The following is a 65,982-nucleotide window of genomic DNA, read 5'->3' as shown; positions in this document are numbered from 1 at the left end:
CGGCGTCGGATACGGGTAAGGGTTGTTATAGGTAAAAGCTGAAGGAGTCCTGGAGATGCTATTGTCTCACTCTTGCATCTCTAATAGACCAAACATTCCTTAATCCAGTGTTTAACATCAGTTTTTAGGCCTTTCTAGTATAGTAAACTAGCTAAACGTTTCCTAGTAGCATGGATGCCCAGTGACCCCCCACGGTATTGGCATGAAAATGGTGAAACAGTTCCCTTCGCAACTTCAGCTTCTTCCCCACCATAATTTTCCCTTTCCTTCACAAAAATTGCCCATCCCAAGAGTACTTTTGGTCTTGATATCTATGCTGTTAGATATCTTGTATGACCCTTTTCAACTTATCATCTATTTCATATGATTGTTTCACCTGTTCTAGAAGTCTAAAAATGACAGAACTAGTTGATAATTGAAAGTACTGACATTGCTTCAGCTGAGGCTGTCAAGAGAAAGTATCCTGTTGTTGATACCTTTTTTGTAGGAGACTTCAAAGCCATAACCTAACATTTTAGCTACCCTCTGTTGCTGAAGTAGAGTGATAACTACTTGATCAGACAAGAATCGCAGGCTTTGGTGATCGGTTTGAATTTTGAAATGTCTCCCTACAAGGTAGGCATGCCATTTCCTAACAGCCAATAAAACTGCTAATATATTTTCATAGATTGATAGAGCTTGATGTCTTACACCTAAGGCCTTACGAAAGAAAGCCACCAGTCTCCCTTGCTATTGCAGCACTGCTCTAATTCCAAACCCACTCGCATAAGTATCCACCATGAATTCAAGTTGAAAGTTCGGTAACACCAAGACAGGTGTTGCACATAAGGCTTCTTTTAATAATTGGAAAGCTAAAGTTGCCTGTTCAGACCAACCCCAACCATTTTTTTTAATAAGTCTGTAAGGGGCTTGGTTAGATCTCTATATTGTTTAATGAATCTCCTATAGTAGTCGAACAGTCTGAGAAAGCTTCTTAATTCTTTCACTGATTGAGGAATGGGCTATGAAGAAAGACATTCAATCTTGGATCTATCCATGGATATTGTTCCCTCATGTAGCACATGTTCATGGTATTCAATTTAAGAAGCACCAAAACAACATTTATTCTTTTTAGCAAACAATTGTTGTTCCTTAAGATGAGAAGAACTGTTCTTAAATGTTGCAAATGTTCGGACCAAGACTTTGAATATACCAGTATGCCATCGAAGAATACAAGCACAAACTTCCTCAACAATGGTTTGAATACTGAATTCATAAGAGCCTGAAAGCTTGAAGGAGTATTAGTGAGGCCAAAGGGTATTACTAGGAACTCATAATGCCCCTCATGTGTCCTAAATGATGTTTTATTTACATCAGGTTCCCACATTCGAATTAGATGATATCCAGATCTTAAATTTAGTTTAGAAAACATTCAAGCTTCCCCCAACTCATCCAATAACTCCTCAACTATAGGGATAGGAAACTTATCCTTGATTGTATGTTGATTTAATTGTTTGTAATCAATGCACAACCTCCAGCTTCCATCTTTCTTTTTTACCATCATTATAGGAGAAGAAAAAGAGCTATTGCTATCCCTGATTATCCCAGCTTGGAGCATCTTTTGAATCAATTTTTCCATCTCCCCCTTTTGAATAGCAGGATATCTATAGGGTCGAATTTTAACTATAGCCCCTTCATCTCTCAAGAGAATTGTATGGTCTTGAAACTGAGGTGGTGGTAACCCTTTTGGCACTTGAAAAACATCAACAAAGTCTTCCAAACCCTTAAAAATGTTCTTTACTATCATTGACTACCATAGCTGAAAGTGTCACTTGACCAGGTGAGCTCATTACTAAGGTATAAGGCCCCAAATCTTGCCCCATAGCCACAAAACATCTTGAATTCGAACCACTATTTTTTGCTGCTAATGAGCCCGAAACAATACCGTGAATAATACATGGTTCACCCTTAACCATAGATTGCGTGGTTAAGGAACCAAAGTTCCAAACAATATCTCCCAAGGATAGTAAACATTGGACCTCTAACACCATGTTAAAGCTCTTCAAAGGTAATACTATGAAATCTGTTTCAAACTGGTAGTTTTAAACTTCATATTGAACTCTTTTGCACATTCCCCTGGTGAACAAGCAACTCCCATTTGCTACAGAAACTTTCAACTGCTCTTGGTGCATTACTGGCAGTGATAACCTACTCACCAGCCTCGCATCGATGAAATTATGTATGCTGCCTAAGTCTACTAGAATGATTGCCCAACTAAACCCTACTCGAGCAGCCACTTGCATGGTATTTGTAACACCTTAACCCATATCCATTGCCGAAAAGGGGTTACGAGGTATTACCAAAAGAAACACAACTTTCAGACATCAATGGGTACACCTAGAAAAAACCAAACCAAATATTTTGAAGTTACTATCAAATGACCAGATATAAACATATGGATTAAAACATCTCATTATTTATTACATAAGATTGAACATACATGCAACTTTATTACAAATTTATCTAAACCAACTTACTTATAATAATAGAACCTAAGTTACTATTCATATGGTCATTTTCCTAAACTTTAGCCGAACATATATAACATGTTAACCACATATGTCTTATTTAATGTCAACTTCCAATATGCTCAAACACTTTACACGCATGAAACATATCCAAGAACCAATCCGAATAATCAAACAGATTATTTTACCAATCACAACAACACATCATTTATATATGTATAGGTACAATACATAATAACTATTCAACTAATATTTTTAGCATACCAACACCAAGTTTTAACATGCTATTATCATTTATCAAGTAAATTAACAAAAGTCATATTCAATACTAATTTAATAATTACATATTCAGCTAAATATGTATATAAATCCATATAATCAAAACAATCCAAACTTTAATATCAAATACATGTCATCCAAATTATCTAACACCACTAAAAGTTAATTCACTTATTTGTCAAATCAAACATAGTTGGTTTAAGAGATTTTCATTACACATAAGATCATATTTACAATCAATGATTAAAGACATACAAAATTTATCCATACCTATCTCATCATATAACCGAATATCAAAGCTTACAATCATAATCACTTACTTAATATATATTCCACTTATATATTAAGTATATTATACAACAAAATATCCAACCACAATTTCACATCTAACCAATGATACCAAATGCATATACTTGGCATAATTCCGTCAACATTAACAAATATGTATTAACCATGATTCACATGTAGACATATATAATGACCAAAACATCAAACCACAACCAAACATATCCAACTTAATATAAATAAACAAGCCATTTTCGCATGGCTTATATATATACATAAACCAAAATCCAACATTTTAAAATATAATCCAGCCTATACATGCCAAAAGTTTGAAAATTTAACTTATAAAATACCGAAGACAGTCGATAGTGTGATAGAATTTCTGACGATCCCTGAGCTCGTAACTAGATCTCGAAATCTATAAAACAGAGGCAAACATAACACACAGTAAGCTATTAAAGTTTATTATGTAACATTCCGAAATAAGGCCTAAACGGAACAGTGGTTGCGAAACCACAAATTCAGGGTAAAAAAAAAATATATATTTTATTATTATTTTGAGGTTCATGGTATGATTACATGATTGTGTGAAAATTTCGTGATAAAATTCTATGCATAAAGTGCTTAAATTGAGGTTAGGGACTAAATCGAATAATTTGCAAAACTTGCATTCTAGAAGTTTTTAGTATGAAATTATTTTGGAATATTAATTAGGAGATCTTAAATGGTAATTTGACCAATTTTAAGTTCATGGACAAAATTAGGACATGGAAGGAATTTTTGAAAGTTTAGTAAGGAGGGCATTTTGGTCATTTGGTTATTAACATTAATAAAAGGTGAAAAAGATGATAAAATTGTATCATCTTCTTCAAGTTACCAGCAGAACCTTACCTCTCTCCATAGCTGTGGTTTCTTCAACTTTCAAGCTTCATAGTAAGTGATTCCAAGCCCGCTTTTAATGATCTTTACGTTTTGAAGTCCCTTAGCTCGATAAAGCTTATGCTAGCAATAATTTAAGTTAGAATCAAATTTGGAAAAATACCCATATGTGAAATTTGTGTATTTTGATGTTTTATGATGGAATATGAGGTTTTAAATTATGTTAGACAACTTGTGCTACTTGGTTTTAAGTGAAAACGAGTAAAAGGCTTAATCGGTAAAAATACCTAATTGTCATAAGTACATGTTAGTGTGTGAATTTGATGTTGCCATAGAAGGAAAAATGATCAGCATGTCATAAAACATAAGAAAATAGGATGAAGTTTAATTTACGAGCCTTGGGGCAAAAGTACAAATATGTGAAAGTTTAGGGGCAAAAATGTAATTTTTCCAAAGTTTGAGTAAAGGGTTGTTTTGATAAATGTTGATATTAAATAAGCTAAATTTGCTATTATAGATCAAGAAGATCAAAATTGAGAGTAGATCGGGAAAAGAAAAAGTAAAGGACTAAATTGTAAAGTTTAGTCACATTTTGTATTGAGGTAAGTTTACAAAAAATAAATGCAATATTCTTTTATTTTACATTATTATTGTCAATTTTCAGCATTTATATATTTATGTTATGAAAATATTTAAAGTCGAATTTAAGGTGAAGTGACAGAGGAAAAGTGTTAGAAAGCCCTGTTGAACCCTAGGAATGTTAGGATATTAGGGTTGACAGATGTAATGTAAATGAGCCATGTAAGTCCATATTAGAAATATGGCTTTGGAGACAGGATTGAGCCATGTAAGTCCATATTATATATGGCATTGGAGACAGGAATAATTCATGTAAGTCCATGTCAAAGACATGGCATTGGCGAGATATTGATGAGCAGAACGACCCTAGTATCCTTAGTATTCCGAGTGGTTCAACGGGTCAGGATACGAGTTAAATTACAGTGAATTAACAGCAAAGGAAAAGTAGATTATACTTATGAAAAGGAAAGGTCGTAAGAAAGAAGGTAAGGAATAAAGAAGAAGATAGAAATTGAGAAGTAAAGAAATTTATGATGTTAGATGATATTATGCATAATTATCCATTATGTTGAATGTTGTGATTTATTTGCTTGTAAGCTTACTAAGCCTAGTGCTTAATCTCTTTATTTTCTTCTTCTTATAGTACTTATCTAGCCACTCGGGGATCGAAGGAAATGTCGGAGGCCGATCACACTATCAAAGAAATAACTCGGTATAATTAGCATTTTGTTTTGTGTATGGCATGTATAGAAACTTAGCCACTTTTGGTATAATATGAACAATGAATGATGTGTAAATACTTGCTAGTGATTAGCTAATAAAAATGGCCGATGATATGCATGTTTATTAATATGTATGATTGAATGGTGATTATCACATGAAAATTATGAAAATGTGAAAGTAACCTAAAAACAGATTCAAGTAACAGCAATGACATAAATTTGAAAAATCACTAAAAATTGTATAAACATAGTTTGAAGATGAATAATATATTAAATTAAAGCTTATTATGTCTATTTTCTTATGGAATAAGAAAAATAGGTAAAGGTATTATATTTCATGATATAACTGAGTTTTAGTGAAATAGGGTCAGAGCGATTTCTGGAACCCCTGTTTCAAATTTGGAAATTCACCATAAATTGTAAAAAACTAATTAGAAGGTATACTTTATATGGTTATAATCCTTGTTGAGTCTAGTTTTAATAGAAACAAATGGCTTAGTGATATGAATTTTGTACAGGAAGAAACATGTTTCGTAGTAACAAGAGGTTAGTGCAGTCGAGTTTTGAAACAGGGGAAACTTTAACTAATAAACTGTACTAATTGGCCAAGTAAAAAATATATTAAAAAAATTAGTAGATAGATATATGAGTCTAGTTTCAGGAAAAATTTACGGATCTTAATTTCGAGTTTCGGAACTCAAGATATGAATTTTTAGGCGACTACGACGCAGAATGGCAGCACATTCCGAAATGCTTAAATAAACAATTTAAACCTATTTAAGGGATAGAATAAGTTTAGTAATGCCTCGTGCTCGATTCTGGCAACAGTCTCGGGTAAGGAGTGTTACATTTATTGGTATCAGAGCAGGTTTAGTCGGTTCTCGGAGCAGTTAGTGTGAGAAAAGTCTAGCTATACATGCCATACTTGTATTTTGATAGTGTGACGACTCTGACGATTTTTTTTTAAATATTTTGTTTTATAGTAATGGATCCCAAGCAGCCGATGATGATGATGTAGAAAGTAATGCTTTGCTTCCACGTAAGGGCAGCGCCATCTGAGAATAGGCCAGTAATAGTTGATCAGGGAGGAGTGACTCGAGAAGCTCTCTTCCGAGCTTTGAATGATTTGTTTGCCGAGTTCGTTCGTACGAATCCAGCAGTTAGACCTCCACCCCCTCATGATTCTCAGGCTACCCATGTAGCTTAAGCTTCCCCAGTCACAGGTATAGTGGTAAGAAAAAAACCACCAGTTGATAGAATCAGGAAACAAGGGGCAGAAGAGTTCCGAGCAACAAAAGATGATGATGCAGAAAGAGCAGAATTTTGGTTAGAAAATACTATCAGAGTCTTTGACGAATTATCTTGTACACCCGAGGAATGTATGAAATGTGTAGTATCACTTCTTAGAGACTCAGCCTACTACTGGTGGAAGACACTTGTATCAGTTGTACCGAAAGAGAGGGTCACTTGGGATTTCTTTCAGAAGAATTTCATAAAAAGTACATCATCGAGGTTTATTGACCGAAGAAAGGAATTCTGGAATTGAAACAAGGCAATATGATGGTGACCGATTACGAGCGTGAATTTGTCAGGCTCAGTAAATATGCTCAAGAATGTGTGTCCACAGAGGCTATCCTGTGTAAAAGGTTTGAGGATGGGTTAAATGATGATATCCGACTATCAGTGGGTGTCCTAGAAATAAAAGAGTTCGTTATTTTAGTTGAGAGAGCCTGTAAGGCAGAGGAGCTATTAAAAAGAGAAGGCAAAGTTGAGACAGAGACACAAGATACAAAGAAGAGACAGATGAGCAGATCATTTCAGGCTACATCCAAGAGGCCCAGAGAGTTTTCTACCGGATCTAGCTTTTCGGCAGGCAATCTAGTCGAATAGAGGTAGCGATTTAAGGATCCGAAGGCTCGACCACCTCGACTACGAGTGTAGGTAATGTCGATGGGTAGATCGGGTGTCCACGGTGTGGTAGACTTCATTATGGTCCTTGTCGGGCAGGCGAAAATGTTTGCTATAAATATGGTGCTCCGATCATTTTGTACGAGAATGTCCGAAGTGGCTAGCCGAGAGGTAACACAGAGTGCTAGATCCTAAATGCTCCTACTAGAGGCGATCACCGAGGCAACCGGAGTAGGAGCAAGTGATGAGGTACCTCTAGAGATTCGGCTGTGAGACCAGATGTTAGAGCCCCTGCAAGGACTTATGCTATTCGTGCACGCGAAGAGGCATCCTCCCCCGATGTTATTACGGGTACATTTTCTCTACATGATATTAATGTCATTGCTCTGATTGATCCGGGTTCAACTCATTCTTATGTTTGTATGAAATTGATGCCTAGTATAAGTATGCCTATAGAATCTACAGAATTTGTGATTAAAGTATCGAATCCATTAGGCAAGCATGTATTAGTAGATAAGGTATGTAGAAATTGTCCTTTAATGATTAGAGGCTCTTGTTTTCCTACCGATCTCATGCTATTGCCATTTGATGAGTTTGATGTGATTCTTGGTATGGATTGGTTGACTACACATGATGTGATAGTGAATTGTGGAAAGAAATTCATTGAGTTGAAGTGTGAAAATGGTGAAATTCTTCGGGTTAATTCAGAAGAGTCAGATAGTTCATTTCCTATAATTTCTGTTATGTCTGCTCAGAAATACTTGAGAAAAGGGTATGAAGCTTATCTTGCTTTTGTGTTGAACACTAAAGATCCAGAATTGAAAATTGAATCAGTGCCTGTGGTATGTGAGTTTCCCGATGTGTTTCCTGAAGAACTACCAGGTTTGCCTCCTGTTAGAAGTTGAGTTTGGTATTGAGTTGATTCCGGTACCACGCCCATTTCTATTGCTTCTTATAGAATGGCTCTATTGGAATTGAAAGAATTGAAAGCTCGATTGCAGAATTAATGATAAAGGCTTTGTAAGACCCAGAGTTCACCATGGGTGCACCAGTGCTATTTGTGAAAAAAAAGACGGATCGATGAGATTGTGCATAGATTATCGACAACTTAACAAGGTAACGATAAAGAACAAGTATCCATTGCCTAGAATTGATGATTTGTTTGATCAATTGAAGGAGCTACTGTGTTTTCCAAGATAGATTTGAGATTCGGATACTATCGATTCTGAGTTAAAGAGTCGATGTCCTGAAGATCGCTTCCGGACTAGGTATGGTCATTATAAGTTCCTTGTGATGCCATTTGGCTTGACTAATGCTCCGCCATTTTATGGACTTAATGAACCGAATTTTTAGACCATACTTAGATAAGTTTGTAGTTGTATTCATTGATGATATTTTGATTTATTCTCATGATGAGACCGAGCATGCGAGCATTTGAGAACGTTTTACAAATTCGAGAGATAATCGGTTGTATGCCAAGTTCAAGAAAAGTGAGTTCAGTTACGAGAAATTGGTTTTCTTGGACATATTGTCTCGGTGAAGGTATTAAGGTTGATACGAGTAAGATTTCAACCATTGTTGATTGGAAGCCTCCTAGAAATGTATCGAAGTTAGAAGTTTTCTTGGTCTTGCGGATATTATAGACGATTTGTGGAGGATTTTCCATGATAGCTACCCGTTGACGAGATTGCTACGGAAGGATGTTAAGTTTGAATGGATGAGAAGTGCCAACAAAGTTTTGACAAGTTAAAGGCATTATTGACTAAGCTCCTATCTTAGTACAAATTTAACCGGGTAAAGAATTTGTTATTTACAGTGATACATCCTTGAATGGGCTCGGTTGTGTACTCATGCAAGAAGGAAAGGTAATTGCTTATGCCTCTAGACAATTGAAGCCAAATGAGAAAAATTACCCGACACATGATTTAGAACTAGCTGCTATTGTATTTGCATTGAAGATTTGGAGACATTATTTGTATGGTGAAAGGTGCCAGATATTTACCGATCATAAAAGCTTGAAATACTTGATGACTCAAAAAGATTTGAATTTGAGGCAAAGAAGATGGTTGGAATTGCTTAAAGATTATGAGTTAGTGATTGATTATCACCCAGGTAAGGCAAATGTAGTTCTTGACGCTTTAAGCAGGAAACTTTTATTTACATTGCGAGCTTTGAATACCAATTTAGCCATGTCAGATGATGGTTCTATTTTAGCTGAATTTAGAGCTAAACCGGTATTTCTTGAAGAGATTTGTGAAGCTCGAAAGATGATAATGAGTTACAAGCTAAAAGAGTTCAATATGAGTCGCATAGAATCGATTTGGATTGGTTCGATGGTTGTTTGATGTTTAGAGACGTAATTTGTGTACCAAAGAATGATGAGCTTATTCGGAAGATTTTACAGGAAGCACATAGCAGTTCTTTATCTATTCATCTAGGCAGTACAAAAATGTATAATGATTTTAAGAAATTGTATTGGTGGGTAGGAATGAAAAGAGATATTTCAAAGTTTGTTTCTAGATGCTTGATTTGTCAATAGGTAAAGGCCGAACATCAGGTACCCTCGGGATTATTGCAACTGTGCTAGTTCCGAATGGAAATGGGACAGAGTTACTATGGATTTTGTGATGATTGCCGTTAACACTTTGAAAAGAAAGATGCAATATGGGTTGTGATTGATAAGCTAACTAAGTCACTCATTTTATCCCAATCCGTATGGATTATTCACTTGACAAGTTGGCCGAGTTATACATTTCGAGATAGTTAGACTACATGGAGTGCCATTATCGATCATTTCGACATGAGATCCAAGATTTACTTCACGGTTCGGAAGAAGTTACAAGAGGCTTTAGGTACGGTTGAGTTTTAGTACGGCTTTTCACCCTCGGAATCGATGGTCGATCGAGAGAGTTATTCAGTACTTGAAGATATGCTTAGATGTTGTGTATTAGAATTTCAAGGTAGTTGGGAAAAATACTTACCATTGGTAGAGTTTGCCTACAATAATAGTTATCATCAAGTTTGAAGATGGCACCTTATGAAGCTTTGTATGGACGTAAATGCCGCACACCTTTATATTGGATGAGCTTAAAGAAAGCCGATTTACTGGGTTGATCTAGTTAAAGAAACGGAAGAAAAGTGAAAGTTATCGAAATTGTTTAAAAGCGACTTCAGACAGCGTAAGTCGATGCGATTTAAAAGAAAAGAGATCGAATATCAAGTTGGTGACAAAGTTTTTGAAAGTATCCCGTGGAAGAAAGTTCTCGATTTGGCAAGAAAGGCAAACTAAGTCCACGTTTTATTAGACCGTTTGAAGTGATTGAGAGAGTCGGACCATTAGCATATCGGTTAGCTTTACCGATTGAGTTAGAAAGATTCATAATGTATTTCATGTGTCTATGCTACGTCGTTATCGTTCAGATCATCACATGTGATTTCTCAAACAGAGGTTGAGATTCACCGGACATGACTTACGGTGAAGAACCCAGAAAGATTCTAGCTCGAGAGGTAAAGCAATTAAGGAACAAAAGTATTGTACTTGTGAAAGTACTATGGAATAGACATGGGGTAGACGAGGCTACATGGGAACCCGAAGAGGCTATGCAAAAACAGTACCCATATCTCTTCACAGGTAAGATTTTCGGGACGAAAATCCCTAAAGGGGGGGGGGAGAAATGTAACATTCTGAAATAGGGCCTAAACGGAATAGTGGTTGCGAAACCACAAATTCAGGGTAAAAAAAAATATATATATTTTATTATTATTTTGAGGTTCATGGCATGATTACATGATTGTGTGAAAATTTCGTGATAAAATTCTATGCATAAAGTGCTTAAATTGAGGTTAGGGACTAAATCGAATAATTTGCAAAACTTGCATTCTAGAAGTTTTTAGTATGAAATTATTTTGGAATATTAATTAGGAGATCTTAAATGGTAATTTGACCAATTTTAAGTTCATGGACAAAATTAGGACATGGAAGGAATTTTGAAAGTTTAGTAAGGAGGGCATTTTGGTCATTTGGTTATTAACATTAATAAAAGGTGAAAAGATGATAAAATTGTATCATCTTCTTCAAGTTACTAGCAGAACCTTACCTCTCTCCATAGCTGGGGTTTCTTCAACTTTCAAGCTTCATAGTAAGTGATTCCAAGCCCGCTTTTAATGATCTTTACATTTTGAAGTCCCTAGCTCGATAAAGCTTATGCTAGCAATAATTTAAGTTAGGAATCAAATTTGGAAAAATACCCATAGGTGAAATTTGTGTATTTTGATGTTTTATGATGGAATATGAGGTTTTAAATTATGTTAGACAACTTGTGCTACTTGGTTTTAAGTGAAAACGAGTAAAAAGGCTTAATCGGTAAAAATACCTAATAGTCATAAGTACATGTTAGTGTGTGAATTTGATGTTGCCATAGAAGGAAAAATGATCAGCATGTCATAAAACATAAGAAAATAGGATGAAGTTTAATTTACGAGCCTTGGGGCAAAAGTGCAAATATGTGAAAGTTTAGGGGCAAAAATGTAATTTTTCCAAAGTTTGAGTAAAGGGTTGTTTTGATAAATGTTGATATTAAATAAGCTAAATTTGCTATTATAGATCAAGAAGAGCGAAATTCGAGAGTAGATCGGGTAAAAGAAAAGTAAAGGACTAAATTGTAAAGTTTAGTCACATTTTGTATCGAGGTAAGTTTACAAGAAATAAATGCAATATTCTTTTATTTTACATTATTATTGTCAATTTCCAGCATTTATATATTTATGTTATGAAAATATTTAAAGTCGAATTTAAGGTGAAGTGACAGAGGAAAAGTGTTAGAAAGCCCCGGTTGAACCCTAGGAATGTTAGGATATTAGGGTTGACAGACGTAACGAAATGAGCCATGTAAGTCCATATTAGAAATATGGCTTTGGAGACAGGATTGAGCCATGTAAGTCCATATTATATATGGCATTGGAGACAGAATAATTCATGTAAGTCCATGTCAAAGACATGGCATTGGCGAGATATTGATGAGACAGAACGACCTAGTATCCTTAGTATTCCGAGTGGTTCAACGGGTCAGGATACGAGTTAAATTACAGTGAATTAACAGCAAAGGAAAAGTAGATTATACTTATGAAAAGGAAAGGTCGGTAAGAAAGAAGGTAAGGGAATAAAGAAGAAGATAGAAATTGAGAAGTAAAGAAATTTATGATGTTAGATGATATTATGCATAATTATCCATTATGTTGAATGTTGTGATTTATTTGCTTGTAAGCTTACTAAGCCTAGTGCTTAATCTCTTTATTTTCTTCTTCTTATAGTACTTATCTAGCCACTCGGGATCGAAGGAAACGTCGGAGGCCGATCACACTATCAAAGAAATAACTCGGTATAATTAGACGTTTTGTTTTGTGTATGGCATGTATAGAAACTTAGCCACTTTTGGTATAATATGAACAATGAATGATGTGTAAATACTTGCTAGTGATTAGCTAATAAAAATGGCCGATGATATGCATGTTTATTAATATGTATGATTGAATGGTGATTATCACATGAAAATTATGAAAAATGTGAAAGTAACCTAAAAACAGATTCAAGTAACAGCAATGACATAACTTTGAAAAATCACTAAAAATTGTATAAACATAGTTTGAAGATGAATAATATATGAAATTAAATCTTATTATGTCTATTTTCTTATGGAATAAGAAAAATAGGTAAAGGTATTATATTTCATGATATAACTGAGTTTTAGTGAAACAGGTCGAAGCGATTTTGGAACCCCTGTTTCAACTTTGGAAATTCACCATAAATTGTAAAAACTAATTAGAAGGTATACTTTATATGGTTATAATCCTTGTTGAGTCTAGTTTTAATATAAACAAATGGATTAGTGATATGAATTTTTTACAGGAAGAAACATGGTTCGTAGTAACAAGAGGTTAGTGCAGTCGAGTTTTGAAACAGGGGAAACTTTAACTAATAAACTGTACTAATTGGCCAAGTCAAAAATCTATGAAAAAAATTAGTAGATAGATATATGAGTCTAGTTTCAGGAAAAATTTACGGATCTTAATTCGAGTTTTGGAACTCAAGATATGAATTTTTAGGCGACTATGACGCAGAATGGCAGCACATTCCGAAATGCTTAAATAAACAATTTAAACCTATTTAAGGGATAGAATAAGTTTAGTAATGCCTCGTGCTCGATTCTGGCAACAGTCTCGGGTAAGGAGTGTTACATATTAAGTCATAAGCAAATAACAACTCAATTTCATTATCAACCTACTTTAACCAAATCAAATTATACTATCATAGTTACATATAATCTCAAGCTTAACATTTCATATTTAACATATGCTTTCATAAATAACCTTATCTTAACCGACTGTACATATATACACATTCAAAGTATCATTCAATTTCAAATACATAACATCATTATATAACCGAATGTGTTTACACATGTATACATGTACTTATGAATCAAAATACAACATCACATGCATATACATAACATATAGCCGAATATACCTTGCAAGTGCACCTATGTTCACATTAATAACTTATATAATTTGCATCATATATCAAATGGCCAACTTACCTCATTTCCAATAGGTAATCAACTAACTCATACTTGATCATTTTAGCTCATTTTACACCTTCATTCACAGCTTAGCATTGCCCATTGAACCATTCAGAATTGAATAGGATACTCAGATAAACACATATATCATACAATGCCACCTTCCCAGACGTGGTCTTACATGCTATCTCATATCGATGCCACTGTCCCAGATAGGGTCTTACACGAATTAAATACGATGTAGATGTCCCAGACATGTTCTTACTCATAACCACATATCGAAGTCAACGTCCCAGATGTGGTCTTACTCGAGAAAACATATCAGAAATCCTATGTCATGACATATATATCCTAGCTATTCCTAAGGTTTGTACGCGGCTTTCAGACGTTGTAACTTGGTCGAAACAAATTCATAAACATAGTTCCCAAGCTTATTTGCATTCGGCCAACATATATATAATTTCACATATTTCATTTCAGCATATAAATCTCATATTTATTCAAAATTAACAACACATATTTGCTTATAAACTTACCCCGGACGATGAAAATCGAAACGGGACGACTAGTCGACAACTTTAGTTTTCCCCCGATCCAAATCCGATCTCTTTGGTTCTTGATCTAAACATATTCAAATTAAAATCATTCAAACATATTTTCACTCAATTTAGTCCACAAACACATAAATTGGCAAATTACTATTTTACCCCTGGTATTTTACACTTTTTATAATTTAGTCTAAATTGCACAAAACACAAAACATGCAAAATTTGCATATGCCATGCTTAGGATGAATCTTCCTTATGTTCATACAAGTCCATACATTTCATTTATTTCATATTTTAGTCCCTCAATTTATTATTTTTGCAATTTAGTCCTAAATACTCAAAATCATCAAAAATTCCAATACAAAACATGTTAATCCAAAACATATCTTTCATATTTCATCAACTAACATCACATAGCTCAAATAATTATCAATGGCATAACTCAAAATATTCATCAAAATCAAAAATTCAAGCATGGGCTTTGTAGATAACAAAGCAACAGTTTCAAAAAAGTAAAAATTATCAAAAATCGAGCTAGAACTCACCTTAAATCAAGCTTGGACAATAGTCGAACCTTTGAAACATTTTTTTTTCCTTATTATTTTGTTATTTCAGCAAGAACAAGAATATATGAAAGCTTATTTTAATTATGTTTTATTATATCATGTATTATTTACCATTTTACACTAATATCCTTTATAATTTAATAATAAAAACATATATATCAAGGATACAACCGTCCATCACTAACTCCAATGGTATTATTGCAACATAATTACTTCATGAAATAAAGACAACATCAATTCGACCCTTTTAAAAATAACCATCTAATTTTTATTTTATGCGATTAAGCCCTTTTATTAAATCGGGCACTCAAACGATAAAATTAAAGCGCAAAAATTTCACGGATATAAATTCACACATAATAAACATGAAAAATAATTTTAAAATATTTTTCTAACTCAGATTCATGGTCCCGAAACCTCCGTTTTGAATAATGTCTAAATCGGGCTGTTACAGTATTATAGCCTTGTAAACCAGTGAGGGCATGTAACGAAATTACAGGGATTTGGATGATTCCTCTTCAGGAATAATCTCCTCAAGCTGATCAAAACATTCTTGGAATTCCTTTGCTTCACTTTCAGAAAGAGGTTCCAGCAGAAACTGATATAGTTGTGATTTGACACACTTGTGTCTAATGTGGTACTTGGCTCCACACCAAAAGCATATGCCTTTCTGCTTTCGTTTTGCCATTACTGCTGGTGAAATAGACCGAGAAGTTGATTTGCTTACTAAAGCACTACTCACAGACTGTGAAGCAAAAACAGTTCTTGTGGGAGCTGAAGAATAACCTAATATAACAGATGGGTGGAACAGTGATCTAGGGGAACTATTCAAAGGTGTTGAGGTCTTTTTTGCTGAGCAAGACAGAAACACATCAATCTTTCTAGCCAACTGAAAAGCTTCCATCAAAGTAGTGGGTTCGAACAGATCAAGATAATGACAAATTTCTGCCTTCAAATTACTGAGAAAAATGCTAAGGGCATACGGTTCAAGAAGGTGCAATTGATTTAGTAAACCAACAAACATATCCTGATACTGTTCCACTTTACCTTGTTGCTTTAGATTGACCAACTCTTTCATAGGATTTCTGAAATGTCCAAAGCCAAAACGATCTTGCAAACTCTTCATGTAAGTTGGCAAGATAACATCTGGAGACCACCATTTCGTTGAGAGTAAAAATGGTGCCATTCCAAAGCTCGACCCTCTAAATTCAACATTACAATGCAAAGTTTGTTGGATTCTGCAGTTCTTTCAGCCTCAAGGTATTGTTCAAGCTTGGTCCACTATCCCCGAAAATAACTGCCATCAAACTTGGGACACTCAAGCTTGCTTGGCTTCTCAGATGCTCATACCACAAGTGAATGATTCTTTAGATGCACGTTGCTCACATCAACTGAGGGTAGCACGGTTGGTCCGACTGGGGCATTGGGTACCCCCACATCTCTTGGAAGAAATCCAGGTGGAGCTTTTAAGACCCTATTCCCTTTTTCGTGGTTCTATTTGCTGGAGGTCCAAAATACTGCCCTAACAAAGCTTGTAAATCCTTACGAAATTCGTCTTTAAACTTTTGAAACTTGGTTTCCATCTTAGTCTCTAATGGAACCATCTCTTCTTGTATTTTAGAGATTTCCTATTATAGTCCCCCAGCCTCCTTCTGCAGTTGCGTCAAAACACCACCGCCAGCCGTTACAGGGATCGTAAAAGCTCTGATACCTTTGATGCAACTTCAAATTCGAGATAAGAAAAATAGTAAAGGAAGAAAAAGAATAGAGAGAAAATAATAATTCTGCAATTTCCTTGTGTATTTTCATAATTGTTTCCCCATTACAAATCATACTTAAAAAGGAAAATAAACAAAAGATAAACGTGGTAAATTCAGTTATATCAATACTCACTGTTTAAATAAAGTTCTTAAGCCCCATTTTTTCTAAATTACTCAGTATTAAACTCACCGTTTTACTTAAGTGAAACTTACCGATTTAAGACCCTTTTTTCTCTCTAATTTCTTACTTAGTTTTTCACCCCGTTACATCCTCCCTTTGGACATGAGCTGCAGTTGCTTCAAGAACCACTTAGCCTAAGCTCGACTACACTCAAGGTTGAGTATTAGAAGTGGCACGATCTGAAAATAGGGCTGCAATTAGAGGTGCAGCTCAAACGATGGCTGTAAGACTACAAAAGACACTTAAACACATGCACCACCACACCAAAAACTTTTATTAAAACATCTCAAATATAACAGAAGTGATTTATGTATCAAAATATTAATACCTTAAACATGATTTTTTTAAATAAATATTTTAAACATGATTATTATATTAATAACACAAAAATACATTAATTGTTCCATCTAAGAAATGGGTCCAGGCCCCTAAGATTTCCATTTTTTTTTACTTGTTTATAGATGTGGTCACTTATTTGTAATTTAAATTACCTTTTAGTTATTAAATTTTAAAAATTTATGATATAATCATTAATGTTTTTGAAAGTTACGATATGGTTACTAAATGTAACAAATCAATAGCATTACCTAGTAACCATATTGTAACTTTCGGTTACATTAGTGACTATATCGTAACTTTTTTAAAATTCAGTGACCAAAACTTAATTTAAAGTATATATTAGTCACTAAATCTATCATCTATCCCTTTTTTTACAACGCAAAAGCATAAGTCGAATGTGTTACGGCCTATTAATTGATGTGGGTTATGGAAGATTGCTTAGCTAGTTGAACGGTTTCTTTGAACATGAGATGTGATCCATGTGTCACGGGACACACAAACAATGATCAAGGTACACTTTGATGTTTTCTCTTTTTTATCAGAAGTCATTTGGCCCCAATAGGATTGATACATTACTTGGAAGAGACTCAAGGCTCTTTTATTTAAATCATGGCTAAAAAAAATTATGTCTTAGCAGAAGAACTATTGTAAATCCTTCTGTAAATGGGAACTAATCTCAACCATTGATGTAATCTGGTTTGTACTGCTGGATTTGGAGGAGCTCAACTATAAATAAAGTCATCCCCTTTCATTTGTAGTCATTTCATTCTTGAGTTAAAGAAAATATTGAGAGCATTTACTCAAATCCTTGGAGTGTGATATTTTCCTTTGGCTTTTTTTATTTCTCATTGCTCTTTCATGTGAGTTTGCTTCTACCTTTTTTCAGTGCCTTAGAGAACTTATGAAAGAATAAATTCTCATTGTTCGAGAGTAGGCTGACTTAGGCAGAATTTGAATCCAAAAAATGACTTGACTGCGCTATTTGTCAGATTAAAGTTCTAGTCCCGTGACATATGCTTCTTGTTGATATTGATGTCACAGTTCAAGTGGTCAACGTTCGATCAAATTAAGTAAAAACAAAAGAATTTAAATTAGTTGAGTTAACAAGTCTTATTTTAATTTTTTAATTTATTTTAGATTTTTTAATCTAGTCATATTATTTTTAGTTTCGATTTTTATAAAATTATGATAATCTTTGTTGCTATTGATATTTATATATTATTAAATAAATATATGACGTTGAAACAAATTTATAAATAATTCATTAAAAGTATCACAAATAATTAACTTTTAAATTTGTTGAAAACTCAAATCATTTTAATAATATTAATAATAAACAAATTAGTTAAAAAATATTTAAAAGTGAACTCTCATTAAACTCAACATATATTTTATTTACATAAAAAAGAAATTGATTAAAATAATAAAAGAAAACAAAAAAATTTATTCAAAATTTAAAAATTGCCAAAATATAACGGTTTTTTTTTTATCAAAATGGGCCCGAAGGTCACTACCTCATATTAACAAGCATCAATAAGTACAAGCCCATGAATATCGCTAAGATACTCCATGTTAAAAGGGAAGGTACAACATCTATTAACAATAAGTTTACAAAGGCAATCAATCACTCTATTGCTCAAATGATCGACCCACTCAATCTTAAAATCGATTAAAGAATCCAACAAATTGAAGATTTCCTTCAAACGAAAACCAAAAATTGAAATGTCCTCACGACAAGACTTAAACCGATTGACTAAACCAACATAGTCGGTCTCGAAAAAAGCCCTTTTGATATTGTTGTTACGAGCCCATATAATCCCTTCCCTCAACGCTTCCGCCTCAGCCTATTCAATTTCCATATTATAATCCAAAATAACCGCGCGACCATCTAACACAAAACCATCATGATCCCTCACAATAATCTCAATGCCCACCACTGAGTCAAGAATCGCCACATCAACATTAATCTTAATGGCATCATTCGAAGGCTTGATCCACCTATGGAACACAGGGGGCTGGGGTTCATCAAGGCATGCGAAAGATTAAAGATTCTGAAATCGTCCCCAAAGGTTCTTGCCCACTTCCAAACCAATCGAGCATCATCCTCCTTACCTCAAAACAATGCATTGTTGCGACCATCTCATACATTCCATAAAATTGTAATGAAATTCTCAAATGCCTTAAGATCCAATGAGCAAGTAGCGTGCTCGAGCCAATCAATACAACCCTCATAAGATGAATCAAGTAAACATCTATCAAGCTCTCTAAAAGAAAGAACCGCATGGGCCTTAGGACAATCTCTAAGAACATGGATAATAATTTCATCCCCAAGCCTGCACTAGTGGCAAGCCTAATCGGAGCCCTGAAAAATCGAGGCTATTTTGACATTAGTTGGAAGTAAGTTATGACCAACCCTCCGTGCAAAGATACAGATTTTGGGAAACACATGGAGTTTCCAAATAATCCTCAAGAACAAATGATACAGCCCATAACCCACTTCTTGAGAATAAGTCAAGAGTAATCAGATTTTGATGAATAGCACCTAAACTTGTTGTGAAACCAAACAATCTAATCCGGTGGGCCATGCTAAACAATCAGTAAGGCAAATATATGATCACTTAACCTGTCAGCATAAAACTCTTCCACTTGATCTCTATCCCACTCACACGAGTTAGACCTTCACAACTCACTCACCAAACCCGAATGCCATTGAAAGAAGTCCTCAATAAATTGCCATCAAGACCCTCAAATCCCCATCTATCAACCCTGAACCTAGTAGTCTTGGCATTGCCTATTTGCCATCTAAACCTGGTCTCAAGTGCTTTAACCACATGCAGAATACTTATCCAGGAGAAGAAGGGTTTATCAACCGCATTAGGGCGGAGTACATCCCCATCCAGAAAGTACTTGGAACATAGAATATGATAACATAAAGTACCATTATTATTGATGAACCGTCACACTTGTCTTTCGAGGAGTGCAATGTTGAAGAGCCTCAAGTCCTTAAAATCGAGACCACTCATACCCTTAGATGTACATAGAGAGTCCTACACCATCATCGCCCAACCAAGATCTTTGTTTTTTTTGCCCATTCATTCTCGAGATCATTACATCAAAGGTGCCCCTAGGAATAAGAAAAACAGAAAGCACATAAGTAGGTAAAGATTGCAAAACTGATTTAATAAAAATTTCCTTACCACTATGGGATAAAAGACTTCTAGACCAGCCTTTTATCCTAAGAGAAAACCAATCAATAATGTGCTGAGAAACCCTCGTCTTATTCTTGCCAATGATCAAAGGCAAGCTGAAATAGTTATCCATGGACTCGAGAACCCGCATACCCAAGATACCACTCAGCTGTGCCCTTTGATCTCTCGAAGTTTTTAGTCTGAAATAGACAATGAACTTGGATGGATTAACCTTTTACCGCGAAATCATCTCGAAGTAGTGGAGGACATCCTTAACAGTCTCAACCTCCTCCTTCTTATTACGAACAAAAAAGAAAACGTTATCCGCAAAGAAAAGATAATTAATACTGGGCCCATTCTGACTAGCCTTAATTCTCGAATCTTCCCCTCCATCTAGGCCCCCAAAAGCAATCTAGAGAGTGCTTCCATACAGAACAAGAAAAGATAGGGTGAAAGCGGATCCCCCTGACTAAGCCCTCTCTTAGAAATAATCACATCAGTAAGGGAAGCATTACATTTAACAACGTAGCTCACAGTACGAACACACTGCATAACCAAAGTGACCCAAGAAACAGAAAAAACCCATATAAATCATTACTTTCTCTACAAAGTCCCATTCAACATGGTTATAAGCTTTACTCATGTCGAACTTAATAACAAACCCTTTATTCAACCCATTTTTAGAACACTGGGGGTAATGCAAAAACTCGTAAGCGATGAGAAAATTATTATGAATCATACGCCTCAGCGCAAAAGCACTCTGGTTCTGACTAATGCAAGCCAAAAGAATAGTTTTTAATCTATTTTAGAAATCATCTTGTAGATAACCTTGTAAAGATTGATAGGCCAGAAGTGAATCATAACCTTAGGATCATCAATTTTGGGATAAGAACAATAATAGTTTCATTAAAATCATTGATGTCTCTATGCCCATCTAGAACCTCATATCAAAGCTGGAGTACATCCTTACCAACCACCCCCCAATTTTCCTTATAAAAAAGGCTTGAAAGCTCATCAATACCCGGAGCCTTATGAGGATCCATTTGATTAAAAGCTTCAATGAGCTCATTATCTGACACACAACTATCCAATGCACCATTCATATCAGAAGTGATACAATTTGGGATCAAAACCAATACCATCTCAAGGTTACCACAAGCCTCGGTTTTAAAAAGAGAATGAAAGTTATCGCAAGCCACCTGGCGAACACCTCTAGGATCAGAAACCTAATTACCATCAGAGTCATGCAAACCCTAGATCCTATTCTTTTTATTCTTCCTAGAAGCCCGAACATGAAAGAAACGGGTGTTTCGGTCTCCCTCTTTAAGCCACTGAATCTGAAACCTCTGGGCCCAATACCACTCCTCCTCCACATACAAGCTACCCAACTCCGCCCGAGAGGCTCGCTGTAACAGTCCGATTTAGACCCTATTCAGAACGGTGGTTTTAAGACCACAAATCTGAGTCAGAAAAATATTTAAAAATTATTTTCTATGTTTATTATGTGTGAATTTGTGTGTGTGAAATTTTTGTGATTTAATTTTGTTGTTTGAGTGTCGATTAAATAAAAGGAATTAATCGCGTAAAATATAAAAGTGATTGGCTATTTATTAGAAGTGCTTAATTGTTAAGGCTTATTAAAGGGAAGGTTTTTATGTTGTAATTTAACCATTAAAAGTTTAGTGGAATTTATGGTTTGGCATTTTGGTAATTATAAATATTTTAATGGAATGGTTAGGTAAATATATTATTAATGTTAAATAAATAAAACAAATGGCATGAAAATAAAGTCATTTTATCATCTTTTTGCTGAAATAAAAGAACAAAAGAAAGAAAAAATACAAGCTTGGGGTTCGGCTATTGTTTCTTTTGATTAAGGTATGGTTTTGACTCAATTTTTGATAATTTTTTATGTTTTTGAGATCGTTGCTTAGTACTCTTCAAGACCCATGCTTTAATTTTTGATTTTGATGAATATTTTGAGTTATGCCATTGATGAGAATTTGTGATTTTTGTTTTTTGATGATGAAAAATGAAAGATATGTTTTAGATTAACATGTTTTGTATTGGAGTTTTTGATGATTTTGAGTAATTAGGACTAAATTGAAAAAATAATAAATTGAGGGACTAAAATGTGAAATAAATTAAATGTATGGATTAGTATGAATATAAGGAAGATTCAGCCTAGCTATGTTGTTGTTCGATTTTGCATATTTTATGTTTTGTGCAATAGGGACTAAATTGTGAAAAATGTGAAATATTAGGGGTAAAAGTGTAATTTGTTCATTTGTGTGTTTTTGGATGAATTTGATTGAATATTTGATTTAATAAGTTTAACTTATATTAATTTAGATCAAGAAAAGAGAAAATCAGATTTAGATCGGGGGAAAACTAAAGTTGTCGACTAGCCGATCCGTACTGGTTTTTTCATCGTCCGAGGTAAGTTTATAAGAAAATAGACGTGTTTAATTGTAATTAAATGCTAGATATATATGCTGTTATGAAATGTATGGATTTATATTTATTATGGCCAAATATGAAAAGGCTTGATTACTACATTTCCGAATTCGTTTCGACTGAGATACGACGTTCGAAAGCCCCGTATGAACCTTAGGAATAGTAAGGATACATATGTCATGACATAGGATTCCGATTTATGTGTGCAAGTAAGACCATGGCATCGATATGTGACTCTGATATATATGTGTGCAAGTAAGACCCTGTCTAGGATAGTGGCATCAATATGTGATTAGATGTAAGACCACGTCTGGGACGTTGGCATTGTACGATATGTGTGTTATCTAAGTGTCCTATCCAATTCCGAATGGTTCATCGGACAATGATAAGTTGTGATTGAATGTGCAAAACGAGCTATGATGACCAGGTATGAGTTAGCTTATTACCTACTTGAAATAAGGTAAGTAAGTTACTTGATATTTGTTGCAAATTATGTATGAGGTAAATGAAAAATGTATGTGTACATGGAAAGTGTATTCGGCCTTTGAAACAAATAATATGAATATTTTTGTAATAACTTAATTTTTTGAATATGTGAATATAATTATATGAACATTCAGCCAAGGTAACATTTATGTATGAAAGTATATATATTATTTATGAAATGGTAAGTTCGAGATAATGTGATAATGATATTATAATTTGGTTTAGTTAAAATGAGTTAATCTTATCATTGAGTTGTTTATTTGCTTATAACTTACTAAGCTATGATAGCATATTGTGTGTGTATGTTTTCCTTTGTTTTATAGATTTTGGAGTCAAGTTACGAGCTTGGAGATCATCGTCAAAGTCTATTACACTATCGACTAATTTCAGTATTTTATAAATTGAATTTTTGGAACTATGGCATGTATAGGCTGGGTTATATTTTGAAATAATTGATTTTGGGATCTGTATATATTTAAAAGCCATGCGAAAATGGCTTGTTCATTTGCTAAATATGGGTTTATGGTTTGATTAAATGATGTGGTTGAAATTTTGAATGTGTTTGGCATATTCAGTTATAATATATATATATATATATATATATATATGTATATGTGTGTGTGTATAGTTAGATGTGATTATTGCTTGTAGTGGTTGGTGAAAGGTGAATGGCTTGTGAATTTGATTGTGGTATAAATATTTTTGTCTTGAGTGATGTTTATATATATATATATATATATATATATATATATATATATGATATTTGAGATGTGAATTGGACTTATAAATGTACGTGATTTGATATGTTTGGAAAGGTGTATAACTTATTATGGTTAACACTTACATATATATTGATGATTCGGTTTGCTTATTGAAATGGTATAAATTTTGATAAATATTTGGTTAACTTGTGTCAATGATTTATACATTTAAAAGTTGATTTGGTCAAGTTATATGCAATGTTATAAGTATATATCATGAGTGACTTTTTAATTCGGAAATTATTTTTTTATATGGGCATTTGATATGTTTGTTTTGACTTGTGATCATAAGTATATAATCGAATATATGATCATTAATTTGGTTTTATAAAAGTCTTTCGATTCAATGCAAAATGGTTGGTAATTAAATTTTGACCTTTTTGAAGTCATGAATGTTGGTATTTAGCAATTAGTATGAAAATTTGATTATTATTTGTCATGTGATATTTGCTAATTGAATAATAGAAATTGATTTAGTAAAGAAATGGTCATTGAATGAAACACATGTATTAGGCATGATCATATTTGGCTAAAGCCTTATAAAATGATCATATGAATAGTAGATTATTTATGTTTGAAATGGAAAAAATTGACTATTTCTTGTAATTAAAATTTTCATGCCGAATGAAGTAGGGTAAACATGGTATGTATCTCGAATATGTATGCTTTATAATTTTCATGTATGAAATCCTTGATTGAATAAATTGCATTGTATTTGTTTTTGGTTTAATAATGAAATGCCTTGTATAGGAAAACATATGGTAATCAGCTAATGCTTATAAAAGTGACCAAATTAATAGTGATTTCAGTATTATAAGGTTTTAATGGTTTGCATGCAAATTTGATTTTTATGCTCTTTGATATTTCATGCTTATAATAATTGATTTATATTATTTTATAAAGTCTTTGATATGCGCATATGATTTGTGTCAAAATGATATAGTTGACATTATTTGTTTATGATTTAATATTAGACACAAATTGATTAATATGTTATAAATTGTTTCGTAAAAAGGTTAAATTGATTATTTAAGCTTATAATTAATTTTAATTTGAATTACATGTTTGAGTGTGTCTGTGATTGCCTAAAAGCTATGTCTCTTCTAGTAATACCTCATAACCCATTCCGGCGACGGATACGGGTTAGGGTGTTACACTCGCAATCTCTCAATATTGGACTCCAACATCGGCTCATCCATAAGTTTATCAATCCTGTCAATTAAGCTCCGGATACGATCCTGCCCCTTTTTAAATCGCCTAAACTGCCATCTACCTAAATAAAGACGAATGCAGTCAATTCTAGTCAACATACCCCCTTACACTGATCCCAAACTCTTTTGATCATATCCTTAGCCTCGTTCCTGTTGGCCCAACAAGCCTCAAACTGGAAAGATAGCCTTGAATCCCTTATGTCCTCTCTCGGCTTTCTACCCAAAGTATCAAGCAGGATGGCATCATGGTCTGAGCAAGTCCGACGAAGCACGCTCGAGGGTAAAAACAGACACAGCCCGACCAAGAAGCTAAAACCAAGAATCTATCAAGACATTCCCTAACCTCACTATTCCCCTCGTGATTGTTTGTCCAAGTGAACCACCCCTTATCGGGCTTGACATCAACCAAGGCAAGCTCATCCATAACCATCTGGAAATCATCCATGACCACTTTAGGTCTGCGTCTCCCCCTACACTTCTCTACATCATCTATTACCTCATTGAAATTACCCCAACAACCCAATCCCCACTTAGTAAAAGTCCCAACCCTCCGAAGTGTGCTCTATGACAGATGTCTCTGATTAAGGTCCCCTAAAACGAATCTGATCATTCCCCTCCATCTTAACCACATAATCCACATAATACTCAGAGTAATTCTGAATAATCACGCCAACCCTATCCCTCCATAATAAAGCAAGACCATATTTACGACCATCCGGATCCACAACAAAACAACCATCCATTTTACAACAAACCCAAATACGCTCAAACTTGTTAACCCGAAGCTAAGCTTCACTCAAAAAAACAATATCAGGGGCATTGACAGCAAGAAGTTGTTTCAACTCACGAGCTGTCACAGGGCTCTAGGTGAGGCTGATCGCCAACCGCAGCCTTGAAAGGAGACCTCCCTCCGATAATTTTCTACGGACCATTCTTATCGGGCTCTCATCAATAGCTTCCTCGTTCCCAACCTTACTCTTTTTACATTTATTCCGAATTCGCCTAATTTGATCAATACACATACCTAACGGGGAGCAAGAATCTGATATCTCATCCCTTGTCCTAGTCATACCCTTCCCCCTCTGTCCCATCACGTAATCACCCTTACCAGCTGTGCTTTCAAACCTTCCCCCTTCATGTCCGTTCCCAACCTCAAAGGTTTTAATCTCATTTCGCCATGTACCTATGCCCAAATTTGATTGCCCTATTCTCTTCTCCATCAACCCCAACCAAGTAAACCACCCACCTCAATGGTTTAGAGATGTCCAATTTAACTCTTATTTTAATATAGTCCACCCAACATCCATCCATATCCCTCCAATTGATGGCCAAAACCTCTCCTATAGCTTTCCCAACATCAAGGGCCACCTGGCGATCCATTTTTTCCAATGGAATATTGAAAATTCGAACCCAAAAAGGCACGTAAATAAAGTTGTAGCAACTTGTATCTTGTCCGTTCACAAAACGGACCATGGAAAATAACCTTTGATCAAAACTCCAATCGGCCAAATTAAGGATCCTATCCCTATCATCCCTCGAGCCGAATTTCACCAAAAACAGACCACCTGTCATAGCCACAAAGTTAACCAGTTCCTTGGTGTACCATAGTGATTTTAGCACCCGTTACATCGCCTCTCGATTAATCTTTTCTCCCGACATAAATTTCCCAACAGCCCAAGATTTAAATCCCTACATGTCTGATTTTGTCGAGCCTTGGCAGACTGCCCTTTCTTTTTGAGATTCTGAAAACTTAAGATTCGCTAGCAAGTCATTTAACTCGGCAGCCATCGCACCCCAACCCAGCAACACTCAAACGGATCACACCAAACCAGGACCAGCCCACCGCTTAAGACAGAAACACAACCCCACCGAACCCACAGCTGAAAAAAAAACCAATCGCGAAAGGCTGCCACCCTCCACCACAGCCAAGTAAAGACCACAAAATCCAAAAAAAAAAAAAAAAAACCTTAAAATGAAACGTAGAAAGTCCCAAAAATAATCATGCAATCACCCAGCAGGCCAAGCCAAAACAATAACGAAGAGAAGAAGGCTCAATGAAAAAAGAAAATTATAAAAACAGTCCCTGTACGGTCCTTTTACATCCCAAACAATAAAACTAGCTTTACAGTGAAATGCAAAAAATGAATAAAATAAATAATTCCGAATGAAGAAGGCAGCACGAGCAAGAAGGCCTCCACCGCCACTCCCGTATCACCACCCGTGTCAGGTGCGCACTCCGTCGAAGAAAAAAGCGCCAAGAACATCAAATCCAAACAGGGGCCACCTCCCCCAACCCCCGCCGGAAAGAGCCACTGAACCACGACACCAAAGACAAAAGACACAAGAAAGTAGAGCAAACCGCACAAGAACCAAACAATAAGAAAGAAACTTAAAACTACAGCAGAAAAACACCATGAACAGAAAACAATCGAAAAAACCAAGCAATCACAAGAACAAACGAAACAAAAGGGAAAAATCTCACCAAAACAAAATTAAACAGTCCCTTATACAGTCCATATACAAAACATCAAAACTGGAACAAAATACAAAAAACAGAAAAAATTAAACAGTCTAAACGAGAAAAAAAAGAACAGAGGAGAAGCCCGGGCAGGAGGACCTCCACCAACAATCCGAAGCAACACCAGCCCAGATGCACCAGCCGTCAAAGAGAAACCAAGAAAACGTCCACCCCAAAACACCGAGAGCGAATCATCCCCCGATCAGTTCACCAATAGAAAGGAAAACAAGAAGAGAACGAAGCAAAACCACCCAGTCGCATCAACACCGATCAAGAGGCGAACGCAAGCTTAAGGGGACCAGTCTTTAAAGAACACCAAGAAAGAGCGTAGACGTCCCACCTTCTGCTTCGAACGGAACAGACACCCTGATCAGAAGGCGAAGGGAAGCACAACGGAGAAAACTAGCAAAAACCACGTCAGAAAGAGATAAAGAGGAAAAAAAAAGAGATGAAGTTCGAAACAAAAACCAAAATAAAATCAAGAACGAAAAACAGGAAACAGATCAAGGATAAAACAAATGAAAACGCAAAGTTAAAACTACCTAAAAGCAAAAGCAAAAGAAACAGAAACAACAAACACCAAAGACGACGTCAATAAAAGCCAGTAACTACCAATTAAATGTTAAAACCTAAAATAACGACTAAAGAAAAGAAAGAACGTGAAAAACATGCAAAAGAAAATAAAACGTAAAACATAAAAGACAAAAACCACCGCTCAACGTCACCGTCAAGAAACATTTGCCGAAGCTTAGCAACTCCTCACCACTCCTTCCGAGGAAACGACAAAAGCACCGTTCAAGAGGAAGCACCGCCACCGCAGCACAGCAACAAGACACAAAACACCCTACTCAACCGTCCAATTGTTCATAAAACGAACAAAGACGGACCAAAATAAGCCAAACAAAACAAGAACGAGAATCGCCAAAATATAAGACTAACTACGAAAGAGGTGGTATACTTCAAAATGTTAGACAATGTTAAGAATGTAAAATTATTCTTATATTTCAAAATCTTGACATTAATATAAATGTGAAATAATCGAAATTTTTAAAATTGAAATATGATAATCACATTTCCAAAATCTAAATATAAAATTACGTTAACCAAACAATCAAAAATACTTTTTAAAAATAATACTAAGTTAACCCTTAATAATTTTTAGATGGCTCTTATCCTTTTGTTTCAAGTTATATTTAATTTAACATTGAAGCATTTGTACGAATGGAGTGTTGTATGAGAAAATTAATGATCATCCTACGTTGGCTCACTAAAAAGTTTATTCAACTAAATAGTTAAACATAACATAAAAATAGATAGTATAAATTTATATTTGAAATTAGAATAATATGTAAAAATATAGTAAAATATAATTTTTCTTCAAAAGAAATTAATAAAATAGATAATTTTAACCTTTAAAAGATTACATAATAAAAATTGTTAAATATAACCATAAATCTTTTAAAAAGAATAGAATTACTATTTTTTTATGATAATATAAATTAAAATTTTAAATTTTTACACATGATAGCCTACATGTAGTTTATACTAACTTTTAAATTTTTATGAAATTTTTATAATTTTATTTGAATTTTGAGTTTTTAATATTTTATAATTATTAAATTATTTATTAATATGACATGAAATAAATAGTGTAATATTAACATGAAACAAATGTATGGCACTCTGTAGATTGTCATACCAACATCGTTAAAAGACTAATATTTTAATCAACATTTCTATAAAAAAATAATTTGATTACTATTTCAAAAAGTTAATAATTAAAAGAAACCAAATTAACAAAAGATGTAAAATTATTTCGTGATTAAATTTATCATTAAATAAAAATAATTAATAAACTTGAAATTAAAAAAAAAAAAGAGTGAATCTCGAGGTTAATTTAAAACACACAATACAATATATTAAAAACATGTCCCTGTTTGCGGGGCTGCATCATGGCTCGACTCCCATGTTACCAAAGGAAGTTCAAGTTGGACATGAGCCTAATCTGTAAACCATACTACATAAGCAGTTCTTAGTTGACATGAGCTTAAATTCTAAATGTTACATGAATGCAGTTTCTTCCCAGTAAGGAACCTGTTTCCTGGCTTGGGAGCTGAATATTATTTAACATGGAATTCAATTATGTAGAACACAGACAACAATAAAGACAGCATTAAACACTACACTCGGCAAACCTAATCCGATATTACGGAGATGCATTCTTTGCTTTCCCCCCATGGGTACTGCTCCTTATAGGCAGTCAGCAAATTATTTCCTGTGATAAAAAAGGAAAATGATAAGTTATTCATTGTTTGCTAACGACTGCCTTTAATAGGATTAGTTAATATATTGTTTATAGTAACAACATTATACTAAATGCAGAAGTTGACAACTTTATTCACCATTTCTAGATCATGACTGAAGATATTATAATTCTATATATATATTAACCTTTAAGAAAATTTCACTCCTTTCAAAAAATAACTACCTGAAAAACAAATTAGCGACCTTCAGGTCATTCCTCGCTTGCGTTTAGCGTTGTCCCAAAGCTTCAGTAAGAATGTAACACCCTCTTTCAGGGTTGCCTTTCTTCCTTCTCCGTAATTCCACAACTCAGAAATTATGTACCTTCCACTTGGATTGTATTCATTTATTTCCTTTATGGCTGAAGTAACTGACTTATACGCTTCAATACCCATCTGATCTTTCAAATCTCTCAACTTTTCATCTTCATCATCAATCACTTCCTGACAGGGAAATGCCGACATTGAGCAAATCATTCACTCTGATGGAAACAGCACAAAATGGAACAAGAAACAAGCAAGATGTATTTCACAAAACAACTTTGCATGGACTTCATATCTATTATATTAAAGATTTTTCATCAGGAACTGCATTAACATATCCAATTAACAGAATATATATGTGTATATATAAAATTTTGGGCATGGTTCACTGACATGCTTCAAGGTTTACCAATTTTAACTACATTTACCTTTTAAGCTAGCAGGCTTTAAGTGTTAGCTTTACAGATTGTTGGCTTGGCTTATGGCTGCCTACCTAAATTTACACTGTATACAAGCTCTCTCTCTCTCTCTATGTATATATATAATAACCATGCAAACTAACATGGTTTATCATGCAACCTAAATTTGAGGAAAGTAGAAGGGAGGGAATTAACAGCAAAAGTTTCATGAAGTCATGAAATGAAGACCTGATATTCTTCTCCTCCTTCAAGTTTAATGCGTTTAAAAGGATGCCAGTCAGGATCCTTCAGATATTCTTCCCACAATGAGCAGACTTCTGAAGCTCTCTCCTCTGCTAGTTCCTCATTATACCTTCTTTTCATGGCTTCAAGGAACGGTTTACTGTCAAGCTCTCCCATTCTCTTGACACCAATTTGTGAACGGGTGGATATTTCTTTTAATCCCTACAAAGTGAATGAATCAGTGCTTCCTGAATGGCAAGAAAAGCTTGGGATGAGCACACAAAAACCTAAAGCAGACATTTTCAGGAATGATATTATAAACACTAAAATACTTTAGAAATCAAGTAGCAGTTATAAACCTCACAATTCTCAGTAGAAAACAGTTAATAGAGTAACCAGTTACAATCATTTCCTTTTAAGAGTTATAAAGTGAGCAGATCATCTCATAAAAGGCACAGAAATAGAACTGTAGTATTCCTGGCAAAAATCATTTACGCAATTAAAGGAACTTGCCTGATCCAATTAAAAACAAGCGCATCATAAAATTTTTTGAATGTTATCAATTAATTTTTAATGAAGAAAAGCATTCAAATGCAACCAATATGATAAATGCCAAGAGAAAATGTAATTGCCTGCACTACTATCCATTAGACATCATTTATTTGGCTTATTTATTTTCTTCTTTTTTTTTTTTTTTTCTTTTTTTGCAATAGAAATCACAGTTCCGATATCCATTATCTGGAAGACTTTCAAAATGAAGGACATCTCTATGATCATACAAATAAGATGGGAGTTCACAAGACCTTTTGGGTTCATGCAGTAAGATTTTAAAAATAGAAAAGAAAAAAGAAAATAGAACTCACATTAATCAATTCTTTGCGAGCATCCTGCAGTTCATCATTGCTCTTGCGCTCTCTTACAATAAGAGTTTGGTTTAATGCTTCTAAGTCTTCAAGCTCTGCCTCTTTTTCTCTCAACTCTTTAAGACTTGCATCCACTTTCTCAAGAACTTCCATATCATCTTCATCTCCCATGTGCCTAATTACATTCAGTGATCCTCGCAGTTGCTCAATTTCCAGTTCCAATGCCTGTTTTTGATCTAATTTTTTCTCAAGTTGAATTATCCTGTTGTGAAGTTCCTCCTTCTGCCTCTGTATAATTAAGGGTCATAACAACGCTCAGCATTCCAAAACTGACAAGGAGTATTCTGATATCAAAGAAAAAGGCATGAATAGCAAACAAACCTTCTGATCTTCAGCCAATTTCATTACATTTTCATCAGCCCTTTTTTGCTCCAAAGCAGCCAAATGTAGTGCACTATTTTGAACAGCATTCTGGAAGAAGAAATATGTTAGTCTTGATTTTCTAGAGACTTTTTGACTGAAATTCCCAAGCATACGACTAGAAACAAAACACATCAACTGGTTCCGCAAAACAAATTCATGGTAGGAAATAGTTAACTGTAGATATGTAAACTGCAATATGTTTACATTCATATTCAGGAGAAAGAAATTTGAAGTTGAAACTCCCAATTTTGGTCCATAACTTTGAAGATCAACAACTATATCCACCAAATGCATTTCTACCAAGACTGCCAATGAGGAACAACAAAGTTAATTTCAGCACCTGATGCTTCACAAGGATTGTTGCAAAACCAAAAACTCTGTACCAATACTATGAGTTCCGATGGCAGCCATTCCAGAGTGGTCATACGACCTGACTATGAGATGAAAGTAGTACCAAACACACTTGAATATAAAACTGAAGGGATCAACAAGCAAAAGTGAAAATCAAGAATGAAGCACAGCACCTCTTCAAGCTCCTCAGCCAACTTTTTCCTTTCACTTTCATTCAGTGCCTCACGCTTTTCAAGTTCAACTCCACGCAACTCTAGGTCTTTCTTATGGGATTCTAACTGTGACTTCAGTTTTTCATGGTCACTAAAAATCCTCTGGAAGTGATCCCTTGCACTTACTTGAATCTTTTTAATCTCTGCAAACAGAAGAAACATAAGTTTATACCATTGAGACACAGTAATACCCGAAAACACTTTCAAACATAAAAATTAAATGTTACTCCAAAATGTAGTAAAAGAACAGTAATAACATGTAGCAGACTAGAAAGGTGGAACAAAATGAAGACACTGGACTGTTTAACACAGAATAAAACCAACATATGAATAGAATGCATACTTCACAACCAGTTTTTTTTTTTTTTTCAATAAGAAACCCAACCTACATGACGTGAACAGTAGTATCAGAAAAAACTTCCAACATAAAATTTAAAGTCATTCCACAATGTAGCTAAAAAACAGTAATGACATGTAACAGACTCAAAAGTGGGAACTAAACTAAAGACACTGAACAGTTTAAAAACAAATAAAACCAACAGATGAATACAATGCATACTATACAAGTTTTTTTACAAGAAAACTCAACCTACATGGCAAAAGTTAAAACACACCTTCATTATATGCTTGACTAAGGTTATCCTTTTCTTCCATTAAGGCCTCGAGGGACTTGGAAGTTTCAGAACACCTTTGTTCCATCTCCTGTATGTGTTTATTTTTAGTCTCAATGATATTTGTCAAATTTGTTACCAGTCTGTCTTGTTTCCTGGCTTCTTCCTCCATGAGCTCAGAAACGGTCTTAAGGTCACCAATCTTGCGTAAATGTTCGCCAATAATGGTACTTGACTTGTAGTCATCAGCGCGTGCAACCCAAGCATAAAGACCTTCTTTAACACCATTATTAGCAAACCAATCCTTTTTACCATGATGGTCTGCCTCATAAGCCTTCTCAAATGATAATGCATTATGTAGCCCTGGCCAGTCTTTACGGAACTCGACAACCGCAGTCCCTGAATGACCACGATAATTCCATAGTGGGTGAACTCTTAAGGGGTTGAACCCTCTCCTGATCAACTCATCCCTCAACTTGGATCCACTTCCTCCTACAGATCGCCCGTCCTCTAACTTTTGAGTAGGAATATTAACCACAACTCCAGTCCACGGCCACACAATCTTCTCATCATGGTCACAACCACTAAGAGGGTCCTCCACCTCTGCTGCCGCCGCCGCCGAAGATGAACTACTACCCACAGTCCCACGAAGATCATTTTCCAAATACTTAAACAAAGCTAGGTGATTTGCTTTCTCTCTAGCACTTCTTTTATCAGAATTGCTTTTTCCTACACCAGAAGCATGCTGCAGGAGATCCTTGTATAAAAAATCTTGCTTTTTCTTCTTGGGACAAAAGGGACAAGTATACTTTTCATTGGAAACCTTGATTTTGTAATTCCCATTCTTTAATTTTTCATAGTATTTATCTTCATACTCTTCCATTTCAGACTCACTGATATCTGAATCTTCTCCAGAGCTGATATCCATTTTCAAGGGAACCTAAAATGGTAGGAACAAAACCAACACAATCAAATTAAACCCTAATACAAACAAAACCATGCATTTCCATTTATATATATATATATGTTTTTCAGCTTAATAAGTCAATTAAATTATATAATGTTGCAGATCCTTCTTCTTCAAACTGAAACCCATCACATTATCAAAAGAAAGAAACATAAAAAGCATAAGGAAATGAAGGACAAAAACGGAAGTATAAAAACAAGGTTAGGCATTTTAGGAGTTCGAACCTGCTAACGGCGGCAAGGATGGAGACGACAACGTCGGACGGGGCCTAGGAGCAGAGAGTGTTTAGAGAGTGCGCCAAGGTTCTTCAGAAGGAGGATGAAAAACAAAGGGGTTTATTGACTTCAAACTAGGAATAGCTAATTCGGCTTCTAAATTGGTATCTAAACTAAGTTGATAATTAAACTATTTTTTTAATAGACTATAAATTTATTTGGATACATTTTAAATTATATTTTGCTCTCTATACTTTAAAAATTAAGATATAATAATTCAGATTATTAATTGGTTATATAAAATAACTTACAAATTAACATGTAAAATAAGTTATTTTCCTTATAAGGCTTATCCTTAGGAAAAGTATAAACTATTTTTTGAGGAAGAGCTCATCTACATAGGTAATTTTATTTTTATATAAAAATTAACTTAAAATAAGTTTAATATTATTTATTTATAATAATTTTATTTTTATTTTTAAAATATTTATAATTATTAAAATAGTAATATAAAATATTATATTTTAATATTATTAAATATACGTATTTAATCATTTATATTTAGTCATATAATAAATTATTAATATAATTAATATAAATTATTATTTTAATAAATTATTTAATATTTTAATTTTATTTTAATAATAAATTTTAAAAACAATAATTTTAAATAATATTCTTACATATTATTGAAAATATTCAATATTAATATTTTAATAATAAATATTTATTACAATTATAAATATATTAATTATAGATGTTTTGTAGTATAAAGGTTAAAATATATATTAAGTCTATGCACTCTTCACAAATTTGTAATTTAGTCTCTATATTTTTATTTTCAAGAATTTAACCCTTTACTTTTCAAATTTAAAAATCAAGTCCAATTGCTCATATTGTTAATTTTTTGTCAATTTTGTTGATGTCACATTTTAAATAAAAATATTCACTTGGTAGTCATGTAACTAAATAATAATGTTGTAATGAATATGAATTAACAAAATATTTTTAATATATGTAAAAACAATGTGAAATATAAATTTATAGATATAAAATAAACTCAATTAAATAATGAAAAGATAAAGAAAATCTTAAATGTATGTTTGTTTCATTGAAAATAATTTTTATAAAATATTTTTAAGAAATCATCAAACAATAGAAAATATTTTACATAGATTCATCCAAACACCAAAAAATATTAATTTTTTTAGGAAAGTAAGTCATTTTCTAAAAATCATTTTTCGAGAGCCATTTTCAATGAAACAAACAAACCCTTAGAAAGACATGCTTTTTCTAAAAACATACTGAAATTTTATTAATGGTGTAACACTCTAACCCGTCTTCATCATCAGATTAAGGTTACGGAGTATTACAAGATACATTGAATCAACTCTCATCGTAAAACTATTCAACTATTAATTTAAATAACAATATTCAATCCACACAATAAACATAATATATATACAATTGTGGGCCTTATTTTGAGCTTACAAGACCTTAAAAATAGTTTGGAAATAAACAGTGACTAATTTGAAATAAAATAGAAAAATATGAAAAAAAAAGTGAAATTTTTTAATATAGAGCTCAGGTCGTGTGGTCAAATCGTATACAATCCAAAAATATGATCACACGAACGTGTCAGACCGTGTGCCCCCCGTGTGCAAATCAAAATAGGGTCACACGGTCGTGTCTTCAGACCGTGTAACAACCTATGATCGTGTGGGATAAACCTGCACCAAATTAAATAGTCCACACGGTCGTATGGTATGACCGTGTGTAGCACACGGTCATGTGGTGCAACCATGTGTGGCACTATTTTAAACTTGCTAAAAGATAGAAATTGTAAATATAACACTCCACACCTGACCCGATCATCGGTTCGAGCTATGGGATGTCACATTCGTTGTCAGAGCAACTACAACCAATTACAACACGACTTAACCATTTATGCATGTTGGTAAGTATATTATACATTCATAATATGTTATACAATCATTTTCAAGTCTTACACGAGCTTATGAAAGATCTTTTGCTAACCCGAGATCGAATAAGGAAAAATCATAAGATTTTTAAACTATCAGGTTGACGTAACAACTTTGAGGGTTCCAAGTCGCAAAATAATTCACAGACTTCCCCTTATCGTAAAGTTAAAAGTCTGACCTCGCGACATGACCTTCAGTTTTTACTTATTCATAATGGTCTAACAAAATGGCCAAACTCATATCCACCATGTTCTAACATATAAACATACTCTCAATACTTCATAAACTATTGTAATTATATCATCATTATCAAACTTATCAGGTTAACTATTCAAAACTCAAGAATATACAAGGCAATTTCTACCTTTGAACCATTGAAACCATAGACATATATGCATAAGGCAATTTATCATTTTAAAATGTAAACTTCAATGTACCAAAAAACCATTTATATTATGAGACTGACTCGACTATAGGTACATGCCATATATCGAAAAATATTATGGACTATATAAATATTGTTGAGTTGAGTGCTACAAATTAAATGCTGAATTCACTTCTTGTAACTTTTAGATTCAATTAAACCTACATATGGAATAAACAAATTGTATGTTGAGTAATAAAGCTCAATGATACTTTCATGATTCAAGTTATTGAAGCAATAACATTAGCTAAATGAACACAAACAAATCAAGTTCTAATTCCAACCAATTCATGTTCTATTCATGTCAAATATTTCCATTAATATATCATTTATGCGGCTACGAATTTTATATACCAATTCATGTATCGTTGAAACCAAGTTACCAAGATGATGCACAAACTCATTTAATTAAGCTTATACATTTATACTAAATCATACAATATTACAATCAACAATTCAATGTAAACATGCCATGTCATACTTTCTACTATCACATTAAATTCTTTCTCGTTATCACATTGGTATTGAATCCATTGATTCATTTTTTTACTAATTAGCCTTTTGGCTCATATAAGCAACTCACCTTATCTATCACAGACTATCGTGAATCACATTTCACTTACGTTACGTAAATTTATAATGTTAATACATATCATCATTCAATTTCACATAACATAGTTCATAGTATATTTACATTGCACATCATATATCAATTATATCACACACTATTTTATACCATATTCAATTCATTCTAATTTTCTCAATATTCAATATCATTCAATATGAATAATTTTATACCAAAATATAATGCAATCAACATGTAAATGTATATAATATAATGATCTCAAATTATAAAAGTACAAAACAAATTCTCTCGTCACTTATCGACGACTCTCACTTTTCCTTTCTCTTGTGACAGTTCGACGTCGTCTTTTGTTACGTTTAATAATTCAATAAATAAAACAATATCATGTTTCATTTAATTCACATTCAAATACAAAACCAACCATATTTTTCATTTTATTCAATTTCCCTATACTCTGGATATGCGTATTTTTCGATATCTAGCATTGGATCAAAATTCGATTTCACATTCTTTCATTAAGGACGATAGACTCTTTATTCATAACCTAATTTCATGACAGGTCTTCCATTTATTCAATTTATCCCCTAATGTTTCAAAGTTATCTAACAAGATTAATTAGTTTTACTATTTAGTCCTTATCATGATCTAAGCTTAATATCTATAAAATTCAAGTCTAATTCATCAATTTCTCTACAATGACAACTTTTTAAAAACTTAAAAATTGGACAAATTGATACATGAGCTAGCTACATCAAGCTCCCATGATCATAAATCTATAAAAATTACATGAAATTAGCTTTATTACCTTATCAATTTTGGTTGGTCGAATGCTAAAGTTTGAACCAAGCTTTTCCTTTATTTTCTTTTAATTTTGGATTGTGAAGCAAGGGAGGAAGATGACAATCTTCCACCCAATTTAGCTTATATACTTAGATTAATATTAATATTAATTTAATTTAATTAACCATTCTTAATTAATTAATTATAACATTATTATACATATTTTAATCTTAAACTATACTTAGTGGAATTAACCATCATTATCCACTAATTCATGATGAAGAATGGTTTAATAACCATTTTAGTCCTTTAAATAATTGTTAATTAGGCCCTTAAGCCTTTTCTAAATTAAAACTCTATAGTTATTAAAATTTTATAATTTAATCCTTAAATTTTAATTAACTAATTTCTCGCTAAATTTCTTAACTTAACTTTATTATATTTTCATATTCAAATCATTATTGAAATTCTAGAAATTTTTAGTTGAGGTATACCAAAATAGTGGGCAAGACTATAGATTGATTGTCTAAGCTTTTCTTCATTTGACTTCTTTTATTTAAGAAAAATTGATGAAATTTTAAAATACCATTTTTCCCTTCTCTTGATATTTTTGGGCCTACATAATGTTGACTATATACACCTAAATTTCTAGCTATATATATTTATATAAAATTATATTCATAATTGTTGTTTTTGAGTATACATATAATAATAAATGTTTTCAAGATATTAACTAAAAAATAGCCCACTGACTTTTACATGAAAAGATTTCATTTTCTGTTCTTTTCCTTAAATGGGGCTAAATGATGTAATGCTTTTCACATGCCAAATACTTACATCTAATAAATTATTAGTGTGTATGTATGATTGCTTTAAAATTGAAAATATATTAGAATCAAAATATGATAATTTGGTTGGCTAAATTGGAATATATTTATTTTGAATAGGTGTTTTCCCATAATTTTTGGAACTAATTTTTTATATTTCTTAAGAAAATTTTAAATTATTTACTAATGTGATTATGCAACACAAAATAGAGTCACATGAGAAAGGAAAGGTTGGGGTCCATGTCAATTTGCTCCAAATAAAAAAGAGTATGTACCAAAATTAATAAAGGTGTAATGATCAAAATCTAAAATTTATATACATAAAACACCAAAATAAACATTTATCAGTATAATTTTAACGTAAAGCTATATTGCTCCAAGGATTAGTTTACCCATTTTTCAGTAGAGGGATCAAAATGGAATCTGGGGTATATTACAGGGACTGTTGTGGTACTTTTACCAAAGAAATCTCAAATGGATGAGTTAATTTGCATGTGCATGATGTAGTATATATATTCAAACGAGTTCAGATGATCATGCTAAAAGTAAATCCAATCCCAACTCAATCTAAAGACATTTCTGATAACAAATTAAAAATAATAATTCTTAATTATTGGAAAAAAGAAAAGGAATATAGTAATTGAAAAGTGTTTCCTCAATTCGGCGCAACGGCGGAGACGTTGAGCGTGGCATCGACAATGGTGTTTCGGTTCGGAACCGATGCTCACCTTTACGACGATCCGGATGACGTTAACATAGCGCCGCTTTTAGACAGCAAATATGATTCGGAGAAATGCGAAGCTCTCAAGCGACTCCTCGCTCTCATCGCTAAAGGCCTAGACGTCTCCAATTTCTTCCCTCAGGTCAGTTTGTTGAATGAATCTATGCAAATTTGAACTGAATTTTAATATTAGAGTGTTCTAAAATTTGAAATTTCTTTCGGAGCTCTGTTACGGAAATAAAGTTCAGTGTTTTAAAGTTTAGATATTATAGTTTAATTCTTAGAAAGTGCATTGAACTTTGAGATTCAATGAATAAGAATTGGTTGTTTCAGTTATCTCTTTGGTTGCCGAGAAAGTAGTAGGAAAATGAGAAAGAAAATTAAGCATTTCAAAAATGTGTTCTAACTAGATCCCGCTATTTCAATTTATAATTCATTATCCTTGGCCTTGTTTTGAGTTGTTAAGAAATGGTTTTGGAGTCTCTGGAATCTGGCGATTAATAGTTGTTTGTAGTATTAAGAAGGAAATTAGTGTTTGTCAATGGGATATTTTTGGTTAATGGTGTCGTGCATGTTTTTCACTCTTTCGCTGATGGAATTGCAGGTTGTCAAAAATGTTGCATCACAATCTTTGGAACTAAAGAAGCTGGTTTACTTGTATCTACTGCATTATGCTGAAAAGTAAGTTCTTCAAACTTCCTTTTTTTCGGGTGAATTTTCTCTTAAAATTCTAATTGAGGTTCCCCTGTGTTAAATTAGCAACATTGCTAAAACAAGGGGAATCTAGTACAACTGAAGTGTCTGCTTGCTCCAAATAATTCTCTTTCCCTAATTATAATGGATTATAATGGATAATTTGTTATAGAAGAAGTTAAGATTAGGGTAGTTATTAAATAGTGGTTTTATGGGGTTTTCAAGGTTAAATGATTTATGAATCATTTGGGAGGACTATTTGATGCATCATATAAAATCAGTGCTTGTGTAGGTAGCATCTCATTAGCTTGAAATAAGAGAGGGGTGATCAAATGGATTGTATTTGTTGTGTTAAAGATGTAACATATTCCCAATCATTTCTGTATTTACTTTTGTAGGCATCCAAATGAAGCATTGCTGTCAATTAATTGTTTCCAGAAGGATTTGGGGGATCCGAATCCATTGGTGAGAGCATGGGCACTTCGTACTATGGCAGGAATTCGTCTGCATGTTATTGCACCTCTTGTTTTGGTGGCAGTGAACAGGTGTGCTAGAGATCCAACTGTTTATGTTAGAAAATGTGCAGCCAATGCTCTTCCCAAATTGCATGATTTGCGCCTAGAGGAACAAAAATCCACACTTGAAGAGGTTTGCTTGATAACTTTATTTGTTTATAGTTATTTTTGCTTTCTAGTTTCATTCATTTTGATCAAATTGACATGTCACTATCCGGTGAAAACTGCTTATTAAGAAGACTGCTTTGAATTTGAGACTAGTTTGTCATGAGATTTGCACAGATCATATCTAAAATGTATTTTATTCATGCATTTTCCAAGAATTTCTATAGTTTGCAAAGACTATTGGTTCTTCTGTTTGTTTATGATTCTTTAATTAGACATTCAAATTTAGATGTCTTTAGTATCATCACACCTTAGGCATCTATCTCTTGTACAATATATTTTGATAGTGTTTGTTTAGTACTATTAAATATTTAAACTTCGCAGATTGTTGGGATATTGTTAAATGACCACTCCCCTGCAGTAGTTGGTGCTGCTGCTGCTGCATTTGCTTCTGTTTGTCCATTTAATTTATCTTTGATCAGGAGGAACTATAGAATGTTATGTGAGATTCTTCCTGATGTGGAAGAGTGGGGTCAGATAGTCTTAATTGGAATCCTTCTACGCTATGTTATTGCAAGGCACGGGCTTGTGAAAGAATCCATTATGTCTTCTCTGCAATGTACTGACAACTTCCATTCTGAAAAAGATGTTTCAGATGATGACTTCAGGCTAGCAAAGGAATCCAATCACAGTGGGGCATGTGACTCTGAATTTGTAAATATGGTTTCCAGGGGTTATATTGAGGGTCCTGATGAATATTTCTCTAGGTCAAGTTATGCCAAAAGGGTGCCTTTTGAATTAAATGATGCACAATTTACATCTGGAAAAAGTAATGAGGATGTGAAGATCCTGCTGTATTCTACGTCTCCACTGTTACGGAGTAACAACAGTGCTGTGGTACTAGCAGCAGCTTGTGTACATTGGATAATGGCACCAAAGGAGGATGTTAAAAGAATTATCAAACCACTCTTGTTTATACTGAGATCCTCCAATGTCTCAAAATATGTGGTATATTAGACTTACTTATTTCTTCTATCTCATGCATTTATATTATGCCATCATGCTATGTTTTTCACTTGTGCATACAAACTATGTAACATGGGTGTACATCTATGTACCCATATATGTTTATGTAAATGCAATAGTTCATTGCAAAGTTTTCTATTTTAACAGCATTTAAGATTTTGCATTGTTCTCTGTTTACTTGTCATCATTTCAAGGAGTTATCAATTTTAGTACTTGACTTTTAGTTTTTATGAATTGCACCAGAATTCTGACCAGGAAAGTTTTGTTTTGAGGTGGTAAGCAGTTTTTGCTTGCTAAAGTTTAGAGGCATAAATGTAATAAAATTTGTGTTATCTATAATCGGGAAGTGAAATGTGATTTAATAGTTTTGTTTCTTTTTTTGAATTCCTAACATGAAAGTACCAGGAGATAACTAACCTTATTATTATTTTAGACACAGAAGTGAAATTGTGTTAAGTATATGAGTTTCTCCCAAGAAGCTTGCGGAAAATTATGTTTTAAGTGTAGATTAGCTAGTACAGTTAGATTTATAATATTCTAGAGCAAATATTCTAAGCATGCAGAATATTATGGTTTAGTCTTGCTTAGTCCATACTGAAGCTGGCTGCACATTATAACATATTTATTCTCTTGTAATTGAAATTCAATATGTTTATTGTTCTGGAATTCATACAGTTATGTTATTTCATTTGGCAAAACCAATTTTAGATTTGGGTTATCTGCCTAGTTTATGTTTCAAGTTGATTGCTGGAGATGGTAAGAAATGGTTCTGTTGATTTGAATGAGTAGGTCCTTTGCAACATTCAAGTATTTGCTAAAGCAATGCCATCTCTCTTTGCTCCATACCATGAGGACTTCTTCATTTATTCTTCTGATTCATATCAAGTCAAAGCCTTGAAGCTTGAGATACTTTCATCTATTGCGACAGACTCGTCCATTTCTTCTATTTTCAAAGAGTTTCAGGTACCTGCTGTCTTCATAAGGAATTCCTTATCATTGTTGATATTTGCAATATGTAGAAATGCAAGATAGTAGAAATAGAAGTCACATTGAAACTTCTGTATGGTATATCATAATGAGTTTCCTTTGCATCCATATGTTCTAAGAACAAAGGTATTTTTGCAGTCACCAGTATTGGAGAGGGTGGTATTTTTGGGCCATTTTCATCCTATGCAAATCATTTTGTTTAGGGAATTTTCTTCTGATTATGGATCTGATGTGATGCTATATCATTTAAATTGTGTTTCTTCTCGCAAAAGCCTGACCAAAATAACTGAAACTGAATGCCATTAAACAATTTTTTGGTCAATGGAATATAGAGTTATTTCTTTTTGAACTGTTCAGATTCTCTTGAAAGGGGGTGTGGTTCTATTTGAGCTCATGTGAGTTACCAAAGGTGCTTAACCTGACCGTTTCGACTGTACTTTTGGTGCTTGGCTCTTCAAGGTCTCAATCCTTGCACTGCCAAGCCAACCTTGGAGATCTGGAAAAAAGAGTAATTCTCAGTCCTTGTGTTATGTTAGGAAGAAAGAAGTGATATGGACAGAATGGACTTCAAAATAATAATAATAATCCTTTCTTTGCCACTTTTGAGCGTCTTACACTAAGTTATTTCCTAGTCTTTGGCACAAAAGAAATAATTGAGGTCAACTGACCAGTTGAAATTACATTGTTGTACAAGTATGCTGATCCTTGATCGCATGAATTGATGCTTATATTATAGTATGTTGTTAGGATTATATTAGAGATCCAGACAGGTGATTTGCTGCTGCTACTGTTGCTGCAATTGGTATATGCACACGACAACTTCCAAAAATGGCACATATATGTGTAGATGGGCTGTTAACACTGACTAGACAGGGTTTACTCGTCTTTTCCTACTTCTTGTTGTCTGGTAACATTCAGAGAATCCATTGTTTTCTGAAGTGATACCAAATTTTGCAGAGCTCTTGACTAAAGATTTAGGGTCTAGATATCAAGAAGCAGATGTTTTGGTTCAGGCAACTATCTCTATAAAATCAATCATAAAGCAAGACCCACCAATTCATGAGAAGGTATCTCTCTCTTGCTTATTTCATTCAGCTTTAGCTATGCGTTTTTTGCATACCTCTCTGTTTATTTTGGCAGAATCTTTAAATTATTTGCATTCCTGCTGTGTTTTCATATTAATTGGCTGATAACCAACATCTTATTTTTTATTTAAAGGTTATAGTTCAGTTAGTCCGTAGTTTGGATTCAATCAAGGTGCCTTCAGTTCGTGCAATGATTATTTGGATGGTGGGAGAATACAGCTCTTTGGGGGAGATAATTCCTAGGATGTTAACCATGGTGCTGAAGTATCTTGCATGGTGCTTTACTTCAGAAGCGTTGGAAACAAAGCTTCAAATTCTTAGTACAGTGACTAAGGTATTTCCAAGAGCTATAATATTCTTGATCAATTCTAGCCTAGCTATGGACAAATATTTCTGGGAAAAGATATTTGGCCTTCCTCCAATAATCTGTTTTACTTATGAAATGGGATGGAGGTTGTCAGTCAGGATTAGTTGCAGCAAGTAGCCATATCATATTAAAAAAAAGTAAAATAAATAAAGCTCGAAAACTCTTGCTGTTGCATGTCATCTTTAATTCATTTTAAGTTTTGTAGTTTATCAGTAGTTCTTTTTTTTTTTCGCTTGCTTCTTGTTAATGTTCAGAGAAAAAGCCTGTACTTTCAGTTTGTTTGTACTTGCAGGTTCTATCAGGTGCTACAGGAGAAGGTCTGTCGACATTCAAGAAAGTTTTCAGATATTTGGTTGAACTGGCTGAATGTGATTCGAACTATGATGTCCGTGACCGAGCTTGTTTCCTAAAGGAACTTTTATCATATAATTTCATCTCTCAAGGGTCACAAGGAGTGTACAGTCTTTCTGAAAAAGACCTACACATAGTTGTGAACTGCATATTTAGGAAACAAAGAGAAGTGAAAACTGAATCAATTAATTACCGATTTTATCTACCTGGGTCTCTCTCACATATGGTTCTTCATACTGCTCCCGGGTACGAACCTCTTCCAAAGCCCTGCAGTTTGCTCCTTGATGACATTAATGAGCCTGAAGGAACACGTATAATTATGAAGGAGGCAGCCGATTATAGTGGGACAGATGATCATGGCACATCATCTGATCCTTCAGACAACGAAAGTGCTTCAGATTATGGTTCACAGCACTCTTTCTCTGGCTCGAGAAGCAGTGGCCATGGTGATGATGGTGAATCAAATGAAGGCAATGATAATGCAGACCTGTTGCTTCAGATTTCCGACATTGGAAATGCTGCTGAAAATCAGAATGGAGTTTTTCATTCTTCTCCTGCTAATCTAGGGGAATTAATGTCAAATCGAGCTCTAGAGTCATGGTTGGAGGAACAACCTGGTTCATCAAACCCAGGAATGTTGGAGCAAAGTCAAGTCCGTAAATCTTTGGCAAGAATATCTATTGGGGATGTTGGAAAGCGGATAAAACCAAAAAGCTATTCTCTCTTGAAGCCTGCAAATAGAAATGATTTGAAGGTTGATTATTCTTTTTCATCAGAAATATCAAGCATATCGTGACTACTTGTCTGCATAGAAGTTTCTTTTAAGAACTGTTCATCAGAGACCATATCGGGAATAAAGTTGGTCAATGTGGAGTCTAACAGAGCCTCATCTGATAATGTGCCAACACTTGTTCCAATGGAAGAGATTGCCTCTTTAGAACCAGGTCAGACAACAAGAAGGATTATTCAAGTTTATTTTCATCACCATCTATTGCCTTTGAAGCTAGCTTTATTTTACGATGGTGAGAAGCTTCCAGTTAAGTTGCGGCCCAATATTGGATATTTCGTAAAGCCACTGCTGATGGATGTTGAAGCTTTCACTGATAAAGAATCCCGTCTCCCAGGGATGTTCGAATACTCAAGGAGGTTTGTCACATCATAGTGGAGTTGAATTTTATGTATTTACGACTTATTTCAATCGAGAGCTTAGCAATCATCTTTTCAAACTTTGTACTATTATTGTTTCTTTTGTTTTTCAATTATCATATCCCAGACTGTTCTTAACTGGATTTTCTTGGCTTATCTATGACAGTTGCCCATTCACTGACCACATCGAGGAGCTAAACAAGGAACCTGGAGATAGTTTGTCAATGGAAGACAAAATTCTCGCAATATGTGAGCACTAAAAATGCTTGGCAATGCAAATTTTTGTCTTGTATCTATTGATATGCCCATTCCTCCTAATCAAGATGATGCATCAGGTTTGCGCCTACGGTTCAGCTCCGAAATTTTGAGTAGCTCAATTCCTTGTTTGATTACCCTTACTGTTGAAGGTAAATGCTCTGATCCATTAAACTTATCCATTAAAGTTAACTGCGAAGAAACTGTATTAGGCCTAAATCTGTTAAACCGAATGGTAAATTTCTTAGTTGAGCCTGCCCATTCTTAAATCTTTTATTTTTCTTTCTATTTTGCGGTTAGGGGGAAATCTGTGGCCTGTTTGAAAGCTTTAAGAATAAGTTTTAATTCATTATTTTGAATGTTTGAAGTTGAGCAACTTTGTGTTGCTATGTTTTGGAAATATCTAATATATTTTAATTTCAAGGTCTTCTTTTTAATCCTTGATATAGTGCTGTTTCTGTTTTTGAATTTCTGTGTTTTGTGGTATTTTTGGTCTTATTGTGTCATGTCCAATATTTAGAAGTCTTTGCATGTGGCGCCCAAATTTTCCAAATGAAATCATTATCCAACAAAATAAAGCTAATTTAGAAATGTAATTATAAGTGATGTGGATTTTGACAAGGGATATCAACATCTGCACTAGATAATAATGATGATAGATAAAATATATAGGGAACTGCTCCCATGATTCTATGCCCTAAATACTCATTTGCAATACAAATCTCAAATATCAATTAGTGAATAGTCACTGTAGAACATGAAATGAAATATATAAGAAAGAAGTCCATTGTAAAATACAGAGTAATGCAATAAAGGAAGGCAGCACCTAGCCAGTAGGGCTCATCTACTGCTGCCTCTATCCCTAGACCTCGATTTTGGTCGTTTTCCAGGCCACATTGTTTTCCGCAGTCTTCCAACAAATGTGATCATTGAAACAAAGTTTAAAAAATAAGAGTCGGAAATGGGAATAGACACACTGTTCGTATAACATCAAAAGTTGAATGAAATAAACTTGCTCTTACTCGTTTCTGTAATCATCTTCGCTCTCTCTTGGAGATCTTGAAAAACGCCTCACCCTACTTGGAGATCGACGCCTTTCCATATACCTATCCCTAGATCTTGGGAAGCACAATATGACAAAATTTATTGATATTAGGGATGGTAATACAAATTTACAGAATGAAACTAGTAGTACAAAATAGGGGAGAATGGTGGATGAGAAATAACTTTGAGAAATATTTCAAAACTAACTTGAATGCCTTTTCTAGGCTTCCTCCACTTTATAGGAGAAATTTTGAACTCTATTTTATTTCTTTTGAATCACACACAGTTTTTCTGATAAGGATAATATCTCATATTTGATTTGATGATTTTTTTTGTCCTGACGTAGTTGCTTCTGCATTACTAATAACCACTCAAAAGGGTATGTATGTGTAACATCAATTTCACAGTTTACCTTGATCTACGAGTATTTTGGTTGTCATCCAACTGCGGCTGCACAGGCAAGTAGAACAACAGTTTATTCGTGAAATACAAGCAAAAAAATTCATGGTAGCAGCCTTCAAAATTTTACCCATCCAAGACATGAAAAAACTAGACTTATGCTAGTACACACTTACACCCGAGCCTAAGTTCAAGCTTCTTAGCTTTTCCCCAAGTCATCGAATTAGCCGTCTCCTCAACCTTATTGATCATTTTGCCTACTTCCTCTTCCTTGGCCTTGAGCTTTTTCTCGAGCTCAGATACCTTCACATCATGTTCCTTCTTGGTTTTCTCCAAATTCGCCCTCAATTCGTTCGCCTCTTCCTGAAGCTCACGGCACCGTTGTTCGTGTATGCGGATTTTTTCATCTTTGTCCGCAACCATGACTTTCAAACTATTGATCTCATCCAGCTGAGTTGCTTCAGTGTCAACCAACTTCTCGTATTTTGCTATTAATAAGTCGATCTGATTCGTGAACACTGGGAATTCATTGATAAACTGCAAAAAAAAAAAAAAAGAAGATAAAAACATCATGTAATGAGATTGAAAATTATAATCAAACTTGCAAAGCTTACATGGAAAAAAGAAAAAGAAGCGGTGATCAATTACCCTGCTGGCCTGAGTGTTACCATCTGGATTGGATTCTCCTTGAGACATGAACAAAAAAAAAAAAAGGTCAAATAAAAGTAGGGTGTTGCAAGAGAAGATGAGGACTTGTGGTTGACTTATGTTTTCTGCACTGATTTTGATTGAACAAAACAGTGGAACCAAGTTTTATTCCATGTTTTGGATGTTATAAAAGCCGAAAACCAATAGTATGACCTAGATTTCAATAATTATTAACAAACAAACCAGCTGGGCGGTCCAATAAGAATCTGGTTGTTCTAATATTTTGAGTGGTCGGTTTCATTTCGTTGTCAAATTTATTAAGAATGGTTGTTAAAGCTCCTACTTTGATGTTGAATGATTGATTGTTTCTTGAATAAATAAGAAATATTGAATATATATATACATATATATGTTTTATATTCATCTACTTTTATTATATTTTTATTTTTAGATTTTTTTATATTTTAACTTAAAAAATTAAGTTCAATTATTAATTTCAGCTATTTTTTCTTAGTTAAATTTGTTATTGTAACATTTAGAAAAAAATTAGGCTTACCTTTTTAGATTACTCGCTTGGCGCATTTAAAAGAATCGTAATTTTTTTATTTTTCAAGGCATAACTTGAAGTTCAAGAAAGATAGTCAAAGGCTCGAATAGTTGAGCTAAACAGTATTTTTCTGCATTTAGAGATGAATAGGTTTGTTGCCATGAATATACTTTCGAGGAACCAACAATGGGGAATTGGGTTCATATAAACAGTGATGGAACCAACAATAGTATTTTTCAATGCTATTTTCTTATTATTTTCTCTTTATTTTGTTATAATTTCACTATTATGTTGTTATTGTTTAGATATTAAATAACTCTTATTTTATTGTTAATTTTATTATTGTAGCAGGCCAATTCTGCCTGGTCCAATAAATAAATAAAACTCAAACAATCCACTTAAAAAAAGTCCAAAAAAAGAGTCTAAAATTACAAAAATAACAAACCCAATTACAAGCCCAAAATAAACCTAACACTAGAGCCCAAACAACTCAAAACTAAACTAGTTTTTCAGCAAAAAGGAAAAACCTAGCCCTAGCTGCTGCTCCCTTCTTTAGTCGCCGCTACCCATGCCTCCACTACCTACGTTCTCCACCATGCGCCCACGCATCACGCCATCCACGTTCACCATACCTGCAACGAATAGAAGCAATAAACAGTTGTAAATATGGCTATAAAAAGCCACAAATATTCATTGTTTTTTTTTTTACGAACTCAATACAAAAAACACACGCAACTAATACAAAAGAAAATTCGAAGCAAAGAGGTGATTTCATTTTCTTTTATCTTCTTTCTCATTTTTTCCCTTTTATATGGATATATAATAATAAAAGAAGAAGAAAAGGCTTACCCTTGTTAATCGCCAAAAAATTGGCAACTTTTGAAGTTCCGATCATCGACGGTGGCGGAGCCCTCGAAAGCGCTCGGCTGGAGTTAGGCCGGACTTAGAGAGGGGAGGAGAGAGTTTAGAGTTTTTTGAAGTTTTTTTTAAAAAAAAACTAAAGATAGAATGATTTTTTTTTTCAAAAAGTGTGACTTAAATAGTAAATTAAAAAAGTGTTGTTTTGGCCTAAGCTCATAAGCCTTAAAACGAATTAAAAAAGTGTTGTTTTGGCCTAAGCTCATAAGCCTTAAAACGACGTCGTTTTTGCCCTCGTCCGACCCGACCCGCCTCATGATCCGCGTGTTTTTGAGTAGAAGGGCTAATTGCACTTTTAGCCCTTCCGCTTTTTTTATGGTTTTGCAATTAAGTTTCTTTTATTTCTAATTTTTCCCTAGAATTTTTGCTTTGATTTCATTTTAGCCTCGTGTAAAGTGTTGCATTTTGGAGGGCGGGGATATTTTCTCCTTTAGTCTCTCCTTGTTATTCGCACACTTGATTCGATCCTTTTCTCTTTTATTTATTTCCAAATTTACCCTAAACATTTGTTTTAGGTTCAATTAAGTCTTTTTATTTGTTATTTTGACTATTTTATTAAATTAATTATTACTATTATTATTATTATTATTATTATTATTATTATTATTATTATTCATTATTATTATTATTATTACTATTATTTTTATGATCATTTTATTTTCAAAAACCATTTCACTCAATGTTTTTTATTTCATATGTTGGTTTGCTTATTTTCAATTTAAATTAAATTTTCACTAGATTTTTTATTATTTCATTTATTATTCCTCTATTATTTTATTTATTTCATTATTATTATCTTATTATTTATTTATTTCATTTTTATTTTGTTTTTGTTCTCATTATTATTATCTTATTATATATTTATTTATTTATTTATTCATTTATGTCTTTATATACCTACAAGCTTATGTTATTCGTTATTATTATTGTATTTATATTATCATCTTCAGTATTAATATTTTATTACACATATTGACACTGCAATTCATCTTCACATTTTACCACAAAAGCACATTACATTTTACCCAATTCATTGAAATTTTCTTTTCTTTTAAATAAGCAATTTTTTGTATTTCGAGACTCGAAGAGTTGTTTCCTAACTTACGAGGCTTCGATTTTCTCGGTAAATCCGAAACCAAACGAACGTTTTAAAGTTTTTAATATTCTCGGGAATTAGGGAAAAAATCGTGTTCTAACTTACGGAATATGATTTCTTTCTAAAACCGCGATAGTCAAATTTCTTTCAAAATAAATAAAATTTTCGGGGTTTATTCTTATTTCGAGGATTTGAGACATTGTGTCCTGACTTACGGGACGTAATTCTTTTCTTTGATTAACGCAAAATATTCCCTTTTCTTGAAAAATTTTCAATTAAATTATATTTTAACAAAAGATCGTATTTTTAAGTCCTTTTCGAGTTTTCAACTTTCGACGACTAAACATTAATTAATCAATTGGGTACCAATTTTGGGCGTTAGGAGGGTGCAAATCCTTCCTCGTACATAACTGACTCCCGAACCTGTTTTCTCGAATTTCGTAGACCAAAATTGTTGTTTTAGTAAATCAAAATATTTTATTAAAATGATCGATCACGAGGTGACCCGATCACACCTAAACAAAAAAGATTGGTGGCGACTCCCATGCCCGTTTTCATTTTCAAAATAAAATGTCGACCGTTTTTCAAACATAAGAAAAAATGGTTTCGGTAATTATTATTTTAGAGACATTTACTTGTTTAATTGTATCTATCTTAGTGTTATTTAAATATACATATTTTTAAAAATTTATTTTCAATTTGTTGGGAAATATTTATTTTAATATTTTTAGTAATTTTGATGTGTTCTATATATATTTAAAAATTATATAAAAATTAATACGGATAAACTGAGTTAGACTTAGGTTTTAACATTTTTATCCAAGCCGAATTTGGGCAAAATTTTAGAACCGTTTCTCAACTAAAGGAAAAATTGTTGAACTAAAACATATTTTAACTATATATTATAAGAGAGAAAAGTAAAAATTGTTGAACTAAAGTCAAACATCTCTTAATAAAATAGTTATTTATCAACAAGTTGTATAAGATTTTTGTAACAGTAAATAATAATTAGTTGGATTCTTTATTTTTCTTAGAAAAAAATACGCCGAAATTTAGTATGAAATAAATCCGAAAAACCCTACTATTTACTGCTGCATTCACTTTCACTTCAACAAGAAGTTTAAGAGGTAAGTGAAGCCTTTCTTAGCTTCAAATGTATTGACTTTAACATGGTAGACATATACTTCACTTCAACATACCATGCAACGATAAAAATGCATGCATCCCGTATTTTTTGCTTCATGTACTCAATGGAAAAGCAGCCGGTCCAGGATATGAGATAGCATTTCCGTTACCCACATCATTTGCATTTTTCGTTCCTTTAATAAATATGCACTTTAAATCCTATCACACTGTGTATGCGTAGAAATCATAAATTTAGAACAAAAATTCCTATTTAAAAGTTACATACAATAAATAATGAAATATATAGTTTGAAATCAATTATTAATAACACATTAAATATGTACGTTATTAAAATAAAAAAAAATTAAATTATTTATCATCATGTTATCATCAATCTTAAGTCGGTGTTGAGTTAACTTATAGCACCATCTCAATCAAATATATTATTAATAAATACAACTACTGAAGGTAATAAAGTGTGCATAATAAAAATAAAAATGTATAAAATATAAAAAATTAATTGAATGGTAAATTAAAAGTTTTATTAATGCAATTGGCTTGGCTTTAAAACCCACCATATCTATATTTTTATTGAATTTTTTAAATAAAAAGATTAAAATATCCTCGAATAATATTACTAATTTAAATTATGGAAAGACATTCTCGTAGTTTCTAAATTGAATTAATGACTTAATTGAAAGTGGTATCGAGTCATCAAAAGCTTAAATAATAATATAGATGATTAAAAATAGTAAAAAAAAACAAAAACGACAGGTTGGTGATCTTGAGTTTTACAAACAGACTTCATATTTTATTTTTTCAATTTTTATTTATTTTCTTTGTTGAAAAATGAAAATGTTTAAAGCCGAACATGATCGTGATGAAAAGACTAACGCTACGTTTGGTTCACTGTAATAGAATAGAGCTGTAATTAAATAGAGTTGTAATTAAATACAACTGTAATGGAATAGAGCTGTAATTAGTAATTCAACTGTTTAGTTCAATGGAATGAAATAGAACTGTAATAGTATTCTTGTGTTTGGTTAAATAGAATAATGTTGTAATATCATAATGAAAAAACTAAAATGACTAGAATACCCTTAGCGAATTTTTTTAGGTAGATGACTATTGTTATTGTTATTAAAATTTAATAAGATTATTATTGAAAATAATTTAATAAAAATAATAAGTAATTTAATCATATTTTAACATAATTATTATTAAATATAATTTAATAACATTCTTAATATAATTATTATTATATGAATTAAAAAATCAAAATATATAATACTATAAAAATATATAATCTACTTTATTATTTTTAAACTGCAATACATATTTAATATGCTAAAATATCATTAGATCGAATTAAATCACCCAAGACAATCTCTTGGACACATAAAAATTTGGATTTGATTGACACGCTATGAGATTAGTTGTCAAGAGTCCATATTTAGTTTATTCTCTATTATTCTAAATATATTATTATATTACTGTTTAAATGGAATTGTTATAGACCTTTTAGGTTAGTAAATTTCAAACATAGATCTATTTAAGGAAGATTTGTATAGATTTTTGTACTGAGCACTTTTAGCACTTATTTTATTTATGTTAGGAAACTTTTCTTAGAGCACAAATTGTTAGTAAAATCGGTTGTACTGTAATTTTACTTGTTGAATTCACAGGAGTAAACTTAATGGTGAAAGTATTGTTCTTCAAGATTCGAAAGTGAGAATAATTATCACGAAATATGTGATAGATTAAGTTTACTTATTGTAATTGTTAGAGAGAGTGAATATTTCTCACTAAATTAAGTTTCGCAAACATAGAGAAACTGAATTATGTAAACAATTCTTATGTTTTTTGTGTTTCCAATTTCCAGATTTGGAGTCAGAAAAGTGTTCACTGTCGCGTCATTCCTTCAAATGCAAAATCACTACCAACGATTTAATAATTACAATCTACATTGCATTTTACATTTAATATTAAAAAATTGTACAAATTAACCTTTATAAGATAAATAAAAGTTAAAATTAATATTTTTATTAAATATTCCATCAATTTGTGCTTTTTTTAATAATGTGGAATTAAATGATGATTAAGATTGAAAATTTATATTTTCAATTACCCATTTATCATTTTTAAAAAGATTTTTTCCATAAAATGAAAAATTAGATTTATTTATTTTTCAAATAAAAATTAATTCAACCTTGAATATTACCTCCCACCATTGTTTAACAGTGAATTTTATTAACAAAAGAACTAATTCACAACAGTTTGGTTCTAATTCATAACACTCAATAAGAAATCCGCCCATTAGTGGTCTCCACAATAAGATGATTCATGCGCACCAATAGTAGCAAGTAAACTCATCCTTTAGGCCTCTATGCACCAATCAGAACTTGTCAACTCGAGTTTTAGATGTTAACCATTTACATGCTATGTTCGAGGTTTAGACAAAATGAATTGGCCATCTCTGGTTGAAGATATATCTGGATTACAAATAATTAATCTAGGACATGCTTTGTTCTAACTTCTAACAGTACAACTTGCCAGTGCAATAAGTGTTCCCCGATTAAACCAATGGAATATACTGATTATATGGCTTCTAACTTTACATTTTTCTTGAAATATCTGTCTCTGGCACATGCATCCAATACATATTCGAATATGGGTATAAGTATATAATCTTCCCAAAACACGTATCTGGACATGATCCTCTTAAGACCCATCTAAGTATATGAAAATCTTGAAAAAGAAACTAAATATATCATGCCAGACAAAAATCCATGTTCAATGTTACACCTAAAGTCGTAGGAATATAATAAAATATAATCAAACTACAGACAAATAGTAGGATGCGGTGCATTACCTAAGCCCAGGGCTTCAATTTCATCTTGGTAGAAGTAATTATAACCTTTTGTTTTTTCTTTATTGTTCAAACTTGAGTTGATCTTCTTCACAGCTGCAAGCAGATCCTGAAAGCCCCCCAACAAAAAAAAAGTAAAAATAAAAATGAAGAAAGCATTTTGTATTAGATGATTATCGTCCAATAAGGCAGTGGTTATGCTTTCTTTAAATAGAATTCGCAATTAAAAGAAAAAAAATCAAGAATTTTGCATTCAGCATATTTCATGTTATTAGCACTTATAAAGTGAAAGCTTTAAATCAGTTAATACCACCATTCTAATGCCTTAGCTAAACCAGGTTAGGTTCACTGTTCACATACAAGAAGGAAACAATCTAAGCATCATACCAGGGACATGGCTCCATACATTCAGTTATAACCCAAAAGAAATAGAATTGTACATTACTATGCAAATTGGTTTTTGTTGTCCCTCACCCCATAATACATTTGAATAGCACAATGTCAAGAAGCAATTGTTTCAATTCAACAATAGGTTGTAATTTGGTTTTTTTACATCTTAATTTTGCTTTTACTATTTTCAAAATTTTTATCATGTCCTAGAGTTCTTTGAAAACCTTCTCGCCAGTGTGGCTCAACCATAATAGTACAACTTTAGCATAGCATTTTATGTTTAAAACATTAGTTAGAATAGAATCCTTAAAAACTAAAAGCATGAGCTGCATACCTCCCACGATGCTAAACTAGTCATATATGAAGGAAGACTTTCATAACCATCCTTGGATACTTGTAATATTGGCCTCTTAACTTCAACTTGATTTGGGTCCTTTTCTCCTTCTGCTATGTATCATGGTGTAAAATAAATAACATAACACTGATTAGAGACTTCTATTGCTAGTCATAAACCCAATAATGGATTCTCAAGGGAAACTTAAAAGTGTACAAAAAGTCAGTAATCTCTACCTTTAGTTACTTCTATGGAATCTGTAGCAGGCTTATTTGTAACCTTGATGTTGTTTGCTTTATCTCCATTATACCTGCAATTTTAGGTTCAGAGTAGTTCTAAAGGAAATAAAAAAAAAGACCAGCAAAAAGAGAGAGTGGCTTTTATACGATATAAAGAACTTTCAAGACTCCAAAAACTTACATATTTTCTCTAAAGGATAAATCAGAGTGATCAACCTTTTGATTAGTTGTGAAGACAAAGATGGCAATATAGAAGCTCATTCATCATCTAAAATAGTAATTGACTTTAAACCTCTTTCAAAAGGGTAAAAATCCAATCCATCTTTTATAGATTGTAACTGGGTTTTTAACTCTAAACCCCTCAAAAAAGTGTGAAAAATTAGTTCATCTTCCATAGACATAATAAAAAGTAATGGTTCAAACACTGCAATGAAAGGGGAAAACTAGGAAAGAGAAAAGTAAGTAAAATTTGCAAACCTTGATATGCTAAAGTGGCAAGAAAAGCATGAGAGAACCCGAAATTCTTTAGACTCATTGATTCATCAAGACTACAACAAATAACATCAAGGGAAAACACTGATTCTATTTTCGGTGCCGACTTGTGAGCAGCCTGAGAAAAACATAATAATAATAAAAAAATGAATGGATGCTTGATTTGGGGAGGAAGAAATCTGGAGAGAATTTGGGAAGAAGAGAGGCAGGCTATTTTGGTCCAAAAACCTAAACCGTGTGGTGTTGAATAGGTATTCAGACCCCTAACCCCTGAATACCTAAACGATGAGATGATGAATGAGCATGTAATAGCAATTCCGTGGAATCACCTAAACGGTGAACCAAATGGCTGCTATACTGTAGTGCCCGGAATTAGGGCGGAATGGAAAAGCAATTCCATCCAACCAAACATATTGTAAATCTTTACGCATCTCTTTGACTTTGGTATTAGGGTTGTTCCCACTGAATTTATTTTTATTTAAATTTTTCTTTTATTTTTAAATTCTCTATATTAATGTTTTTATTTGGTTAAACTAAAAATGTCACTAAACTGTTTTATTCTATTTTAATCACTGATTATTAATTTTTTTATTTAGTCACTAAATCTTTCAAATCAAATATTTTGAAAAGTTAAAACGATTTTTTATTAATCTAATAATACATTTAGCCCTTCAATATTTACACATTATATCAATTTAATCCTAAATATAAAATTTTCTACAAAATTTGTCATTTTAGTTAGAATTCTAAAAATTCAATAAATTTAGCCCTCAAAATTTAAAAAGAAAAATTCAATTTAGTTTCAATTTTTAAAAAATCAGTAAATTAACTCTAGGTCCTTTACAAAATTAATAATTTGAGCTTCTTATCCTATAAATCTTAGCTTTAGGTTTCAAAATTTTATAATTTTATCCTATCCAATATAAAATGTCTAACATCGTCTTTGGCATAGCCTATTTTTATCCACCCTGTTTACCAACTCAACACATGGAAAAATTAAAAAATGAATGAAAAGAACACCATACAATAATGATATTTAAAATATTACAATTAATGAAGCAAAGTTGATTACAAATCTCAAAGGCTACAACAACCAACCAACCAGCTTATAAAAAAAAAAGCATCACCAAACAACAGAATTCAATATCCGAAATAGAAAAAAGTGAGCTCAAGTTGTTATATCCAGCTTCAAAGCAAAAGATAAATTTATGAGAAATGGATTGTTTAATTATAGATAAAGTTATGTGAATTTTTTAGAACTCAAAATAAAATGGCAAGTTTTGTAAACTTTAAGCGCTAAATTTATTGAATATTTTATATTTAGGATAAAATTTATATAATGTGTAAATATTGGAGGGCTAAATTTGTTATTAGACCAATCAAAAAGCCCAAATAAGCTTTAAGTCACCAAAATATTTGATTTTAAAAATTTAGTGACAAAATTAAAAAAATAATAGTTCAATGACCAAAATACAATAAAAGTCATAGTTTAGTGACTATTTTTATAGTTTACTATTTTTATTTTTATAGTTAGAAATTTAAATAATATTTTAGCTATTAAATTTTACTACCAGTCAAGTTTGTTGGGCCAGAATCACAATTATGGCCCACCTCCAACAAGATATATTATTACCGAAAGGATGAATATATATTATTTGATACTTGAGTTTGACATTTTTTTAAATATGATATTTGAGTTATTTTTTACAAAAGTTATATATTTTTGTACTTAAAGGTTACGTGTTAACTTTTTAATATTTAATTTGGATTTTAATGTTGATTTGATGAAAGTTAATTACTAATATTTTTAGGTTTGAATTTTAATAATTTTGTTAATAGAATAAATTTAGTGTTAATTTTGAACTTTTTAAAATTTTCAAAAGAGTCCGATGGATGTGATTAAATTTCGATTTTAGGGTTGATTTTTGAAAGTTTATTGCTAATATTATTAACTAGGATAAACTATAAAATTAGTCACTAACGTTTTAGATTGTTTTTATTTTGGTCATTTTCCCAATTAAATGGTTAATGGAAGTGATGATGTGACCTTTTTTAACTGGTAGAATAACACATTTAGTCCTCAATACTTACACATTTTATCGATTTGATCTTAATTCTAAATAATTCAATAAATTTAACCCTTCACATTTACAAATTCTATCAATTTGATCCTCAAACACATATAATTAAATCTAAATTATATATTATGAAAAATACAAAATATAATATTTTTATAAATAATAAATAATAGTAAATTTCTTAGTTGAGCCTGTCTTCTTCTTCTTTTTTTTGTTTTTTTTTTTGTTTTTTGCAGTTAGGGAGAAATCTGTGGCTTGTTAAGGATACTCAGAAATCATATAAGCTCGTACAATGCCATATCCCAGATATGGTCTTACATGTTAATATATATCGATGCCACTGTCCCGGATAGGGTCTTACACGAAATCGATTAACGATGCCAATGTCCCAGACATGGTCTTATACGTAATCTCAATACAATGCCAATGTCCCAAACATGGTCTTACATGTAATCACATCTCATTAACCTAATTTCATGACATTTGTATCTTACACTATTCCTACGGTTCGTACGAGACTTTCAGATATTGAAACTTCATTGTTTCTTGCTCGTATTTGCTCGTTCCAAATTCATAAAAATTCAATAGCAAGTAAACACATATAATTCAATTTAAATACATTTATTCGAATATGAACTTACCTCGTAGTCGGAATAGAGGAACTGGATCGCCTATTCGATAACTTTCGATTTCCCTTGATCTAAATCCGATTTCTTTCGTTCTTAATCTATATAAATTCAAAATTAACTCTGTTATTCCTAAATTTATTCAATTTCATCCAAAACACACCATTTGGGACATTTTACACATTAACCCCTATAATTTCACATTTTCTCAATTTAGTCCCTATTTCATAAAATCACAATTTACAACAATTTCAACTAAACCCCAGCTAGCAGAATATCTATAGGCTCCATAACTGCCCATATTTATCAATATTTCATACATTTAACCACACATTTTACACTTTTTACAAATTAGCCCCTTTATACAATTTCACTAAAAATCACTTTACAAAACATGATAATCTATCAAAAAATACTCATTTTCCATCATCAAACATTCAAGAACACATGAATTCATCGATGAATACTTTCAAAATCATCAACACTTTCAAAAATTGAGGCATAGGCTAGCTAGTACTCAAAGCAACAATCACAAAAACGTAAAAATCATTAAAAACCGAGCTCAAAACACTTACCAATTAAGCTCCCAATTGAACGAACCCTAAAATGAAATTTATGTTTTCTTCTTCCAAAATATTCGGCCAAAGATAGATGAAATGAAGCTTAATTTTTAAATTTTTTTATTTAATATGACTTATTTACAAAATGACATATTTACCTGTAATGAATAAACATTAAAATTCCATTAACTATAGGCATATTTGTCCATCCATTATTCAAATGGTTTAATAACATCATAAGGGCTTCCAATTTAATAAGCCATAACAAATAGACACCTTTAAAAAATAGAATACAACTTTTTCATTTTACTCGATTTAGTCCTTTAGTCAAATTAACCACTTAAACGATAAAATTATCACACCAAACTTTCAAAAATATATAATCACATACTGTAAACGCCAAAAATAATATTGAAATAATTTTATGACCTCATATTTGTGGTTCCGAAACTATTGTTCTGATTTAGCTAAAATCGGGCTGTTACAGACTTCTCCAAAGGAAAGAACAACATCCTTGAGTTAAGGACTCAGGTAGACCAGTACATACTCTATACTTGGCTCTAAACACCCGAACCCATAGAGCATTTGATTTGGAAACAAGATTGAAGCCAAGTTTCATCAGGAAGGATGTATTTTGGTTTTCCAATCACCTGAGACCAAGGCCCGAATAGGATCTTGGTTGACAAATAGACTCCCAACTGACAAGCGCCATCTTCATTTCCCCTTTAGATGCTCCCCAAATGAATTGTCTAACTAATTTCTTAATCTCGTCACATAAGTCTTTAGGGATCCTCATCGATTGCATGAAATAGCTTGGTATTGTTAATAAAATAGACTGAGCAAGAATGGCCCCACCTGCTAAGGATAGTTTCCTAGCCTTCCAGCTTTATAGTCTAATGTGAACTTGATCAACAAAAAATCTCAAAGTACCATTAGTCACTCTCTCATGAAGAAGAGGAATCCCTAGATAAGATATGATATTTTTCACCTTATTGAAACCCATAATGTCAATAAGGATCTTCCCTGTCTCTTCACTAACACATTTAGAGAAGAAGATGTAAGATTTCCTTACATTTACTTGATGTCCAGAGAAATTATAGAACTCTTTTAGAGTCCCCCCAACAATCTAGCTTGATTTTTGCCAGTTTTCCCAAATATGATAAGGTTATCTGCAAAAGATAAATGAGAGATTGCCAGACCTAAATGACTAAGGAGAATAGGTTGCCACTAACCCCTTTGAATTGTCGAATGTATGTTGTGTCCAAGCCACTTTGTACACAAGACAAATAAATACGGAGACAAGGGGCACCCTTGACAGATGCCTCTGGCCGGTTTGAATTTTGGGGATAAAACACCATTCCAGAGAATCTGCATAGTAGAGTTAGAAATAGTAGCATGATAACATTACTTAGGAGATTATGAATACTTGCGGCTTTAAGAGAAACCTTAATAAATTCCTTGCAAACTCGATCATATGCCTTCTCTAAATCGATCTTCACAGCCATCCATTTTCTATTCTTTTGTGTGCTCCTTATAGAATGGATGTCTTCTTGTGCAACAATGACATTATCTGTTATATTACGCCTTGTTATGAATCCCGCTTGTTCCTACTTAATAATACTTGGAAAAATCGTCTTAAAGCGATAGCAATAACCTTCATAACCAAAGCTTGAATTGGGAAAAAAATTCAAACGCATGGACTTTAGGTAATAGAACAACTAAAGTGTTGTCAAGATCTGAATCAATGATTTCCTATCGAAGATCCTTTTAACCCACCTACAAACGGAACTACCAATGTGCTCCCATTGGCTTTAGAAAAACAAGGCATGAAAACCATCACTTCCTTGACTTTTATGTTAGAAGAAATGAGTTTGGAAAATGCAGTGGAAAATAATTTAGGGAAAAACCAGAGTTTTAAAAAATTTTCCAAAATAAGATCTTGGTTGTGATATCTAAAGTAATAAACACTAAATCAAAATTGTACCTTTTTTATTCATCTAGGATGAGTGCCTCGATCGAGTAAACTTCTACGCTATCCTCAAGTTCACGTCTGTCGAGTGTGGGCTTACTTTGAATCAGAAAATTTTTCACAAAAGTTACCAGTGGGGTAATGTTGCAATTTTTCTAAACTTTTGGGTCAAATTGTAAATTAGAAAAATATCTCTAGAAATTTTATGGAATAATCTCTTTAGAGAATTTTCTCTCTACAACATTATCTTAAATTTAGATGTATGTAAAGAATGACCTAAAGCTCTCTTTATATAAAGAGAGTTTAGAGAGTTCAACTATAATTAAACATAATCACTTTAATATAAAATTAATATTATATTAAATCTTATTAAAATAATAGAATGTTTATCTAGAAGATAAACATTAAATTAAATTTAATATTAAACTATTAAAATTATATTATTTTTGGAATAATTAATCTGAAATCAAATTCTTTGGTAGTATTCCAATAGGAATGTAACTTTTCCATTACTCAACCATCAACGATCAACCGGTGTCGCAGCAACCAGCACCGCTATGTCTGGTGATGTAGATGCGACACCCATACGACACCCCAAGCTGGTTCAGTTGCTGCTGGTTAGATCTGGGTCAATAATGACCCGACCGGTCTAGTCCAGTCCAACTGGTCGGCCCGATTTCACATACTGTTTTTGATTCGACAAGTTTTTAGGTATTGGTCTTGGTTTTGGGCTCCAAGGCCCAATTTACGATCTTAGGTCCAATTTTCAAGTTCAATTACCCATTGGGCCAATTGTCTGACTTGAAAATTAATTTCCAATAATATCATATTAATTTTAATTAATTTGATTAATTTAATTTTTCAAAAAATCACTTAGATTTTCCAAATTAATTTTTCAAGAAAAATCTTTAATCAAATTCTCTAGTTGAACAATTCTTACGACCCCACCTAATTTAATTCCCAAATCGAATAAATCAACTCAATTAAATTATTCCTGAAGTCGTAGATTTTTCTTCTGATTCAAATGCAGTCCAATCAAGCTTTTTTTGAGCTAGCGAAGAAACCAATTAGACATATACAATTAGGCTCTAACGGTTGCAATTATATCCAGAAGCATCGTTTGGATAATTCACAATTACTTAATCATGGAGTTAGTCCACAAGAAGTACCATGATTGAAAACTTCTTATTGTATACTCTTTATGAAAGCAATTCATCCAACTGCTTTGTCCAATGACCCCATCATGGCCTGTTACCCTTATATGATATCATTGATTCCTTTGAGTTCAATCCATTCACTCAATACAATGCTATTTTATCTCATTGTCACCATTGTGTCTTTTTAATGATTAATATGATCACTGCCAACAAATGAATGTGATAAATTGCTTGTTCGAGAACAAGTAACCCTTGACCACGTTCCATATTTATCAATCCACACAATGCCAATGAGAAGATATTATTAACTCTTTAGTTGAGCTATGAATTCCATCGTTGCTAGTAAAGACATGCCATACATAAGTCATATACCCAACATACTGGCTATGGGCTCGATCATCTTTAGAGTATAAGTCTCCACTTATATCAAAGCACGTGAGTTGCATATGTAACGACCTGAGAGTCAGGGGTGTCAGGAAATATTCTTCTGGGACCCCGCATTTGTGTGTCAAGTTTAAAAAAATATATTAATATTAAAATTTTAGGAATTACTTTAGAAGTAATTGAATATTAAATTGATAATTTAAATTGTAGAGACTAAATTAATTATAAGAAAGAAATAGTTACAATGACTATTTAAGTAAATAGTCCATTTTTATTTTAGTCAAATGGAGTTAGTGGATGTGTATGAGACTAATATATGTGTATAGGTGATATCATTACTATTGATAATAGGATAACTATTATTGTAAGAGAAATAAATAAAAGAAAAAAAATAAAGTGATAATAATAATAATAGATAAATGAGAGGGCAGGTGCAAAGAAGATAGAAAGAGAGAGTGAAAAATTTTGTCTGCTCTTATTGTCGAAAATTAGAAGAAGAAAAGGGGTAGAGTGTTCAACTTGGGGGGTTTAATGCATGCCTAAATTGTTAAGTGATACTTGGTTTTTTGACATAAAAATGATATTTTTAGTGTTTTAATGTCATGAATTAGGTTGCCCATCTTGAAATTTTGTGAAAGAATAAAAGTGATGGAAGTTTTCATGGATGAGAAATACAAAGTTTTGTAGACTAAAGTGGGCAAATTGTATGGTGATTTGTGAGTAAAGCCTTCTAAGGACTTAAAAGTTATAAATTCAAAGCGACATAGTTAAATGGTTAAACTTTTGTAAAGGTAATGGACTGTTTTAGATGGATTATATTTAGTTGGAATTCTTGTTAGTTACATGTAGATGTTAATGATTTAATATGGTTAAATTCTATGTTTAGTATTGAAGATCAAATTGAACAAGTGATTAAATGTTGGAATAATTTTATAATATATAGTAGAATGATGTGAATGTATAAATATAATTATTAAATTGAGGAAATAACATTAATTGAATGAAATTATGAACTTTGGTTAAGGAACGAATCAATCAGACGCGAATCATGGAAAAATGAAGGTAACAGAGTAGCTATCGACCTCATTGTTACGATTATTTTGTTAAGGTAAGTTCGTGGACTCAAACTTAATTTTTCTTCTAATTATTATTTAAATTGGGTAATGCTAAATTAGCTCTTGATATAAAATGTATGCATATTATGGAATTAATGATAAGAAAATAAATAAAGAATTTATGGAAGTAAATAATCGTACAATTGTCGATACATTCGACTAGCGCTGGGCACAATCTTTGTCAGCTTGTCTGACTAGTGTTGGGCACACAACCGTCGGTTTATCCGACTAGCGCTGGGCACAATCACCGTTGGTTCATCCAACTAGAGTTGGGCTCACAATTATTATTGTCAATATACCCGACTAGCACTGGGTGCAAAATATTGTTGGTTTATCCAACCAGAGCTAGGCTCACATTCATTACCGTTAGTTCATTCGACTAGCGCTGGGCGTAACCCTTTTTCTGTAATTTACTGCTAGGCACTAGGTGCTACATCGTTAATTGATCTCATGATAAAGTTACTTGAATTATTGAGAGCATTGAAATTTTATTTAGCTAAGTTAGAATTTAATATTAAGAGAGATTGAAATTGTGTTTAGATAATAAATGGAACATTAATGATAAATTGATTTACATGTTGCAGGTTAGATATATAGTAGAATCGGACTCGACATCCTGTGAGAATCCCATACTTAATGTTGGTGACGTTTCTTTTTGTGTTTTGGCATGTACCTAGGATGCAAATTCAATGATAGTTTCCTTTCTACTTCTTGTAAATGTATATAATTGTAAGTACCTTGTTAACATCTTATACTATATTGAAAGTAATGTTTGTTTAAATGAATTGGTCATTTTAGTGATCTATCTAGATTTTCTGTTTGATAGCATATTTGATGAATGTATAAATGAGACTTGGCAATTGCTTGGTATGTGTGTATGCTTGAACTTGTTGAATTGGTACATTAAGTATAAATATATTTAAGCAAGTATGTGATAAAATGAGCAAGTTGAGTGTTTGAATAAATGTCATGACATATCATGCATAAAACTTGGTATTGGCATTGATTTGAGAGTTATAAATTGGCTTGTATATGTGCTTGGATGTTATGTAGGTGAAAGACCAATTGGGTGAGAAAAGTGGTCTGAAAATGGCCTATTTTTTGTCCACACAGGCAGAGACACTGGCGTGTGTCTTAGCCATGTGTGACACACGGCCATGCACTCGGGCGTGTGATTTGGCAGTGTGTCCCCTGCACCTAAAATTCAAAAATTAAATTGTCTATACGGCCTAATTGGAGTGTGTAAATTGGGTTACACGGGTAAGGACACGGACTGGGGCACGGCCGTGTGACTCATTTCGAACACCCACACAGCTTAGGACATGAGCATGTCATTTGGTCGTGTGAGACACACGGCTTGGCCACACAGGCGTGTGTCCCTTATTTCTTTGAAAAATTTATATGTTTTTTGAAAAATTTCTTGAGTAACTGGTTTAGCCTCGAACTAATTTTAATGATTATCGTAACACCCAGATTTTTGGGATTTTCGTAATTTTAGAGACTTTGGTAAAATTTTTAAAATTTGGTATTTGGTTGTGAA

The 65,982-nt window shown here is 32.8% G+C and overlaps 2 protein-coding genes, 2 long non-coding RNA genes and 1 pseudogene across 5 annotated transcripts; 1 reads left to right on the top strand and 4 right to left on the bottom strand.

Annotated features, from left to right (window-relative positions):
• Nucleotides 1-27,289: 27,289 nt before the first annotated feature.
• LOC128291683 (uncharacterized) lies at nucleotides 27,290-28,719 on the bottom strand. The gene is made up of 2 exons (XR_008281503.1): nucleotides 28,295-28,719; nucleotides 27,290-28,154 (listed from the first exon to the last, which is right to left on the bottom strand). It is a non-coding gene; the product is annotated as an uncharacterized LOC128291683 (long non-coding RNA).
• Nucleotides 28,720-29,644: 925 nt separating this feature from the next.
• Nucleotides 29,645-34,791, bottom strand: LOC108460323 (protein INVOLVED IN DE NOVO 2-like). Its single transcript, XM_017759771.2, has 8 exons — nucleotides 34,612-34,791; nucleotides 33,424-34,360; nucleotides 32,771-32,952; nucleotides 32,205-32,294; nucleotides 31,824-32,111; nucleotides 30,967-31,182; nucleotides 30,241-30,499; nucleotides 29,645-30,027 (listed from the first exon to the last, which is right to left on the bottom strand). The coding sequence occupies exons 2-7, from the start codon at nucleotides 34,346-34,348 to the stop codon at nucleotides 30,263-30,265; spliced, it is 1,938 nt and encodes a 645-aa protein (XP_017615260.1). The 5' UTR covers nucleotides 34,349-34,360; nucleotides 34,612-34,791; the 3' UTR covers nucleotides 29,645-30,027; nucleotides 30,241-30,262.
• Nucleotides 34,792-39,741: 4,950 nt separating this feature from the next.
• On the top strand, nucleotides 39,742-46,896 carry LOC108458567 (AP3-complex subunit beta-A-like; annotated as a pseudogene).
• A 261-nt stretch (nucleotides 46,897-47,157) lies between these two features.
• Nucleotides 47,158-48,852, bottom strand: LOC108460324 (uncharacterized). Of its 2 annotated transcripts, XR_001867509.2 has the most exons (5): nucleotides 48,544-48,852; nucleotides 48,072-48,432; nucleotides 47,909-47,946; nucleotides 47,475-47,570; nucleotides 47,158-47,362 (listed from the first exon to the last, which is right to left on the bottom strand). XR_001867509.2 is itself a non-coding variant. In XM_017759772.2 (4 exons), the coding sequence occupies exons 1-3, from the start codon at nucleotides 48,589-48,591 to the stop codon at nucleotides 47,933-47,935; spliced, it is 423 nt and encodes a 140-aa protein (XP_017615261.1). In that variant the 5' UTR covers nucleotides 48,592-48,852; the 3' UTR covers nucleotides 47,158-47,570; nucleotides 47,909-47,932. The 2 variants fall into 2 exon arrangements, 1 of the variants encoding a protein (XP_017615261.1); XM_017759772.2 differs by having other exon boundaries at nucleotides 47,158-47,570.
• Nucleotides 48,853-49,465: 613 nt separating this feature from the next.
• Nucleotides 49,466-50,105, bottom strand: LOC128291757 (uncharacterized). Its single transcript, XR_008281599.1, has 2 exons — nucleotides 49,940-50,105; nucleotides 49,466-49,722 (listed from the first exon to the last, which is right to left on the bottom strand). It is a non-coding gene; the product is annotated as an uncharacterized LOC128291757 (long non-coding RNA).
• Nucleotides 50,106-65,982: the final 15,877 nt, after the last annotated feature.

This window comes from Gossypium arboreum, chromosome 4, assembly GCF_025698485.1.
Source record: "Gossypium arboreum isolate Shixiya-1 chromosome 4, ASM2569848v2, whole genome shotgun sequence".
Classification (NCBI taxonomy): Eukaryota; Viridiplantae; Streptophyta; class Magnoliopsida; order Malvales; family Malvaceae; genus Gossypium; species Gossypium arboreum.
The sequence above is the reverse complement of the archived record's forward strand: the minus strand, read 5'-3'. Positions and strand labels throughout refer to the sequence as shown.

Coding starts and splice junctions, on each gene's coding strand:
- LOC108460323 (XM_017759771.2), bottom strand. CDS start 34,348: ATGGATATCAGCTCTGGAGAAGATTCAGATATCAGTGAGTCTGAAATG. Junction 31,183..31,823: donor CTCGCAAAGAATTGATTAAT/GTGAGTTCTATT, acceptor TTCACTTTGTAG/GGATTAAAAGAAATATCCAC. Junction 30,500..30,966: donor AAGGAGGAGAAGAATATCAG/GTCTTCATTTCA, acceptor TTTCCCTGTCAG/GAAGTGATTGATGATGAAGA.
- LOC108460324 (XM_017759772.2), bottom strand. CDS start 48,591: ATGTCTCAAGGAGAATCCAATCCAGATGGTAACACTCAGGCCAGCAGG. Junction 48,433..48,543: donor GTAACACTCAGGCCAGCAGG/GTAATTGATCAC, acceptor TTTTTTTTGCAG/TTTATCAATGAATTCCCAGT.